The 54087-nt window shown below is 41.9% G+C and overlaps 4 protein-coding genes across 4 annotated transcripts in view; all 4 read right to left on the minus strand.

Annotated features, from left to right (window-relative positions):
* LOC143933152 (chemerin-like receptor 1) overlaps positions 1-494 on the minus strand; it is a 4999-nt gene extending 4505 nt beyond the window's left edge. Inside the window, exon 1 of the mRNA XM_077456088.1 lies at positions 1-494. This exon is cut by the window's left edge and continues 56 nt beyond it. The gene's annotated coding sequence lies outside the window, so the exon portion shown is untranslated.
* A 16481-nt stretch (positions 495-16975) lies between these two features.
* On the minus strand, positions 16976-19550 carry LOC143933153 (chemerin-like receptor 1). Its single transcript, XM_077456089.1, has 2 exons — positions 19459-19550; positions 16976-18057 (listed from the first exon to the last, which is right to left on the minus strand). The coding sequence occupies exon 2, from the start codon at positions 18025-18027 to the stop codon at positions 17017-17019; it is 1011 nt and encodes a 336-aa protein (XP_077312215.1). The 5' UTR covers positions 18028-18057; positions 19459-19550; the 3' UTR covers positions 16976-17016.
* A 7715-nt stretch (positions 19551-27265) lies between these two features.
* On the minus strand, positions 27266-28463 carry LOC143933154 (N-formyl peptide receptor 2-like). The gene has a single exon (XM_077456090.1). The coding sequence runs from the start codon at positions 28461-28463 to the stop codon at positions 27462-27464; it is 1002 nt and encodes a 333-aa protein (XP_077312216.1). The 3' UTR covers positions 27266-27461.
* Positions 28464-37492: 9029 nt separating this feature from the next.
* Positions 37493-43354, minus strand: LOC143933745 (formyl peptide receptor-related sequence 4-like). The gene is made up of 2 exons (XM_077456742.1): positions 43194-43354; positions 37493-39808 (listed from the first exon to the last, which is right to left on the minus strand). Exons 1-2 carry the CDS (start codon positions 43319-43321, stop codon positions 38776-38778), a joined length of 1161 nt encoding a protein of 386 aa, XP_077312868.1. The 5' UTR covers positions 43322-43354; the 3' UTR covers positions 37493-38775.
* Positions 43355-54087: the final 10733 nt, after the last annotated feature.

Consider the following 54087-nt stretch of genomic DNA (forward strand, 5'->3'; position numbering starts at 1 on the left):
GATGGCCTCCTCCGGATCTCCCCCTGGTACCAGCCAATATGGTTGCTTCTCCTATCGGTCAATCGGGTATTCTCGGGAGGAGAAGCAGGAAGATATTAGCTAATATTAATGTGCTATGTCACAAAACTGAGTTGGCTCAGGGCTCTGTGTCTCGAGCCCACCCCTTTTTAAAACCAATTAGAGCCTCAGGTTTTTAATCACCTGCTTCCAAAATTTTTTAAAATAAAGCCCATAGAAATCCATGTGTCTGGTGCCCTGCATGTAGATTAGGGGCTGGGCACATGGATTAGGGGGGCAGCCACAGATGAAGTCATGTTTATCTGGTGACTACGTACTAGGTATCAGTTACCCACACAATGGAATGCTATAGAAAACATTCCCTTTACTCAACAGATTTCTGAAATACATTTTTTAAAAATCATTACAATCCCTTCTGTATTCTTTTTATGATATTATTGCCTTTACCTGGAATCCAGTTGTTTCAGGTAGAAGTTTTCTGCTCCAGCACAGCTCAGCAATGTCTATGCACTTAGTATAGTGTGACTCTTTTTAGGTCAAAGACTTGGCTATGACGTTATCTGACAATACCAATGTCTGTAGACGTCTAAGTTGAGAATATAAAAGGAAACTGAACTTATGTATGGTAAGATTAGATATGTCCTCTGTATACTAAAGAATATTTTCAGTTTCTTTATTTTTTGTGTTAAAGAGCCCCGTACTGTGTAAAAAAAACAATGTATTATAATTATTATACAGGATTTATATAGTGCAGACAGTTTGCGCAGCGCTTTGCAATGTAGGGAGGGGGGGAGCAGTACAATTACAATACAGTTCAATACAGAAGGAACAGGAGGGCCCTGTTGATTGAGCTTACAATCTAAAGGGGGGGGGGGGTTGTACAAGAGGTAATAGCTGCAAAGGAGAGCGCTACTCCGACAGGGCACTTGAGAAGGAGCCACAAGCACTGCTTAGGGACCACAGCAGAGGAGGATCCAGGCCCCTCTGTGCAAAACCAACTGCACAGTGGAGGTAAGTATGACATGGTTGGTATTTAAAAAAAAAAAAAAATTAAACTTTAGTGTCCCTTTAAACATTTATTGCAGTATGTGTGAACTAAAGATCCCTGTTTTTCATTGTATAGTTTTCTGGAAAGGGTGTACAGCAGTGTGCAGAGGGTCTATCCACAATTTATAATGCTTTGAAACATGTCCCTATCTCCCAGCACACTCCCAGCGGTGTCAGGCATCCTCTCCAGCTTGGCTCTGGCTTTCATCCATGGTTGGGTTGTCTCCCTGCAGAGCGGCTTCCTCTTGCCTGTGCACTTCTCCCCTTGCTCACGGCCAAAGCAGGGGAATTCTGCAGCGGCTCTGGGTTCCAGAGGCAACTGCTTTGACTTTTACCGCTTTGTGCAAGTCCTCCTTTTTTTGTTTTGTTTTATGGGTTTTTAATCATGAATAAATATTGTTTATATTTAGAATGTATAATGCGCTAATATTAACCTCCCAATATAACACGGTGTAACCTCCTAATGGTTAATCAGTGAATCATGTGCAAAATAAGCAAATGGAGCCTATTATAAATAACATAACATCCTTCACCATAACAAAATCCTAAAACTAAATATCAATGTGATGATAAATTATTAAACACAATAAAAAAGAAAGAAAAATTAGGTATAGTAATGTGATGTATAGAAAAAAATGAACTGCGCTCAGGAATGAACAAATAAAAAAATAATTAAAACCTAAATAGAGGGCGCAGCTCTAAGTGTGATACACACACTAAGATAGACTGGAAAAAGATTTCAAAAGCTGCGCCACAACCCCTGTTAGCTAACCAAACCAATATAAAATAATAACTACGTGAATAAAACGGAAAATTCCTATCAAAATACTTACCGTAATTTTCCTTTCCTGATGGACTCCATGGCAGCAACGTGTGGGTTAAGTCCCACCTCCACTACCCTATAGGACACTACTCCCATAAATCTTTGCTCCCTGCCCCTGGCCGTGTTCGGTAACTAGCCTACTCCAGCCATTTTGGGAGGGAACTCCTGCTGCCATGGAGTCCATCAGGAAAGGAAAATTACGTTAAGTATTTTGATAGGAATTTTCCGTTTTCCTGACAGACTCCATGGCAGCAACGTGTGGGAAATAACTCGCCAAACACACTCGGGTGGGCAAAAATGCTTAACAAAAATGTATTTAACACTGTCAACCGACAGCACCTTTAAAACAAAATCAACGGAAGATAAACTGGCAGGTTCGACACAATAGTGAGCCATAAATGTATGAATGGATGACCAAGAGGCAGCTTTGCAGATAACCTCAGGAGCCACATGACGTGAAGCTGCCTAAGAAGTAGAGAGACTTCTCGTGGAATGTGTCCCGTAACCGCCTCAGGAGGAGCCAAGCCCTTCTCTTTATAAGCCCACTGGATCGCCTGAACCACCCACGTGGAAATGGATCTGACCGAAGCCCTAAGGTCTTTGTTTTTACCGTGAAAAAGAACAAAAAGATAATCCGATTGCCGGAAAGAAGCTGTTGCCTCCAAGTATCGTTTCAGAATAACTCCCATGTCGAGAGGATGAAGATCCTGACTCCCAGCAGAATTAAAGGTAGGAAGAGTAATATCCTGATTTTCGTGGAAGACTGAGGTAACCTTCGGATTCGACCCCAGCATTGGCACTAGGACCTCTGTCAGGGAAAAATGGGAGGAAAGGTTCCTTTGATCCTAAAGACTGAATCTCAGAGACTCTCTTTGCTGAAGATATGGCTACCAAAAAAGATGTCATTAGGGACAATTCTTTGACTGAAAGTGTTCTGTCCAGTTGTGAGAAGAAGTCGAGAACCAGCGGTAAATCCCACTTGGGGAATCTAGGTTTCCTCTGTGGTCTAAGTCTAATTGCTCCTTTAAAGAATTGCTGAACCAAGGGATGTTTAGCCCAGGATACTCCAGAAAAGGCCGAAATTGCCGAGACTTGTACACGAAGAGTGCTGACAGATAGGGGAATGTCTAGTCCGGACTTTAAGAAACCCAAAACATCCTGAACCGTCAGATTACCATTAGAGCAAGACTTGGAAGACAAGTGACTTGTGAATCTAGACCAAATCCTCTCATACACCTGGTTGGTACTTTTCCTCCTTGCACTCATGAGAGTAGGAATGGCCTCCTTGGGAAAACCCAGAGCCTCTAACCTTCCCCTCTCAAAAACCAGACCCTCAGACATAGATGGGCCGGACAGGGATGGAGCTTCGAGCCCTGGGATAGAAGATCGGGTCTGAGAGGTAAGGGAATCGGATCTCTGACACTGAGGAGCATTAGAAGCGGAAACCATGGCCTGTTGGGCCAATAAGGTATTACAGCTATCACCTCTACTGCTTCTGATTTGAGTCTCCGCAGGAACTGTAGAATAATAGGAGTTGGAGGAAAGGCGTAAACTTTGTTGAACCACCATCGATCCGTCCGTGCATCCACTCTGTAAGCCTGAGGATCCCGAAACCTGGAATAATACCTTGCCAGTTTCTTGTTGCAAGGGGAGGCAAATAGGTCGACCTCTGGGGAGAACCACAACGTTAGAATCCACCTGAAAACTTCTTCGTGAAGGGACCATTCGTTGTTGTCCAGATTGACTCGAGACAGGAAGTCCGCTTGGACATTCTGCGTTCCTGGAACATAAGTTGCTGTAATGCTGACCAGGTTCTTCTGAGCCCAAGACATGATTGGCTCTACCTCCTGAAGAAGGGACATACTCCGAGTACCTCCTTGTCTCCTTATATATGCCACTGCTGTTGTGTTGTCTAGTCTGAGAAGAACCGAGGTTCCTGAGATCAGATGACGAAAGGCTAGGAGCGCCCGGAAGGCTGCCCTTAATTCTAGAATATTCGACACCATCCCCCTGGAAGGGAAGTCCCAGGTGCCTTGTGCTACTTCCGTCAAACAGTGGGCACCCCAGCCCCTGTTGCTGGCATCCGAAATTATTGTTATCCATGAGATGGGGAGAATGGAATGACAATTGAATAGATTCTCCTTCTGAAGCCACCATAGTGCCAATAATTCTCAGGCACTGAAGAGCCGGGAGATGGGAGGCTGAGAGGGCTGGACGAATTCTGTCCCGAATTACCGCTACTTTCTCTTCGGGTAATGAGATGGTGCCCTTCACTGTGTTGAAGAGTGCGCCTAGGAATACAAGAGACTGAGAAGGAATTAACTGACTCTTTTCTAGATTCAGGATCCAACCGAATTCTTGAAGAGTGGAAATAACCTGATACTTGTGCAATAACAGACGGTCTCTGTCCTGGGCTAGCAGCAGAAGATCGTCCAAATAGTGGTGAAGAAGAATTCCCTTGGTTCTCAATAGAGCCACTACGGCCAACAACACCTTTGAAAAGACTTGGGGGGACGTTGAAAGCCCGAACGGGAGACATACGAACTGAAGATGTCGTTTTCCTACTGAAAATCGCAGAAACTGCTGAAAATCTTCAAGGACATGAAAGTAAGCGTCCTTTAGGTCTATTGAAATCATCCAGTCGCCTGACTGGACTGACTGTTGTATTGTTGACAAGGTTTCCATCTTGAACCTTTCCTTTTTGATAAAATGATTCAGATGTGTAAGGTCTATGACTGGCCTCCAAGAACCGTTTTTCTTTTGGACCATAAAAAGAGGAGAATAAATTCCTCTCCCTCGTTGTTCGTCTGGCACGGGAACGGCAGCGCTTTGAGCCAATAAAGATTTCACGTAGGCCAACAGGATCTGCCTTTTTTCTTCTGAGGCCGGAAGGGAGGTGGGAACATACTTTAGTCTTGGGGACCTGCTGAAGGTCCAAGAATGGCCCGAAGAGACCGTTCTGATGGTCCAGAAGTCCTGGATTGAGGCCACCCAGACATGCCGAAAATGTAGAAGATGAGCCCCCACCTGGCCTATCTGAGCGGGCCCAATCTCAAAAAGATTTGGTTGGTTCCCTCTCTCCTGTCGCACTGCTCTTGGCGGATTTCTTAAAGGAGGACTGCCTTGACTTCCATGACCTGGAATATTCCCGACCCGGTCTATAGCTACGGGCCTCCCTGGCCTGCTCTTGATATTGCTTTTTAGGAAAAAATCTCCTCTGGCTTTTTAAACGTCTATCCTGAGGAAGAAACCCCGACTTCCCACCAGTGGCCCGGGTTTTGGCATTATCCAATTTATTCCCAAAAAGGGAAGAACCCTCGAAAGGCATACGGCACCACACCTGTTTAGACGCTGGATCAGCCAGCCAGGGACGGAGCCAAAGAGCCCGTTTGGCGGTTACAGCTGAAAGCATAACCCGAGACACTAGGCGGATGATGTCAATCGAAGCCTCCCCCAGAAAAGCCGATGCAAGCCGTAACTCCTGGATAGGAGAGTTTTTTGCGACTTCATCCGAAAGGTTTCTGAGGGTATCATCCACACCGTCCGTCCAGACTTCCATGGCCTTGGACATTGCCGCTAAAGCCAATGCTGGCTTGCATGCCATACCAGCAGTTAGGTAGACTCTCTTTAAATCGGAATCAATCCGCCTATCTAAGGCATCCTTAAATGAAACTGTATCTTCCAATGGAAGGGTCACATGTTTTACTAGTCTCATCACCGCTGCATCCACGAGAGGAGCTGATTCCAGATACTTGACCTCATCCTCCTTAAAGGGATATAACCTTAGGACTTTTGAAAGCATACTATTCTTTTTCTCAACTTTACTCCATTCATCCGTGATGACCTCACAATGGTAAGACAGGAATGGAAAGTTAAGACGCTCCCTTTTAAGTTGCTTAAAATACTTCCTTTGTTTGGAAGGATTAGCCACCTCATCTTCCCAGTTCAAAGCCTCTCTGATAGCCTTCACCAAGGGGTAGAGTAAGGCAAAGTCAAACCCCACACAGGGACTATCTTCCTCAGATTCACTGTCTGATGCAGCAGCTGAAGGGCTGACTGGCCCTGATCCCCTTGAGGGATTCTTTCAGACTGACTAATACCGGACCCCCCCCCCACTTCCCCCCCAGACAGTACCTATTATGAGAGGGCTGGCCACATACAGGCGGAGGTGAGTCCATATCTCTAGGGGTTTCCATAATTGCTGCAAAGATATATAAGTAAGGCTGAGAGCACCATACACACACACGCTCACCCCCCTCTTCCCAGAAGGCCACCTACCTCCACAGAAGAAATTCTGGACAAGGGGAAGTCACGTAAATATTCCCAAAGCTTGCAGGCTATTTCCTATGTATAGGGCGCCTTAGTGACATCATCATCGCGTCCTGTGCGCCGCTACTGCGCATGCGCGAATAGCGTCATTTTGCCGCTATCGCGCATGCGCGAACCAAGCCTCGTACCTGTGCCGTACTCACGCATGCGCAGAACGAACGTATCTAACGAAAAACCAGGAAGTGAGCGGCGGCTGGAACGCAGGCTAATCCAGCCGCCATGCCTATACCCACATAGATGGAAACACAAAAAAACGAACGGAAATGAAGGAAAAGCAAGGAACAAACACAAACTGCTGCCATGAAAAAGAGGAACAATCTTACTGCTCCCACACGATCGTCTCCAGGCCGAAGGTAAGAACAAAACATACCGGACTTCTCAGGGCAAAATAGGTCACCTGCTATTTAGCTGGGCTATCCGACCAAATGCGCAGCCTGCCTGCCAGTGGCTAGGTTCCTGGCTTCCTCCAGCGCTTATATCCAATGCCCACTCCATACCCCGCTACTAGCTAGGGCTTATTGGAGTCATGCGACAATTGCATCAACAGTCGCTATTCGGCCAAACCAACAATGGAACCGTGTGGGAGCAATCTTCAGGTAGAAAGACCGTAATGGGTCCTACGGAGGAGGACAAAAAAAGAACACGGCCATGGGCAGGGAGCAAAGATTTATGGGAGTAGTGTCCTATAGGGTAGTGGAGGCGGGACTTAACCCACACGTTGCTGCCATGGAGTCTGTCAGGAAATAAATATTTGATATGTGAATCAATAAATAAATAATAAATAGATAAATAAATAGATATTTGATATATAAATGAGTGAATTACATTAATCCCACATACATTAATAAGGAAAAAATCATAAGTCACAGTTCATCAGCCTAAAGAAATAAGACAGGGCTTATAAGATAAAGTCCTCTACAGATGTTCCTTTAAGGACACCACGGTGAATCCACACGAAACAGCAAGCCAGTGCCCGTCACCGAGAAGTGGATGCGCTTACCAGATGGAAACCAAAATACAGCCTGAAAAGTAAATCATCTGTGTCTTTCTCCATACATCAGATGCTCATGGATCAGCTATCTCAAGTGTGTAGCGGCATCACACAAATATCTCCCACGATCAGCAATCCCAAATAACGCTATCAATGGCTCAAAAAGAAGAGGAAGCCCTCATAGTGTAAAACCGCTTAAGCAATTTATTAAAGTATGTAGACATTGCACTTACATTTAACATCCATTAAAAACAGCACAGAAAATTTTGAAATTCCGGCCGGCATTCAGAAGCCCATCCTCCCCTCGTATAGCGTGGTGGCGTCACTGCGTGCCTTCTCAGATGCGTTTCGTCACAAATGACGTTGTCAATGGCAACCCCATTGACAACGTCATTTGTGACGAAACGCGTCTGGTATAGTGTTATTTGGGATTGCTGATCGTGGGAGATATTTGTGTGATGCTGCTAGACACTGGGGATAGCTGATCCATGAGCGTTCACGAGGCTGATGAACTGTGACTTATGATTTTTTCCTTATTAATTTATGTGGGATTAATGTAATTCACTCATTTATATATCAAATATCTATTTATTTATCTATTCATTATTTATTTATTGATTCACATATCAAATATTTATTTATTCAATTAGCTATTATTTTATATTGGTTTGGTTAGCTAACAGGGGTTGTGGCGCAGCTTTTGAAATCTTTCTCCAATAATGTGATATACCACAGTGCACAAATAACTCAATAGGACAGCATAGCGCTGTGAAGAAATGTAACGTCTTTCGTGATTGATGAGTTTAGACAGGTTTCAATGAGTAACCCCAATACTAGAAATGCCTTGCTCATATATTCAGCTACTCTTTAGCATGAACACTGAAGAAATCAGTTGTTTGGATGCTCTTTAGCATGGACTGGCTTCTGGCTTTCAAAGAACTTCCACAGTATGAAACAACAAAAGAAAAAGACCATTGTGCAGATAGTATATTGACTATTCCCTATAAAACTAAGCGTAAACTTCACTCACTTTCCAGCAGAACGAAACGCATATGGTAGGGTCAGTTGCATACAGCTATCAGTTGGGATCTCCTCACACACCAACAGTGCACACACAGCACTGCTCGTCACTGGCTCCTCTCGACTTTTTCAAGTATAAATATTGTTTAACTTGTTTACTACACTATGGATGTTGCGCTTGTCTTTTCCCTTTTGTATTCCCATTAGTGAAGGGAAATCTTCCAAACTGATACAGAACAAAATGAAAAGAGTTTTAAACATGTACTTCTCTCGTCACCCCGCTGGGGGTACGTAGCTTCCAGGCGCTGCGGGGCGAGTTCGAGATCCCCCAGTATATGGCCTTTCGTTTTGCCCAACTATCCCATGCCCTCCGGGCTCAATTCGAGGGGGGATTCCCGGATCCCCAAGAACTGTCAGTAGTGGGTGTAATAATTGGGGAGGAGCCCAAGAAACTAATTTCCACCCTCTATGACTACCTTAGGAGACGAACTGTAGCCAGACTTGCGGAGGTAGCACGATACAGGTGGGAGGAGGATGTGGGTCCGCTTGAGAGTGAGGCATGGGAGGAGATCTTAGATGGGGTCAAGCTAGTTTCCCCCAGGATAACCGACAGACTGACTCAACTATACATCCTACATAAATCCTACCTTATCCCAGCCAGAATTCGCAAATACAAACCCTCCCTGGAACCGGGGTGTCCACACTGTGGGTGTCTCCCGTGCTCCTTTTATCATTTGGTGTGGTCGTGCCCGGACAATCAGGCCTTCTGGCTACAGGTGGTTCAATTTCTCCACGATCATATGGGCTCCCCCCTTCAGGTGGACCCCAAAGCTTGTCTATTAGGCCTGGAACTGGACGTCCCGGCGGACCCCTCGAATGCTGCTTTTATTCAAGAAACATTATTCAGTGCTCGGAAGCTAATTTCCCGGCTGTGGATGCGGCCGGAAACCCCGACGTTCAGGGATTGGGTAGCGGAGGTTAACCTAACTTTGCCATTAAAGAAAGTTATCTATGCGCACAGGGGTTGCCCAACCAAATTCAATAAGATCTGGGATCGTTGGCTCAATGACCCGGACACTTGTGTAGGTTAGCTATACTGTAATATCCTGATTTTCCTGGGTGATCTGTACCACTTTAGACGGACCGGGTGGGTTGGTCCACTGATAGCCCTCTAAAGACTGTGTAGAGGCGGGCTAAGGAGTACGTGGTCTGGTCCACTTTTTTTTTTTTTCGGGGTTGCAAATTTGTGACATGGTGCTTTTCCTCATGTTTTAACCAGGAGCCTGTCAGTGCTGTTGATGCAATCTTACGGACTAATGGGTCCTTTTTTTTTTTTTCTTTTTTTGTAACACAGTCTCAGTGCTTTTATATATATAATGATATGGTGCTAATGGACCTGGCCTGTGTGTTTTTCTTCTAAGCTACGGAGCTACTCCTGACTGTTATTACCCTTTGTTGCTGTATGTACCAAAACTGTAACTTGTTACTGTACCATATACCAATAAACTCGTTTAATATAAACATGTACTTCTCTATCCAGAGCAATTTACCAAAAAAAAAAAAAAAAAGTTTTGTTGTCAATGCCCTTTATTCAGGCCCTTAAGCCTCATACACATGAACAGATTTTCCGACGGGAAATGTGTGATGTCAGGCTGTTGGCCGAAAATCTGACCGTTTGTGCGCTCCATCGGACAATTGTTGTCGGATTTTCCACGGACAAATGTTGGATAGCAGGTTTTAAAATTTCCCACGGACAAATGTCTGTTGTCGGATTTTCCGAGCGCGTGTACATAAGTCCGTCGGACAAAAGTCCAAGGTACAAACACGCATGCTGGGAAGCAAATGCGAGCCAGAAGCGGTTGGTCTTGTAAACTAGCATTTGTAATGGAGAATTAACAATTGAAGTGTGACAAATTCTGAAGTCTCAAAATGCAGCGCACATGGGATAATAATGAAGCTGCTTTGCTGATGATACTGATTGAGTTATTGCAAACAAATTTTCAAAGGCGTTTTTTTTTTTTTTTTGATATCAAGAATAATATTATTATGCTTTTTTTTTTTTTTGGGCAAGTTACCACAACACCATTATCCCGCAGTTTATAAGATGAAAGATACAACTATGTTGGTGCCCCTTGACAATTTTACATTGTATTTTTAAAAATGTAATTGCCTACTCCCAAACTGTCATTTGAAGTAACACACATAACCAAGTATTATTCTACACATTTTTTTTATTGTGTATTAAAAAAAGAAAACAAATAAAATTAGACATGCTATCTGCCAATAGAACTTAACCAAAAAGTGCATTCTATGCATCCAAAAATATAGAAAATATACCAATTCAAATCATTATTATTCAACCAAAAAGCAAATGTGCCAGGCGACACAGTGGTGTAGTGGTTAGCACTCTCACCTAGCAATAAAAAGGGTCGCTGGCTCAAACCCCAACCATGACACTACCTCCCTGGAGTTTGCATGTTCTCCCTGTGCCTGTGTGGGTTTCCTCCCACACTCCAAAGTCATGCAGGTAGGTTAATTGCAAAATGGGCCTTAGTATATAAATGTGGATCTTGGATTGTGGGCTCCTTGCGGGTAGGGACCAATGTGAGTGTGCAATGTTCAGGGATAGGGACAATTCAGGTTGGACTGGTGTCTTTATTCAACCTTACTAACTATATCAAAGCAATAACTCCAAGGCCAATAATAAATAACACATTATCCCCTCCAATTCCATAACATGTCTGGTTGACAAACAGATGTTCAGAAACAAACTGAAAAGCACAAAATGAAAAGTGTGAATTAACACTCACCAAACTTCTACTAACATGAAATTAGCAGAAGGAGCCCAAAGGGTGGCACTAAAGAGCTCAAAAACAACCTAGTACATCACTACATGTGTATTTGTTGACCAAAAATCGCATGGCCGTGTGTATGCAAGACAAGTTTGGGTCCTTCGGACAAAAGTCCATGGTTTTGTTGGCCAATAATCCGATCATGTGTACAAGGCTTCAGAGTACACAACCACATTTATTTTTATACATGTGAAAATTCTCTAAAATTCATATTTATTGGTGCTCCAGAATTCTCCCTTAAAGTCTTGGCCAATGAAGACATAGAGAAGAGGGTTAACAAGGTTGTTATATGTTCACCTATAAAAATCACAAGCCTGAAATTATAATGCAACATGTACATGATGGTAAACAAATGGAATGGAAACCAGCAAATAAGGAAGGAAATGACGACAGAAGCAATAACTTTAAAAGGTTTGGTAGATGTTGCTCTGCAATTTCTTCCAATATGCAAAAAGATTGCAGTGTAACAGAAGATTAGGCCCCTTTCACATGGGGCGGACTATGCCAGCAGTCTGCTTGCTGAGCGGGACATCTGTCCGATTAGCAGGCGTATGGTTGGTCCATGTTACAGCCCACTCTCTTCTATGGGTGGTTGGATGTAAACGGACTGTCTGTCTGTTTACACCCGACCACCATCCGATCAGATATATGGAAGGGCAATGCCTATCCATCTGTTTTTAATGGACTGGATTGGTCGTAGGTGGGTGTAAGGAAAATGGAGGGTCCAATCCACCTGAAAAACTAACAGGTGGAGCTGATCTGTCCAATTGTGTGAAACGGGTCCTAAAGGGTGGTAAAATGTATAACAAACAGAACAATAATTCATAATTCTTTTACCACTAATTGAACAGAGAAAATAAACCATTGGCTATCCTCTCCCAAGAAATTATTTTCCTCATAATCTTTTGTGTTTTCACCTGAGTCTTTTGAATCTGAAACCACTTAATTTCAGATTTTTCAATCAAATACATTTTCACCTGCTCAGGGAGAGGGAGCAAATCAACTCATAATGGTTAGCGTGTATTGAAGTTATTTACAGCAGCAATCCCTTACCTATTATTATTTTTCCAACAAGACAAAATAGCCATACTTTACCCCATTTGTACTTCCACATACATCTTCCAAGCTCTGTTTGGTAATGGTCACGTGACCTCAACAGCTTACCACTCTTCCATGAAGGCCAGATTTGTGGAGAGCACGACTAATAGTTGTTCTGTGGATAGATTCTCCCACCTGATCTGTGAATCTCTGCAGCTCCTCCAGAGTTACCATGGGCCTCTTGGCTGCTTCTCTGATTAATGCTCTCCTTGCCTGTCAGTTTAGGTGGACGGCCATGTCTTGGTAGGTTTGCAGTTCTGCCATCTTTCCATTTTCGGATGATGGATTGAACAGTGCTCCGTGAGAAGTTCAAAGCTTCAGATATTTTTTTTAATAACCTAACCCTGCTTTAAACCTCTCCATAACTTTATCGCTGACCTGTCTGGTGTGTTCCTTGGTCTTTATGATGCCGTTTGTTCACTAAGGTTCTCTAACAAACCTCTGAGGCCTTCACAGAACAGCTGTAATTATACTGAGATAAAGTTACACAAAGGTGGACTCTATTTACTAATTAGGTGACTTCTGAAGGCAATTGGTTCCACTAGATTTTAGTTAGGGGTATCAGAGTAAAGGGGGCTGAATACAAATGCATGCCACACTTTTCACATATTTATTTGTTTATTTGTAAAAAAAAATTTGAAACGATTTATTTTTTTCCTTCCGATTCATGATTTTGGGCCACTTTGGGTTGGTCTATCCTCTAAAATACATTTACGCTTTTGGTTGCAACATGACGAAATGTGGAAAATCTCAAGTGGTATGAATATTTTTCAAGGCACTGTACATAAACATATTAGCATAGATGGCACTCTCTGTCTACAGAATCCTGCAGAAACAAGAAACTAAATATATTTCTCAATGGATATATTAAAAAGTCCAAGACACTTGCTGCCCCCCCACATCACATTAAGCCATGCTTCACTGATCACTAACAACCTTAAGGAATGCTGTAGAAAACCTTCTCTTTGCTTATCAGATTTCTGTAATTTAAACAAAAAATGATTACAATCCCTCCTGTATACTTTTTATGATATTATTGTCCTTGCCTGGAGTTGGGTTGTTTCTGGTAGAAGTTTTCTGTTTGTTTAGCCCCAGCACAGTTCAGCAACGTGTATGCACTCAGTATATTGTGACTTTTTGGGGTCTAAGCCCTTGTACACACGGTCGGAGATTCCGACAACCAAATCCGTCGGATTTTGTACGTGGGATTTTGTCCGACGGATTTTGTCCAAAACTGTTGCATACACACGGTTGGACAAAGTTGTCGGAAAATCTGACGTGATGACGTTATTTCGTTACGACGGGACTACGTTCACGCTAGTAGCCAATAGCTTTGGTGTAGGAATTTGATCTGAGCATGCGTGGCACTTTGTCCGATCGGTATTCTCTACACATGATCGGAGTATGTCCAATTGGAGCATTTTGTCGGAAAATTTTACCAACAAGTTGGAAAAGTTGGTCCGTCGGATACTCTGACTGAAACAGTCCGATGTAGACCACCACACACAGTCGGAATATCCGACAAAACGGTCCGATTGGACACATTCCGTCGGAATCTCTGACCGTGTGTACAAGGGTTAAGACTTGGCTTTGATGTTATCTGACAATACCAAAGCGATTAGGATGAGAAACTGAACTTCTGTATGACAAGATAAAAGATGCCCTCTATATAATAAAAAAATATTTCCAGTTTCTCATATGACTTTATTTTCACTATTAAAGAACCCTCATACTTTGTAAAGAAACAATATGCTGGAAAAAGGGAATTAAGGGAAGTTTAGCATTGGCTATTACCCCTACATGGATTATGTTCTGCTCACACATACTAGGGACAGTGGCTGACTCATCCATTAGGGGTGCACGGGTGCCGCCCCCCATCCATGCGTCCGGGCCCCTGATCTACATGCAGGGCACCAATCATGGATTTCAGTAGTGGGGGTAATTTTTTTTAAGCGCATGATTAGAGACAGAGGCTTTAATAGGCTTAAAAAAAGGGACAGGCGCTTTACAATTTTTTTCTTATTTATTTTACTTTTTATTTTTTATTTTTACACTTTCCCTTTAAAAAAAAAAATGTTTGGATCACTTGTGTTCCTATTACAAGAAATATAAACATACCTTGTAATAGAACAAAAGCATGCCAGGACCTCTTTAATATGAGATCTGGGGTCAAAAAGACCTCAAATCTTACATTTACACTTAAAAGCAATAGAAAAAGTATATATTTTTTTAAATAAAAAAAATGTCCGTTTAAGGTCCGCTGGGCTGAAAGCGACATTTGACATCGCTTCCGTCATCCAATGACACAGGGTTGAGTGAGGGCCATCACTTCCTCACTCAACTTCCTGTCCATCGGGCAAAGGATCGGATCGTCTCTGCAGTTACCGAAGGCTCCAGTAAGTGGTGAAGATGACTGGGATGCAGCGGGAGGCGGGGCACCGGAATCCGCCACGGAGACCTCTTTTATCCTAAGACCAGGGTTATGGCAGCTATCTACTGCCATACCAATGGTATTAAACCTCAAAGTAGAGACGTATATCCAAGGTGGGTGGTCCGTAAGTGGTTAATGCATTCTAGGCATTAAGGTAAAAAGAAAGTTTTTAGTTGCTGTTCCTCCCCCTCTCAAATACTTGTCTGTGTCTTTTATTAATCCAGCACTCTGCCAATCTGCAGGCCTTCTCTACCCCTTCCCCACTTTAGCAAGCTTAGCTGAGAGCAGCGTAATGTCCATAGAGGAGAATGGAGGGTGGGATCAGGTCCACCTGAAAAGCTGACAGGCAGATCCGACCAGTCCACATGTGTGAAAGTGGCCTAAAGTTGGTAAAAGGTATAAGAAACAGAACAATAAATCAGAATTATTTTTACCACAAATTATTTCCCCCAGAGTCTTTTGAATCTGAAACCACTTAACTTCTGATTTTATGGCCAGATACATTTTCACCTGTCCAGGGAGAGGGAGCAAATCAACTCATAACGATTAGAGTGTATTGAAGTAATTTACAAGCAGCAATCCCCTACCTAATATTATTTTCCAAAAAGGCAAAATAGCCACACTTCCCCCATTTGAATTACCACATACATCTTACAATGTTTTGTAGTGGTAACGTTTTTAGTGGACTGGATTGGTCGTACGTTGGTGTATGAAGAATGGAAGATCCAATATGGTCTACCTGAAAAATTGACAAGTGGAGCCGATCAGTCCGCTTGTGTGAAACGGGACCTAAGGGTGGTAAAAGGTATAACAAACAGAACAATAAATCATAATTCTTTTACCACTAATAGAACAGAGAAAATAAACCATTGGCTATCATCTTCCAATAAATTATTTCCCTCAGAGTCTTTTGAGCCTAAAATCACTTCTGATTTTGTGGCCAAATGAGTTTTCACCTGCTCAGGTGGATGGAGCAAATCAGCTCAGCTATTGAAGTAATTTACAGCAGCAATCCCGTACATATTATTATTCTTACAGTAATGCCCTGTACACACGGTCGGACATTCCGACTACAAAATCCGTCGGACTTTTTCAGATGGATTTTGGCCCAAACTTGTCTTGCATACACACGGTCGCACAAAGTTGTTGGAAAATCCAATCGTTCAGAACATGGTTACGTAGAACATGTACAACGGGACTATAAAGAGGCCAGTAGCCAATAGCTTTCGTCTCGTAATTTATTCTGAGCATGCGTGGCACTTTGTCCGTCGGAATTGTCTACACACGATCAGAAATTTAAACAATTGGATTTTGTTGTCGGAAAATTTTAGATCCAGCTCTCAAACTTTGTGTGTCGGAAATCCCGACGGAAAAAGTCTGCTGGAGCCCACACACGATTGGATTTCCCCGACAACAAGGTCCGATCACACATTTTCCAGTCGGAAAGTCCGACCGTGTGTACAGGGCATAAAACAAAATAGCCATACTTTACCCCATTTGTATTTCCACATAAATCTTCCAAGCTCTGTTTTGTAATGACCATGCCAGCTCCAGAGTAAATGTGCTGGAATGGCCAGGGGGTGTGGTCCCAACTGCGACAATGGGCCAGTGATTGTGACGGGTGAGTCTATGTATGTGACTGCCAGCTGCTTATACTGTACTTCTGGTGGTTTCACCATTTAAAGATATCATTGACAGAAAAGAGCAAGAAGAAGGACAAGGGATAGTAGAAGTGTAGGGCCTCCATAAACATCAGATTAGGGCAGCACATTGTCTTAGTGCTTAGTGGTTGACACTTTTGCCCTACAGCACTCCGGAAGGAACCAAGCAGGTCCTTGGTTTGAATCCTGACCAGGACATTATCTGCATGGATTTTGCATGTTCTCCCTGTGCTTGCATTGGTTTCCTCCCACATTCCACAGACATACTGGTAGGTCAATTGTCTATACTGAGTGTGCCCAAGATGGCTGCTTTACCTCCTCAGGGCTTTGAATCTCCAGAATAAAACCACTATGGAAATACAGATTCACAAAATAACTGAATTTAATATTTGCTAATGCTTTCATACAGGAGCCTTTAGTTGTGTTGGTTAGCAATATATATACAGTATATATATATATATATATATATATATATATATATATATATATGATACGTTATGTATTATTATTTTCAGGAAGTTATTGTCTTTATCTGAAGTTGGTTTGTTCCTCCTGCTATACTCTATCCAAAGAAATAAAAAAAAAGTTTTTACAATCAATACACTTTATTCAGATTCATATAGTACTCAAGTACTCAAGCTCATTCAATTTTAACAGAAAAAGCTGATTAATTTTCAAATGTTAGCTGTTAGCATCTCATCCTATGAAATTATGAAACTATGAAACTATGTGTTGAAACAATTCTTTCACATTTGGCTTATTGCATGAGCGGGTAAAAATCTGTGTCTATTTGGATTTGGATCTGTCAGATCGGTGTCCTCGATAAAAGTTCTCTCAAACGCAGATTTAATGGCACTCCAGAATTTTTTCTTGGAGTCTTGCCCAATAAAGACGTAGAGAAGAGGATTAACACAGCTGTTTGAATAAGCCAACAAAGATGATACATGTCTGCCTATCTCAATTGCAAGCCAGATATTATAATGCCATGTGTAGTTTCCGTATGAAGACATGATGAAAAATGTATAGTATGGAAACCAGCAAATAAAGAAGGAAATGATGACGGCAGCAATGACTTTGAAAGGTTTGGTAGAATTTGCTCTGCGGTTTCTTCGAATACGCATAAAGATGACAGTGTAACTGAAGATAATGATGGTAAAAGGAATAACAAACAGAACAATAAATCTTATTATAATTTGTACACTGTGCATTAACCAATCTTCCAAACAAGCCACAAATGTATCATTTACATCATATATGTATGTGTTTGTAAAGTAAGATACATTGAGTAGAAGAGATACAATCCAAAGTGCAAGAACGACTTTCACAGCCAGTCTCGCGGTGCGATGGTTCCGACACCAAACAGGGAAGACTACAGAGATGCAGCGATCAATACTGATGATGGTGAGTTGTAGGACACTGGCAGACAGATTCAGATATAATGAAAAACAGCTAAGCTTGCACATGAAGCTTCCAAATGGCCAGTGATGATCAAGTGCAATGTAAGTGACAGTTAAGGGTAGGAAAAGGCAGAAGGTAAAATCAGCAAAAGCTAAACTTAAGAACCAAACAGAGTTTACCGTCTTCTTCATCCTGAAGGCAACAAACCAGATGACCAGACCATTTCCAGTTATTCCCAGCAAAAATATCCCAGATAAAACCACTATGTATAAAACCTTAAGTATGTTAAAGACTGTCATATCGAAGCCTTCATTTGTGTAAGTTTCCTCAGTGGTGTTGGTCTCCATACTTCCAGACATGTCAGGGGTCAGAGATCAAGTTTTGAAGTTCTGCAAAATAAAAACATGTAAATGTGATTTAAGCAATATGTAAAAAATGTACACTGTGACCTCTGAAGAAACATCCTGACCAAGCAAACTGGGAGGCAAACTTACTTTTATAAAAAAAATGTTTAACAATTTTTATTTTTTTACTATATAATTAAAAAGGCTTGATGTTAGATGAAAATCAACAAAATAATAAAGGCGTAGTTAAGTCTTTATTGATTTATTATCAAGGAAAATTCAAAAGCTAAATAATCCCACCATAATTCTTAAATGCATTCTAAAATCCCCAATACAAAAATGGCAACAACTCAATTCATAACAAAAATACATTATGCCCAACATAAAAATTATATCACTGTTGTTAAGTCAAACAAGTTTGTAAAAAAACCTAAAAAGCAAATAGTAGGCAATGGCAATGAATTATGGTAAGTGATTGCATACTGTACCTGATCCTATAACAGCTCCACATATAATAAAACTACATATTCATAATGTAGACAGCTCTTATATAAAGCATTTACTTTCCATACATATTAAACTCTTAAATCATTAGATACATACACCATTGGATAGTCGTAATGCTCATCTCATTATTGTAAACTGAAGTTTAAATTACGAACCAATGGGAGAATAGAAATCAAATTGTTAATAAAGTCACAGCATAAACAATTTTAGGTGTGTAGAACTCAACCTCATAATTGTTCAAAATAAATTGTATATCATTCTAAGCCAGTGATTCTCAACCAGGGTTCTTCCAGAGGTTGCTAGGGGTTCCTTCAGCATTGGACAATTTCTGTCTCTCATATAAGTTCCTACTCATACCATTGATCTTTTTAGCTACCTGTAAGGAGGTGATTTTTCCAATGACCACACGTGTAAGGATCATTCTTCCCACTGACCATCACACTAATGTATCATGAGTTGTATATTTAAAATTTTTAGGGGTTCCCCCGAGACCAGAGAACTATTTCAAGGGACCTCTATATTGAAAAGTTTGAGAAAGTCTGTTCTAAGCCATCCAATGCACTACAATATAAAGAGTATGGAAGTTTTTTGTCTCTATAGAAATCTGTCTACAGCTGTAGACCTGTAGTAAGATATTGCTGCATTAAAATGCTATTATAGATGGCACACAGAATTCCACAGAAATGTAAACTTTAAATATATATTTCCTAATGGATGTATTAAAAAGTCCAAGACACTTGCCACCCCACCACAGCAAGGTAATTCCGGTGCAGCTGGTAAAGTCATGCTTCGCTGGTCACTACTTACTAGATATCAGTTACCAACCTAATGTAAAGCTATAGAAAACATTCCCTTTGCTCAACAGATTTCCAAAATATTTTTTTGTCAAAAATCATTATGAACCCTTCTGTATTCTTCTTATCGTATTATTGTGCTTACCTGAAGTCAGAGTGTTTCTGGTAGAAGTTTTCTGTGTGTTTAGCTCCTGCACAACTCAGCAATGTGTATGCACTCCGTATGTTATTATTCTTTTTGAGTCTAAGACTTGGCTATGGCATTATCTGACAATAACACAAGTTTTTGGGATAAGAGATCTAATCTGAGCATCTGAAAGAAAACTGAGCTTTTGTATGATAAGGTTTAGATATAAAAAAATTATATTTCTTATTACTCATATGACTTTATTTTCAGTGTTATAGAGCCCCGTACTGTGTAAAGAAACAATATGCTGGGAAAAGGGCATTGAGGGAAGCTTAGTATTGTTCATCACCCCAAACATGGATTATGTTCTGCTCACACATATTAGCTTTGTCTCACCAATGTACTAGAGGGTGATGTTGCTTTTTTTGTTGTTTTTTTTTCCAGATAGGTCGTCCTGGATGGATGTGGTAGTGTGGAGGGCCGGGGTTTCCAACCCTTGGTGGGGCTGGACCTTTATTTTGGTGCTTGACTCCCTCCCCCTAAATGGAAGGAAGACCCCTGGAAGTCGCACATCAATTGTGCCCTACAGAGATGAATGGAGTAGCAACCTCAGCTTAGACTTCAATCAGGTGTGGCCTATTTGGACAAGTGAGAAAGAAGAAAAATGCGTGTGATCTAACACATGGATCAAATTGATATAGTTTATTCAAAACAAGGTGGATGGGTACAGAGAAATTATTACGTATTCATAAAAAAACTAGGTTACAAAATATGCATTAAAAATTAGTTAAGCCCATGCACGGGCAGACGCTAAAAGGTAGACTGACGTGTTTCGAGGGGTTCCCTCTTCATCAGAGCCTTGGAAAACAAAGGGAGGTCCATATAATGTGTTAGGTTTACATAGAGAGGGGTGGCTGAGTGGGAGATGTATCACATGATGAGTGATATATTCTCCTTGACTCTAGTGGCATTTCACATCCCAATACTCTATGTACCTTAAAATGTATACAAGGGTTGTAGTTGATTTGTTGTATGTGGTCATCTATACCTGCATTTTAGTTTGTTGTAGCCTATACTCATCTGCTGCAGGCTGGAGACCGTCTTTCAGGGGGCTCCGCAATCCTCCTATCAGAGTACTGTCCTGTACTGCATAAAGACTTATAGCAGTCTGTCATTTTTTTTTTGTTATTTTATGCCAGATAGGGGGTCCTGGATGAATGTGGTAGTGCGGAGGGCTGTGGTTTTAAATGCATTGTTTTGGCACTGGACTCCCTCCCCCTACATGGAAGAAAGGGAGAGTCCCCTGGAAGTCGCAGATCAATGGTGTCCTACAGAGATGAATGGACTGGCAACCTCAGCTTGGACTTCAATCAGGTGTGGCCTAGTCGGAGTCCAGGCTGAGGTTGCCACTCCATTCATCTCTGTAGGACACCATAGATATGCAACTTCCAGGGGGCTCTCCCCTTCTTCCTTGAACTTTCACAGGAGCCAGGACGGGCTTCATTCCCTTTCAGCACTCTAACAGCAGCTGCGGATGCACTACTTACATACCCCCTCCTTATTGAGCCTGAGTAGCACACATACATTTTACAGGACCCTCCCCCTTACATGATGGGTGATGAGCACACTCTATTGTGCGTCATCTCCAGAGGTTGCTGTTTATTGCAGATATGTGATTGCGGGCCACAGCTGGCCCTGCTATTTCTGCACAAGAGCGATTGCAACCCAGAAAGAGAGACAACCAGCACGAGGCTTGGATTGTGAAGGCTGCCAGTGAGATCAAGGCTTGGAACTCAAGAGCAGGAAGGGGTGTTTAGAGAGGACCCCTAATTCGGAGCAGGGTTTAAGAGAGGTCTGTTAGGACAGAAACCATACAGGAGAGGAGACTCCAGTGTCTGCAACCACAGCTGTGTCACTTCCAAACAAAGAGGAAAGGAGAGGCGATTGCCTTGGAGGATTGTATAGATGTTTGACTAGACCCATTGAGGTCTTCCTTAGATGTGAGAGGGCACACTGTGTGTGAATTGAAAAGAGAAAAAAGAAGGGTGCTGCAAGTATGATCACATCACTTTAATCTCTGCACTGGGCCACTTTATCTTACCCTCTGTAATAGGAAGTCCCGTCTCCTGGGCTGCCATTGGACCACTATTCTGTCTATCATAGGAGATTCTCATTGTATGTAATCAGTGGGCGCTCATCCCACCCCCCAGTTACAGTGGTGGAGCAGATGAGAAAAGTGGTACATTGGTGGGGCAGATGAGAGGGTGGTACAGTGGTGGGGCAGATGTATAGGAGGTTACAGTGGTGGGGCAGATGAGCAGGGGGTACAGTGGTGGAGCAGATGTGCAGGGTAGTATAGTGGTGAAACAGATTTGCAGGGGGGGGGCAGTGATCTGAGGTGTGAAGGTGCATGAATTGGGGCTGATCTGAGGCGTGAGAGTGCAGGATGTCAATTTCTTACTACTAAAGTAGTTTACAGCATTTAGTTTATAAAAAAAAACTTTTCGTGATTGAGAGTGTGAAGTTGACATTATTTTTGTTATAAAATTTGCACGCTCAATTTCTTTGAAAACATTTTTTGACACACTGTGCTCAAAAGTTTGCCTACCCCTGGTATAGATGGAGGGCCGGATTAACATAGGGGCTATTGGAGCTGCAGCTCAAGGGACCCTTACCTTACTGTCTCCGTGGTGAATTGTTAAAATCGGAAATGGGTGCACCTCCCGTGGACTCCTAGTAAAGTTTATTGTAATATGAAAATATCGAAAATGACACCAGAGGACACCAACAGTGGTCAAGGTAGATGCGTTTCACACAACAGAAATGTGCTTAATCATTACAGATGATTAAGCACTTTTCTGTTGTGTGAAAAGCATCTACCTTGACCACTGCTGTTGTTCTGGTGTAATTTTGGATATTTTCATGTTCCAATAAACTTTACTTGGAGCCCACGTGAGGTGCACCCATTTCTTATTTAGACCTTTGTATTGATGTGATAATAATCTGATTAGCCGACACTGCTGGCCAAATTATTATATTTGTAGCAATTGTCCATTAAAACCCTTAAACTGGGTTTGTATACCTTGTAGGAGTTCAACTTTGAATTTTTTTTTTCCACTTGTTAGTTAGGACTTGGTGCGTAGAAATGAACTTAGATATTTTTTGTATAATTTTTCAAAAATCTTTTCCATGTGCCTAAGATGAGCTCAAATAATCACCCTAATGTATATTTCGTTTTGGGTGACTTGTGAAAGTATTAGAACTCCTATGAGGTTTTTATTGGTGCTTGGATCTTGTTAGGGAAGGCCAACTTGTTTGTCCTGGTGACCACTGTCCCTGAGACACAACATGAGGGGAAATCCAAAATGTTATGGTTCTTATTGGAAGAGAAGGTGAAAGGAAATGTTTTGGTGAAGACACCTGCTTTGATGACGATCACGTTGGATATATATTTCCTCTCACTTCCTGGCAGTGAAGGAAAATCTTCCAAACTGGTTAAAAATAATCACAATAAGTGTATATTGATTGGTTTGCGCAAAAGTTTTAGTGTCTACAAAATAGGGCATAGATTTATGCCGTTTTTATTATTTATTTATTTTTTACTAGTAATGGTGGCAGTTTGTGATTTTTAGTGGTACTGGGACATTTTGGCGGACAGATCGGTCACTTTTGACACTTTTTTGGGACCAGTGACATTTATACAGCGATCAGTGCTATAAAAACGCACTGATTACTGTATAAATGTCACTGGCATAGAAGGGGTTAACACTAGGGGGCAATCAAGGGGTTAAATGTGTTCCCTGGGAGGTATTTCTAACTGTATGGGGGGTGGGCTGACTGGAGGAGGAGAGAGATCGCTGTTCCTAATCACTAGGAACAGACAATCACTCTCAACTCCCCTGTCAGAACAGGGAACTGCCATGTCTATATAGGCAAATCCCAATTCTGCCTCTGTGTGGATCGATCGCGGGTGGCTGGCAAACATTGCGCCCGCCGGCCATGCTCACGGTGCTCAAGGCCCTCCGGCACCGCAATCATGCCTGCTATATCTGTTACACAAAGCGATGTACAATGGTGGCGATTCACGTAATTGGGCCGTACAACTGCGGCGTCTGGTCTTTAAGTAGTTAAAGACCGCCCATCGCAGATATACTATGGCAGATCGGCTCTATTGCACAAAATGTACCTGTACATCATTTTGTGCAATAGAGAGTGGGGGAGAGAGCCAATCAGCACGTCATGTGCATGCAATGTTCACCAGGACGTCGATCGTTCCCCAGAGATGCTTAACAGTGATCTGCCTATGTAAACAAGGCAGGTCGCCGGTTTGAGAGGGATGTGCACAGTGATCTTGTGGTCCAGCTAAGCAGGAATACGGATCTCCATGTTCTCCCAGTCAGTCCATCCCCCACACAGAAAGAAAGCACCCCCTAGGGACACACTTAACCCTTTGTTCCTTCAGTTAAACCATCCCTTGCACAGTAAGAAAACACTTCCAGGGAACACAGTTAACCCTTTGATCGCCCCTGATTTTAACTCCTTCCCTGCCAGTGTTATTAGTACAGTAACAGTGCATATTTTTAGCACTGATCACTGTATTAGTGCCACTGGTTCCCAAAAAAGTGTAAAAATGTAATTTAGGTATCCGATTTGTCCGCTGAAATGTCGCAGTCCCACTAAAAATCACTGATCGCCGCCATTACGAGTAAAAAACAAATAAATAAATAAAAGTGCAATAAAACTATCCCATAGTTTGTAGACGTGATAACTTTTGCACAATCCAATAAATAGATGCTTATTGGGATTTATTTTTTCACCAAAAACATGTAACAGATTACATATTTGCCTAAATTAATGATGAAATTTGATTTTTTTAATTTTTTTTAATTGGATATGGATTTTATAGCAGAAAGGAAAAAAATTGTTTTTTTTTTAAATTGTCAGCCAAATAAAAAGTCACTAAATCTTTCCCCTTTTTTGCAGACGCTATAACTTTTGTGCAAACCAAAAATATGTAGCAGAATATATATTGGCTTAAACTGAAAAATACATTTGTTTTTTTATTTTTTTATTTATTTTTGGATATGTATTATAGCAGAAAGTAAAAGATATTGTTTTTTTCCCCAAAAGTGTCGCACTTTTTTGTTTATAGTGCAAAAAATAAAAACCACAGAGGTGATCAAATACCGCCAAAAGAAAGCTCTATTTGTGGGAAAAAAATCACAATAATTTTATTTGGGTACAACGTCGCACGACCGCGCAATTGTCAGTTAACCACTTAAGCCCCGAACAATTTTGTAGGCCAAAGACCAGAGCACTTTTTGCAATTTGGCACTACGTCAATTTAACTGACAATTGCGCAGTCGTGCGACGTGGCTCCCAAACAAAATTGACGTCCTTTTTTTCCCACAAATATAGCTTTCTTTTGATGGTATTTGATCACCCCTGCGGTTTTTATTTTTTGCGCTATAAACAAAAAAGGAGTGACAATTTTGAAAAAAACACATTATTTTTTACATTTTGCTATAATAAATATCCCCCAAAAATATAATAAAACATTTTTTTTCCTCAGTTTGATTGGTTTGTGCAAAAGTTATAGCATTTACAATATAGAGGATAATTTTATAGCATATTTATTAATAATTTTTATTTAGTAATGGCGGAGATCAGGGATTTTTATCATGACTGCAACATTATGGCAGACACATCGAATATTTTTGGGACCATTGTCATTTATATAGCAATCACTACTATACAAATGCACTGATTCCTGTGTAAATGACACTAGCAGCGAAGGGGTTAACCACTAGGTGGCAGTGTAGGGGTTAAGTGAGCCCAAGGGAGTGTTTCTAACTGTGGGGGGGGTGTGGCTGTGTATGACATGTCACTGATCTCTGCTCTGATCGCAGGGAGCAGAGATCAGTGACACTGTCACTGGGCAGAATGGGGAGATGCTTGTTTACATTGGCATCTCCCTGTTCTTCCTCCCTGTGAAATGATCGCAGGTATCCCCACGACAATTGAGTCCGCGATCGGACTAACGGAGGTCTGAACCGGCGCTTGCATGCACGCAATGGAACGGTGGCAGATTTAAAGGGACGTACCTGTACGCCCATTTGCCTGTCCATGCCATTCTGCCAACGTACATTGGCGTGCACCGGTCGGCAAGTTAGGATAACACAGAGCCATATCACAAAAAATGGCCTAGTCATGAAGGGGTAAAACCTTCTGGGGCTGAAGTGGTTAGCACCAGAAATTTTCCTTGAAGTCTTGGCCAATGAAGACTAATGCCCTGTACACACGGTCGTAAATTCCGAAGGAAAAGGTCCAATCGGATTATATTGTCCGAAAATTCGATCATCTGTAAGCTCTATCAGACTTTTTCCCATCGGAAACTCGGACGGAAAAAATTTGAGAGCAGGATCTATAATTTTCTGACAAAAAAATCCGATCGGACTTTTTCTGATAGTTTGTAGTGAATTCCGACGGACAAAGTGCCACGCATGCTCAGATCAAATTACGAGACCAAAGCTATTAAGTCTACGTAGTCTAAGTCTAAGCCTCTACCTAGTCCCGTCGTATGCAACAAACGTCACCACGTTCCGAAACGATCAGATTTTCTGACAACTTTGCCCGACTGTGTGTATGCAACACAAGTTTTGGACAAAATCCATTGGAAAAAATCTGACGGATTTTGTGGTCGGAATTTCTGACCGTGTGTATAGGGCATAAGAGAAGAGGGTCAATACAGCTGTTCGAATAAGCTAGCAAGGATCATATACGTTCACCTATAAAACTCACAAGCCTGAAATTATATTGCAATGTGTACACGTTAGAAAGAAAATTGAAGGCAAATCAACAAATAAAGAAGACAGCAGTATTAACTTTGAAAGCTTTGGTAAATGTTCCTCTGAAAATTCTTCCAGTACACGATGTGTAACAGAAGATTAGGCCCCTATCACATGGGGTGGGCTATGCCAGCAGACCGTTTTTTCAGGGTGGGATCTTTCCGCTGATCTATACAAGTATTATGGCGCTCATAAAAACACCCACCCGCCTATCACTATTTTTCAGGAAATTCAAAAACACTTTATAAACACAGTATTTAAAAAATCATATTTAAAAGGCAAAATAATAATGCAGCAAGTAATAATGCTGTAGGTACAATCAGCATAAAAGAGGGAATGGAGTGGAACGGGAAGAATGGGAGTGAAAGGGGCGGAAATAAAGAGAGGACACCTTCCTTAACAAGGTCTATGATATGACAAGGAAGGGGTTAATCTCTCTCAGGGGGGTAAAACTACAGTCCAAAAATGGCAGCCATCCAGTGGAAACTGAAACCTGATTCCCAATTGATACTGTAAAGTCAAGAGAAAGAGGCGCCTCTGGGTGTAGACTGTAAAATTCTTATTTAACGCACATGTGGTTAAAAACACTCACATTATGTAGTAAGTTAACAGGCAGTGTATAGATTCCAAACCGGAGGAAGAACCTCAATGTGTCATCTGTATCCCTTGCGCTGGGGAGTCCTGTCGGCGTGTGTCCGCTCCTGGGGGCTGTTTTAGATGTGCAGAGGCGGCCGATGTACAACAGCAAGCGTTTGTCCGAGGCGTGGAACGCACGAGGAACTCCGGGCGATGGGAGATGACGTCACAGGGGATGCGACATGTTTCCTGAGCTGGCAAGACTGTGTATAACAGGACGGCTGCGCTCCTTTGTCAAGCAGCTTTCCGCTGATCCCCGCCGAACAGGCAGACGGTTGGTCCATGTCCACTCTGCTTATGCAGAGAAGACGCAGACAAAGCCTGCTGTCCTTTATGGGTGATTGGATGTAAGCGGACCACCTGTCTGTTTACATCCTACCACCTTCCGATCAGTTATATGGAAGGGGAATGGATCCACATACATCTGTTTTTAGTGGATTGGATTGGATGTAGGCAAGTGCAAATGGACACGTGTCTCTATCGAGCAGAATGGAGGGTCTGTCTGAAAAACTGACTATATGTGTTGAAACAACTCTATCACATTTGGCTTATTGCATGATCAGTTAAAAACCGATGTCTATTTGGATTTCGATCTGCCAGGTTGCCGTCCTCGATAAAAGTTCTCTCAAATGCTGATTTAATGGCGCTCCAGAATTTTTGCTTGAAGTCTTGCCCAATGAAGACGTAGAGAAGAGGATTAATACAGCTGTTTGAATAAGCCAAAAAAGTCGTTACACGTCTGCTTATTTCAATTAAAAACCAGTAATTATAATCCCATATGTAGCTTCCGTATGAATTCATGATAGAAAATACATGGTAAGGAAACCAGCAAATAAAGAAAGAAATGATGACGGCAGCAATCACTTTGAAAGGTTTGGTAGATGTTACTCTGCGGTTTCTTCGAATACGCAAAAAGATGACAGTGTAACAGAAGATAATGATAGTGAAAGCTATAACAAACAGAACAATAAATCTTATCATAATTTGTACTTCGTGCATTAACCAATCTACAAAACAATACACAAATTTATCATCTGCATCATATATGTGTGTATTTGTAAAGTAAGATACATTGAGTAGAAGAGATACAATCCAAATAGCAACAACGACTTTCACAGCCAGTCTCACAGTGCGATGGTTCCGACACCAAACAGGGAAGACTACGGAGATGCAGCGATCAATGCTGATGACGGTGAGTTGTAGGACACTGGCAGACAGATTGAGATATAATGAAAAAAGGTGAAACTTGCACATGAAGCTTCCAAATGGCCAGTGAAAGTCAAGGGCAACGTAAGTGACAATTAAGGGTAGGAAAAGGCTGAAGGTAAAATCAGCAAAAGCTAAACTTAGGAACCAAACAGAGTTGACCGTCTTCTTCATCTTGAAGGCAACAAACCAGATGACCAGACCATTTCCAGCTATTCCCAGCAAAAATATCCCAGATAAAACCACTATGTATAAAATATTAAGTATTGTCATATTGAACTCTTCATTTGCATTAGTTTCCTCAGTGGTGTTGGTGGCCATACTTCCAGACATGTCAGGAGTCAGATATCACGTTCTGCAAAATCAAAACCAATAGATGTAAATGGGATTTAGGCAAAATGTAGCAAAGGTACACTGAGACCTCTGAAGAAACATCCTGGCCAAGCAAACTGTGAGGCATATTTATTTTTATAATTTTATGAACATTTTTCATTATTTCATAACTTTGGGGTTGAATTACTAAAACTGGAGAGAACAAAATCTGGTGCAGCTGTGCATGGTAGCCAATCAGCTTCCAACTTCAGCTTGTTCAATTAACTACTTAAGGACTACCCGTTGCAGTTGTACGTCGGCTTTTTGAAGTGGAATACTGTTGTTATGGCAGCATCTAGCTATCCTCTTCAACAGTGGGCAGTCCACTTTCAGATTAAAGTGGTCTCAGCAGGGGATTCGCCGCAAGATCACTTTTATCAGGGCGGGATAGGGTTGTGAGGATGAGGCCCTTGTCCCCATCAACATGGGGACAAGGTGCTTTGGGGGGGCCGCTACCCCAATGCACCCTCCCCATATTAAGGACATGTTGCCTGGTACGGTTCATGAGGGGGGGGAATGCTCTCTCACTCTCTCTCTTTCCTGTGGCCTGCCAGGTTGCATGCTCGGATTAGGGTCTGGTATGGATTTTTGGGGAGACCCCCACGCCATTTTTTTTAAATTTTGGCCCGGGGGTTTCCCTTAAAATCCATACCAGACCTGAAGGATCTGGTATGGATTTTGAGGGGGCCCTCACGTCATTTTTTATTTTAATGTTGGTGCAGGGATCCCCTTAATATCCATACCAGACCTGAAGGGCCTGGTATGGAATTTGGGGGGACCCCCACACATTTTATTTTTAATTTTGGTTCGGGGTTCCCCTGTGGGGGAATCCCATGCCATTTTTTTCAATGACTTTTTTGTGTAATGCCGGGACCAACAATTCATTATCGTCGTGAGTACATTTAAATGACTTTTTTCTTTATAAATGTCATTTTTCTCTCGGACTGTTCTAAACACGGTAAACATGCACCACTTTACAGGCATACTATAGACAACCCCCAGGTACGAAATTTAAAGGAATATTTCACTTTTATTGTTTCACTTTAAGCATTATTAAAATCACTGCTCCCAAAAAAAGTCAGCTTTTAAAACTTTTTATTGCATTGATACATGTCCCCTGGGGCAGGACCCGGGTCCCTAAAAAACTTTTCATGACAATAACTTGCATATAAGCCTTTGGAATTATCACTTTTGATTTTTCATGTTTGTGTCCCATAGACGTTAACAGTGTTCGCGTGTTTGAATGAATTTTTTGGCTGTTTGCATGTTCTGCTGCGAACCAAACCAGGGGGTGTTTGGCTCATCCCTAGCAGAGAGCACGGACCCTACATGGCACCGACACAGTTACCGGCGGCTAACCGAAAGCTCCAGATTGCTGCTTGCTGTCAGGATCTTTCTGATCATGTGACCACTGTGACAGTCAATCATGGCGGTCACATGACCATAAAACCCCGCCCACATCCCGGCATCCTAAATCCCTTTAAGGGGACGGGAGGTGCTGACTTCAAGGGATTAAAGCTAAATAATCTCAACATAAAAAGCCCTAACAACTAAATAATAGAAAATTATTCCCAAAATAAAAATGTATCAATGTCATCTAAGTTTGTAAAAACATAAAAGGCAAATAAAAGGCAATGGTAATGAATTATGGAAAGTAATTGCATACTGTAGCTGATCCTGTAACATATAATAAAAATAAATGTTCATGATATATACCACTCTTATAATATTATTATTATTATTATTATTATTATACAGGATTTATATAACGCCGACAGTTTAAGCAGCGCTTTACAACATTGGGGTAGACATTACAATACAATACAATTCAAGACAAGGGGAATCAGAGGGCCTGGCTCATTAGAGCTTACAATCTAGGAGGGAGGGTCAAGTTATACAAAAGGGTAATAGCTGTGGGGGATGAGATAATGGAGACAATAGTGCAGTTGTTAGATGGAGGCAGGATAGGCTTCTCTGAAGAGGAAAGTTTTCAGGGATCGCCTAAAAGTGGATAAATTTGGAGACAGTCTGACAGATTGGGGTAGTGGGTTCCAGAGGATGAGCAAGGCTCAGGAAAAGTCCTGTAGGTGGATATGGGAGGAGATGATGAGGGAGCTCGAGAGCAGGAGGTCTTGGGAGGAACAAAGAGGGCGATTAGGTTGGTATTTTGAGACTAGGCTAGTGATGTAGCTGGGGGCAGAGTTGTGGATGGCTTTGTATGTAAGTGTTAGTATTTTGAATTTAATTCCTTGGGCAAGTGGCAGCCAATGGAGGGATTGGCAGAGAGGGGTAGCAGACACTGTGCAGTTTGTAAGGTGTATGAGTCTGATGGACTGAAGGGGGGATAGTCTATTTAAAGGTGAACCAATGAGGAGGTAGTTGCAGTAGTCAAGGCGAGAGATAACAAGGGAGTGAATCAGGAACTTTGTGGTTTCATTGGTTAGAAAGGGACGTAGTTTAGAGTTGTTGCGGAGGTTGAGGTGGCAAGCTTTGGAAAGTGATTGGATGTGGGGCTGAAAGGAGAATTCAGAGTCCAGGATAACACCTATCCTAACCTATTTATATAAAACATTTACTTTCCATACATATTTAACTCTTAAATAAGTAGCTAGATACACCATCGGATAGTCATAATGCCCATCTCATTGAAAACTGCACAGTTTAAATTATGAACCAATGGGAAAATAGATATAGATATACGACTGTTAATAAAGATAACAAATTTAATATTTTAGGTGTGTAGAACTCAATGTCATAATTATCCAATTTAAACATTATATTGTTTCATTCTTTTTTTTTCACAATAAATGTTTATTGAAAATTAAATTGAATACATATAAGGTATAGTATGATATAAAACAACATAAAAGGTAATATTAATCTAATCCATTCAATGCATTATAATGCAACAAAATTGTTAGTATAGATGGCACATTATGTCTACAGAATCCTGCAGAAACAGATATTTTAATTATATTTCCCCAAAGGATGTAATAAAAAATCCAAGACATTTGTCACCCCACCCCACCAAAGTCATTTTGGTGCTACCGGTAAAGTCATGCTTCACTGATCACTACTAGGTATCAGTAATCCTCCTAATGGATTGCTATGGAAAATTTTTCTTTTGCTCAAAAGATTTCCACACTATTTAAAGAAAAAAACAAAAACATTTTAATTCCTTCTATAGTCTTCTTATGATATTATTGTGCTTACCTGAAGTCGGAGTGTTTCTGGTAGAAGTTTTCTGTGTGTTTAGCTCCTGCACAGCTCAGCAATGTGTATGCACTCTGTATGTTATTATTCTTTTTGGGTCTAAGACTTGGCTATGGCATTATCTGACAATAACACAAGTGTTTGGGATAAGAGATCTAATCTGAACATCTGAAAGAAAACTGAGCTTTTGTATGATAAGGTTTAGATATAAAAAAATTATATTTCTTATTACTCATATGACTTTATTTTCAGTGTTATAGAGCCCCGTACTGTGTAAAGAAACAATATGCTGGGAAAAGGGCATTGAGGGAAGCTTAGTATTGTTCATCACCCCAAACATGGATTATGTTCTGCTCACACATATTAGCTTTGTCTCAACAATGTACTAGAGGGTGATGTTTATTTTTTTGTTGTTTTTTTTTTTGCCAGATAGGTTGTCCTGGATGGATGTGGTAGTGTGGAGGGCCGTGGTTTTCAACCCTTGGTGGGGCCGGACCTTTATTTTGGTGCTCGATTCCCTCCCCTTACAATGGGAGGAAGACCCCTGGAAGTTACACATCAATGGTGTCCTACAGTGATGAATGGAGTAACAACCTCAGCTTGGACTTCGATCAGGTGTGGCCTATTTGGACAAGTGAGAAAGAAGAAAAATGCGTGTGATCTAACACATGGAATAATTGATATAGTTTATTCAAAACAAGGTGGATTGATACAGAGAAATTATTATGTATTCATAAAAAACTAGGTTACAGAATATTCATAAAAAATTTGCTAAACCCATGCACGGGCAGACTCTAAAAGCTAGACTGACGTGTTTCGAGGGGTTCCCTCTTCATCAGAGCCTTGGAAAACAATGGGAGGTCCATATAATGTGTTAGGTTTACATAGAGAGGAGTGGCTGAGTAGGAGATGTATGATGAGTGATGTATTCTCCTTGACTCTAGTGGTATCAATACTCTATGTACCTTAAAATTTATACAAGGGTTGTAGTTCATTTATTGTTTGTGGTCATCTATACCTGCGTTTTTTTGTTGTAGAGCTGCAGCCTATACTCATCTGCTGCAGGCTGGAGACCGTCTTTCAGTGGGGCTCCGCAATACTCCTATCAGAGTACTGTCCTGTACTGCATAAAGACTTGTAGCAGTCTGTCATTTTTTTTATTTTATTTTACGCCAGATAGGGGGTCCTGGCTGAATGTAGTATTGTGGAGGGCTGTGGTTTCCAATGCATTTTTTTGGTGCTCGACTCCCTCCCCCTACATGGAAGAAAGGGAGAGACCCCTGGAAGTCGCAGATCAATGGTGTCCTACAGAGATGAATGGCATGGCAACCTCAGCTTGGACTTCAATCAGGTGTGGCCTAGTCGGAGTCCAGGCTGAGGTTGCCACTCCATTCATCTCTGTAGGACACCATAGATATGTGACTTCCAGGGGGCTCTCCCCTTCTTCCTTGAACTTTCGCAGGAGCCAGGACGGGCTTCATCCCCTTTCAGCACTCTAGCAGCAGCTGCGGATGCACTACTTACATACCCCCTTCTTCTTGAGCCTGAGCGGCACACATACATTTTACAGGCCCCCCCCCCCCCTACATGATGGGTGATGAGCACACTCTATTGTACTGTACTGTCCTGTACTGCATAAAGATTTGTAGCAGTCTGTCATTTTTTGGTAGAAGTTTTCTGAGTCTTTAGCTCCGGTACAGATCAGTAATGTGTATGCTCTCTGTATATCATGACTCTTTTTGGGTCTAAAACTTAAACTTGGCTATGACGTTATCTGATAATAACAACGTGATTGGGATGAGAGATCTAAGCTGACTATCTTAAATAAAACTGAACTTCTGTATGAGAAGATAAGGTTTAGATACAGTATGTCTTCTGTGTAATAAAAAATATTTCCAGTTACTCATATGACTTTTATTTTCAGTTCTAAAGAACCCCCTACTGTGTAATAAAACAATATGATGGTAAAGGGGAATTAAAGTCATACTAAACAGAAAAGTGTTCATTGGCATAATTAAGTTAATTCATCCACATAAATCCTGTCAGAGGTGTGTCTAGAAAATTCAGTGAATGGTCCAATATCTCAATGGCAACATGAGCCAGGCACATGCACATGGCTATCCAGAGACACGTCCAAAAGTGCCACCTAGGGTGGAGAACACATGACCATGTAGGGTCACTGTATAATAAAGCAACTAGTGAACATCAAGTTCTGCTACAAATTGGGGAAAGGTGGCGATGGAGACACATGGCATGTTGGTGCAAGTGTATGGAACAGAAACCGTGAGCAGAAAATGTGTTTATTACTGGGTCAATCGCTTTTGCAATGGGATGGAAATGACCGTGGATGAGCCAAGTCTGGGTCATCCATCAAAAAGCAGAACACCAAACATGATCAAGCGAGTAAAACAAATACTGGCTCGAGATTGGTAACTGACTCTACTATTGATGGAGGAAGAATAGCAAGGACACAGTGTGCACCGTCGTTCACGAATATTTGGATAAGCGGAAGATCTATTCCCGGTTTGCACCGCACAAGCTGACAGACAAACAGAAAGCAAAATGGATGGAATCCTCTGGAGATTTCATTATCATGTGTGACCAGGATGATGACCTGATGGGTTTTACTTCTTCTTTGTCTCCCTGCAAAGGTAAAGCATAATGGGCTACTATGCATTGCATAGTAGCCCATTATGTGTCACTTACCCAGGGGTCAAGTGCTGGGGAAAAAAGTGTGGGAACTCTCACCCAAGATCCACTCCCCCACCAAAAAAAATAAAAATAAATAAAGGTACGCTCATATGCATATATATTTCACAGAAAATACAGTACATTTATTGTAAAGTGCCAGTTTACAAATACAAAATAAGTTAACTTTTCAAACAGAATAATCAACACAATGGGTGATGATCTTTCCCTCGCAGGGAATTTCTAACACAAATACACCCTGTTCCAAATTCAAATACAGCAAATTAGAAAATATCACACAAACTGGAATAACGTTGCCCTTGCCGTGCAAGATTATCGGCAACGGATCAAAAAACTCACGGATCGGATCATTCCTTGGATCTGAGTCACAGATCGGATCTTTTTTCGGATCAGCAAATAATAATTGAATTTGCAAAAACCTGTGAAAAATGTCACCACCATATAGTCCCCACTGCAATATACATCTCCCCTACTGTAATATCCACGTCATCTCCCCCAATAATATTTTGGCTGAGCATGGATGGGTATGGCTGGGTATTAGCAGAATATGTATTGGCAGGGTAAGTATTGGCAGGGTATTGCAGAATATTGGCAGGATAAGTATTGGCAGGGTATTGCAGAGTATTGGCAGGGTATTGCAGATTATTGGCAGGGCATTGCAGGGTAAGTATTGCAGAGTCTTGGCAGGGTAAGTATTGCAGAGTAAGTATCGGCAGGGTATGTATTGCAGAGTATTGGCAGGGTATAGCAGAGTATTGGTGGAGTAATGCAGAGTATTGGCGGAGTATTGGTGGAGTAATGCAGAGTATTGGTGGAGTAATGCAGAGTATTGGTGGAGTAATGCAGAGTATTGGCGGAGTATTGGTGGAGTAATGCAGAGTATTGGCGGAGTATTGGTGGAGTAATGCAGAGTATTGGTGGAGTAATGCAGAGTATTGGTGGAGTAATGCAGAGTATTGGTGGAGTAATGCAGAGTATTGGTGGAGTAATGCAGAGTATTGGTGGAGTAATGCAGAGTATGGGCGGAGTAATGCAGAGTATGGGCGGAGTAATGCAGAGTATGGGCGGAGTAATGCAGAGTATTGGCGGAGTAATGCAGAGTATTGGCAGAATAATTCAGAGTATTGGCAGAGTAATTCAGAGTATTGGCGGAGGGGTAATGCAGAGTATTGGCGGGGTAATGCAGAGTATTGGCGGGGTAATGCAGAGTATTGGTGGAGTAATGCAGAGTATGGGCGGAGTAATGCAGAGTATGGGCGGAGTAATGCAGAGTATTGGCAGAGTAATGCAGAGTATTGGCAGAGTATTGGCAGAGTAATGCAGAGTATTGGCAGAGTAATGCAGAGTATTGGCGGAGGGGTAATGCAGAGTATTGGCGGAGGGGTAATGCAGAGTATTGGCGGGTTAATACAGAGTATTGGCGGGGTAATGCAGAGTATTGGCGGGGTAATGCAGAGTATGGGTGGAGTAATGCAGAGTATGGGCGGAGTAATGCAGAGTATGGGCGGAGTAATGCAGAGTATTGGCGGAGTAATGCAGAGTATTGGCAGAATAATTCAGAGTATTGGCAGAGTAATTCAGAGTATTGGCGGGGTAATGCAGAGTATTGGCGGGGTAATGCAGAGTATTGGCGGGGTAATGCAGAGTATTGGTGGAGTAATGCAGAGTATGGGCGGAGTAATGCAGAGTATGGGCGGAGTAATGCAGAGTATTGGCAGAGTAATGCAGAGTATTGGCAGAGTATTGGCAGAGTAATGCAGAGTATTGGCAGAGTAATGCAGAGTATTGGCGGAGGGGTAATGCAGAGTATTGGCGGAGGGGTAATGCAGAGTATTGGCGGGGTAATACAGAGTATTGGCGGGGTAATACAGAGTATTGGCGGGGTAATGCAGAGTATTGGCGGGGTAATGCAGAGTATTTGCGGGGTAATGCAGAGTATTGGTGGAGTAATGCAAAGTATTGGCGGGGTATTGCAGAGTATTGAGTAATGCAGAGTATTGGTGGAGTAATGCAGAGTATGGGCGGAGTAATGCAGAGTATTGGCAGAGTAATGCAGAGTATTGGCAGAGTAATGCAGAGTATTGGCAGAGTAATTCAGAGTATTGGCAGAGTAATACAGAGTATTGGCGGAGGGGTAATGCAGAGTATTGGCGGGGTAATGCAGAGTATTGGCGGGGTAATGCAGAGTATTTGCGGAGGGGTAATGCAGGGTATTGGCGGGGTAATGCAGAGTATTGGCGGGGTAATGCAGAGTATTTGCGGGGTAATGCAGAGTATTGGTGGAGTAATGCAGAGTATTGGCGGGGTATTGCAGAGTATTGAGTAATGCAGAGTATTGGTGGCGTAATGCAGAGTATTGGCAGAGTAATGCAGAGTATTGGCGGAGTAATGCAGAGTATTGGCGGAGTAATGCAGAGTATTGGTGGAGTAATGCAGAGTATTGGCGGGGTATTGCAGAGTATTGAGTAATGCAGGTATTGGTGGAGTAATGCAGAGTATTGGCAGAGTAATGCAGAGTATTGGCGGAGTAATGCAGAGTATTGGCAGAGTAATGCAGAGTATTGGCAGAGTAATTAAGAGTATTGGCAGAGTAATTCAGAGTATTGGCAGAGGGGTAATGCAGAGTATTGGCGGGGTAATGCAGAGTATTTGCGGGGTAATGCAGAGTATTGGTGGAGTAATGCAGAGTATTGGCGGGGTATTGCAGAGTATTGAGTAATGCAGAGTATTGGCAGGGTAATGCAGAGTGCTAGTGACTAACCTGGTTTACTTCTCGCTCGGGAGAGAACTGGGTAGAGGGGAGGTAGGAGACAGTCCGTATGCCAGCGGCGTGTGTCTGCCGCTGGCTGCGCTGGAGGCCGAATGCGCACTGCCCACTGACTCCGTGCGTGCCCACGTGTACGGCCGATGTCATGTGACCGGTTGCTAGACGCGGAGCGGCCCTAGCCTAGCAACCAGTCACTGACTCGGGCGGCAGAGGAGCGGCGGGCTACTCGGGCTGCTAATGGGAACGGCGTTCCCGTTGTGGAAATAGTACGGGAACGCCGTTCCCATGCGTTCCCGCAGGACTCGAGCCCTGCACTTACCTGACACAGGAGCCAGCGATGTCACTGCTGTCCCCTTTAGTACGGATCATCCATCTTCTTCCGGGTGTCGCTGCTCCGGCCACTCACATCGCTGGAGCAGCGATGGCGTCACTCCCGCGCATGTGCACGGGAGCCGCCACTAACGGCATATCAGCGTTAGCAGCAGCATGCTGCTAACGGCGATAGTGCGCCTGCACGCCGCTGTCTACGCCTGTCTTTTAGTAAATATCTCTTAAACTGTGTAGGTTTAGGAGATATTTCTTGGACCTACAGGTAAGCCTTAATCTAGGCTTATCTGTAGGTCAAAGTGGTTTGTAAGGGTTTACAACCACTTTAAAGTGTATGTAAACCCAGATTTTAGTATTCCTGATATATGCTTTCTGTACAAGGTAGTTGCATGAGAAAGTACCCTGTTCTTTTTGTGTTGCTTACTTTGTGTGAAATCTCTGGTGATCTTGCCAGTCCCTCTGCTTTATTATTAATAACTAACCACACAAAACAGGAGAGCACAGCATGGTCAGTACTCTAGGTCTGCTGGGAACTCAGTGTATGCTCCTCCAATGATCAGACTTGTCCTGACACACCTCCCCTGCAAGCCTTTCACTGGGAAGATTAGTGTGCTGCTGCTTTTTCTCCCCCAGCTCTTATGCAGCTAACAGAGGTAATGTGATCACTTATAAAAAAAGGGGGAAAAATGTATTTATATATTTTTTATTTTATTTCTAAGTACAAATGTTGTGCCTTTCATTTATAATTTAAACTGAACATGTTGCTTTACAAAGTGTTAATTTACAATCACTTTAAAAGACTCAGATCATCAAACAAATGTTAATATTACACTTTACACATTATTACATATTATTAATGCCCCTAGAGTACCTAACCACATTTATTTTTATAGATAAGGTACATTAATGTGCATTTGTTGACAAATCATCCTGTAATAAGTCTTGAAACAGTTCTATCAAATACTTTTTCACAGGACTGTATTTTCTGTCATTTCCTGTTAATGTAATGAAATTATATTTTCCAAATAGCAAATTAAAAAAAAATAATAAAAGGGGATTTTAACTGTTCCCCACTCTAGTTAAAACAGCAAAAAAACAAAAAACAAAATAAAAAAAAATAAAATATAAAATGTTTTTGCTATCCATACACTTTATTCATGTCTTCAGAGTACTCAACCACATTTATTTTTGCAGATAAAGCACATTAATATATAAATGTTGGCAAATCATCCCGCACTAAGTCTCAAAACAGTTCTATCACATTTGGCTTATTGCATGATCAGGTAAAACTCTATGTCTATTTGGATCTGTCAGGTTGGTGTCCTCAGTGAAAGTTCTTTCAAACGCAGATTTAATGGAGCTCCAGAATTTTTCCTTGAAGTTTTGACCAATGAAGACATAGAGAAAAGGGTTAACACAGCTGTTTGAAAATGCCAACAAAGATGATATATCTTTGGCTATAAGTAACTTCACAAGCGTTGGATTAATATACACTGTGTTGCTTCTGTATGAGTACAAGATGGATAATATAAGGTATGGAAACCAGCAAATAAAGAAGGAAATGATGACGGCAGCAATGACTTTGAAAGGTTTGGTAGATGTTACTCTGTGGTTTCTTCGAATACGCAAAAAGATCACAGCATAACAGAAGATAATGATGGTAAAAGGTATAACAAACAGAACAATAAATCTTATTATGACTTGTACATGTTGCGTTGACCAACCTACAGAACAAGCCACTTTGTTATCATCTACATCATTAATGTGTGTATTTGTAAAGTAATGTACATTGAGGAGAAGAGATACAATCCACATTGCAAGAACGACTTTCACAGCCAATCTTACTGTTCGATGGTTCTGACACCAAACGGGGAAGACTACGGAGATGCAGCGATCAATGCTGATGACGGTGAGTTGTAGGACGCTGGCAGACTGATTGAGATATAATACAAAAATGTTAAGCTTGCACATGAAGGTTCCAAATGGCCAGGTATAGTTAAGGGCGATAGAAATGACAGTTAAGGGTAGGAGAAGGTTAAATGTTAAATCAGAAAAAGCTAAACTTGAGAACCAAACAGAGTTGACCGTCTTCTTCATCCCGAAGGCAACAAACCAGATGACCAGACCATTTCCAGTGATTCCCAGCAAATATATCCCAGATAAAACCACCATGGTTGAAACACTGAGCATATTATATATAGTGGTATAGTTTCCATTTATGTAAGTTTCCTCAGTGGTGTTAGTCTCCATATTTCCAGACATGCCAGGGGTCAGATAAAATTTTGATGCTCTGCAAGATCAAAACAAAAACATGTCAATGCAATTTAAGCATTATATAACAAAAGTACACTGTGACCACTGAAGAAACACTCTGACTAAGAAAACTGGGATAAGCTTTTCTAAACAATTTTTATTGTAATGCTGCGTACACACGACCAAACTTTTCGACATCAAAGGTCCGACGGAACGATTCCGGCAGACCATTCGATCATGTGTGGGCTGCAGCGGACTTTTGATTTGCAAAAATCCGACAGACTTTAGAAATGGAACATGTATCAAATTTTTCCGCCGGAACTCCGCCGGACCCAGTTCCTACCGAGAAATCCGCTCGTGTGTATGCTAGTCCGACAGACAAAAACCCACGCGAGGGCAGCTATTGGCTACTGGCTATGAACTTCCTTATTCTAATCCGGTCGTACGTCATCACGTTCGAATCCGTTGGACTTTGGTGTTATTGTGTGTGGCCAAGTCCGTTCATTCGGAAAGTCCATCAGAACTCCGCCGAAAGTCCATCGGACCTAGTCCCTCGAAAAGTCCGGTCGTGTGTACGCGGCATTAGACTTATATCAGATGAAAAAAAGAAGCATAGCCCCGAATCAATAAAATAATAAAGGCATGCATGCATCTTTATTGATTTATTACCAAGGGGGATTTTAAGGAGAAATAATTGTATTGTAACTCCTCCTAAATGCATTCTAAAATCCCTGAAACAAGAATGCCAGCAGAAAATGCAGCATGCCCAACATAAAAATGTATCAATGGTGCAATAGTAAGTACTGTAATATGGGGAATGTCTAGCTCAGTGGTAGATGCATTTTTCAGTGAGTTTGCAGCAAACGGGAACTTTAGGTTTTAGAGTGTGGTAGCCCACATTTATTAATAGTAATAAAATGAAAGTTCATACATGCATGGCTTGCCCACACAGGGGTTCTTCTTCAGAAAAATACAACAAATGAAAATGCTAAGCCACCTGGCTCTCAAGGCTCACTTAGCCTTGGTAACAGTACCATGCTGTGCAGGCCCACTCCTGGCCTCTAAGGATGGGCTTTCCTGACACTCCAGGCTCTCACACTCATCCGAGACTAATGGTCCCCTCTGGTCCCCAGGACCCTCTCTTCCAGTTGTCTCAGCTATGGTCCCCCAGACTCTCTCAGCTGGCCCAGCTCTCTCAGTCCACTGACCTGGAACCTCTCCAACATGAAATGCCACCTCAAAGATATTTCCTGGGTTCCTAAACAGGAGCACACCTCCCTCATGGCTGCAGCAACTGCTCCAACACCAACTCCTACTCCACCTATCTGAGATATGTTTAGATCTGCCTTATAACGAACGTGTGCACCTGGACACACACACAGCCTGCAGAATTTCTGGAAAACCTAGACACAAGGCTGAAGACTTCATCCCACCCAATGCTCTTTGGAGTCTTCAAGTCTCCAGCCTCGATCCAGACTTACCAAATCCAGAGAAATTGTAAAACATAATTTTCTCTGCTCACAAAGCTTCTGCTGGAGCTTCTCAAACTGACTCTTTGAGAGTCCTCTGTCTATCTTAAACTAATTTTCCATGAGACCGGGGCTCTCACTCTCACACGTACATTTGTAAAAAATACAGATGTAATAAGCAAATAAGAGGCAATGGTAATGAGTTGTCATAAGTGATTGCATAGCTGATCATGGAACAGCTCCCCGTACACTCTTAAAAAAATTGGATACATACGGTATCTGATATTCATAAAGCATATCCTATTATTGTAAATTGCACTGTCCAAATTATGAACCTAGAAAAAAGGAGGGAAAAAGGGGAAAGGGGAATGGTGGGACTTTATATAAAGCACAACACCAAAACCAAATTAATCAATGGTAGATACTATTTAATATTTAATGGTGCACACAGATGCATGTGGGACCGTAAATAACATGTAGCAAATGACATAATATAGTAATATAATAAATACATAGAAATGTACACATACACGCATACAGTACAAGTGTTGGAAATGCATACATATACATACATTTTCCTACATAGTAAATAGTAAATATTTTTTAATGTATTAAATGTAGTCCAAACTTGCATATAAACATGATTAATTACACACGATAATATACAATTTTATATAATTTTATATTATCATGTGTGCAATTAATCATGTTTATATGCAAGTTTGGGCTACATTTAAAAGTATTTACTATTTACTATGTAGGAATATTTATGTATATGTATGCATTTCCAACACTTATACTGTATGCGTGTACATTTCTATGTATTTATTATATTACTATATTATGTTATGTTATTTATGGTCCCACATGCATCCGTGTGCACCATTAAATATTAACTATTAATTAATTAATTAATTAATCTACCATTGATTCATTTGGTTTTGGTGTTGTGCTTCATATGAAGTCCCACCATTCCCCTTCCCCCCCCCCCCCCCACTTATTTTTCTAGAATTCAGGGATGGAGACATACAAACTCTGTAGCAGTCTTTGTCTCATACAAAGTCCCAAGAATTTTATTTATTAATGAAAAAATCATGAACCTGTGGAAGAGCAGAAATTAGATTCGCCCTAACGTTGTAAAGCACTTTGAAAACCGTTGGCACTAAACAAATCCTCTATAATTATAATAATAATAATAATAATTGTTAACAAAGATGCATAATAACATTTCAAACATGTAGAAATCAATATCATAAACACATCATTCTAATCCAATTAATGTGCTACAAGGTAAAGAATGTGCAATGTGTTTGTCTCTATATAAACATTTCTACATTTATAAACCTATATTATCTATAGTATAGATGGCACACTCTGTTTACAGATTCTCATAGGATCAAGGAACTTAAAAAAAATTCTTACGGGCCGGTTCACACTGCTGCCAATTCTATTGCGAATTTGAGCCGTTGCGATTTCTCAAATTCTCAAGACATTTAAATAACATTGTTTTCCATTAGTGCCGTTCACATCAATGCATTGCGAATCTAAGCTGTGTACACAAAGGGTCCTGTACGAGTTTGATCAGTGTGTGATGTGAATTCAATGCAATATTTGCCGTATAAACATAGTAGATTCGCTAGAACATATAAAGAATTCGCAACGAAAATTTGCAATGCAATCGGATCAAATTTGTGCAAAATTTGCACCGCGGTAGTATGAACCAGCCCCAATACGTGTTTTAAAAAGTCTGAAATTGCTGCCCCATTTTGCAATATTAATTTTAGTGCAGAAGGCACTTCACCTTCACCATGCTTCACTGTTCACTACTTACTATCAGTTACCCGTCCATTGGTATGATAGAGAAAACATTCCTTTGCCCAACAGATTTTGCAAAAACATTTTTTTTTTAAATTGATCCCTTCTGTAATCTTCTTAGAAAATTATTGTCCTTACTTGAAGTCGGAGTGTTTCTGGTAGACGTTTTTCTTTTTCGTGTGTTTAGCTCCAGCACAGTTCAGTAATGTGAATGCACTCCGTATATTGGGACTCTTTTTGAGTCTAAGACTTTGCTTAGATGTCATCTGATAATAGCAAACTGATCGGGTGGAAGATCTAAGTTTTGTGTCTAAAAGAAAACTGAACTTCTGTATGAGATAAGATTTAGATATGGAGTCTGTTGAATAAAGAATATTTTCAGTTACTCATATGACTTTGTTCTCAATGTTAACCACTTGCTTACCGGGCACTTAAACCCCCCTTCCTGCCCAGACCAATTTTCATCTTTCAGCGCTGTCACTCTTTGAATGGCGTTTGCACGGCCATGCAACAGTGTATCCAAATTATATTTTTATAATTTTTTTCACACAGATAGAGATTTCTTTTGGTGGTATTTAATTGCTGCTGGGTTTGTTATTTTTTGTTAAATAAAACAAAAAAAGACCGAAAATTTTGAAAAAAAAACCCAAAGCTGTTTCATAGTTTGTTATAAAATTTTGAAAACAGGTAATTTTTCTCCTTTATTGATGTGCGTTGATGAGGCTGCACTGATGGGCACTGAAAGGTAGCAATGGTGGGCACTGATAGGCACTAATGTGGGCACTGGTAGGTGGCACTTATGGGCACTGATAGGTGGCACTGATGAAGCAGCACTGATAGGTGGCACTGAGAAGGTTGTCCCTGATGGGTGGTCATGGGCACTGATGGTTGTCCCTGATGGGTGGCACTGAAGATCACTGATAGGTGGCACTAAAGGGCACTGATAGTTGGCATTGATAAGCAGCACTGATAGGTGGCACTGATGATCACTGATGGGTAGCACTTATGGGCACTGTTGGGAACTGGTAGGTGACACTGATAGGCAGCACTGATCTGTGGCACTGATTATGAGACACTGATGTGCATTTATTGGCAGCACTAGTGGGCATTGATGGGTGGCACTGTGGGCACTGGTAGGTGTCACTGTGGCACTGGTAGGTGACACTGGTGTGTACTGATAGGTGGCACTGGTAGGTGGCACAGTGGGTACTGGCAGGTGACATTAGTGGGCACAGAAAATGCCGCCGCAGCTTTCTGTGTGAGGGACCAATGTCCCTCTGACAGAAGCCAGTGATTGGCTTTTTTTTCCTCATGCTTCCCACGCTGAGGGGAAAAAAATACGGATTACCGAGCTTCTGTTTACATCACGTGATCAGCCTTCATTGGCTGACAGATGATCACATGGTAAGGGGCCTGGATCGACCCCTTACTCTGATCAGCCGAGTCTCATAGACTCAGGGGCCACAGAGCGTGCCACTAGTGACCTGCAGGGATGCGCAGGGATGCGCAGACAGCGTTTGCTTGGGAGGACTTCCATGGATGCCATCTTTCGGCTATAGCGTGGGCAGCAAGTAGAGCCCCGTACTGTGTAAACAAACAATATGCTAGGGAAAGGGAATAAAGGGATGTTTAGCATTGCTCAATGCCCCCCTTATCAATACAGATTATCTCCTGTCCATTAGGATGTCAAAACACATTAATCAGGCCTTTAGAGTACTCAACTACATTCGTTTTTCTAAATAAATGCACTTTCATTTGCAATTGTTGACAAACCATCACTAAATAATTATTGAAATAGCTCTATCATGTTCCTTTAGCTTTTGAAATTGTAAGTAATCCTGCGCTACAGTGTGACACTCTGATTAAGAAATAATGGATGGACTGTTGCTTGGGTATAAGCTGCAATGTCCCTTTAACCACTTTCAGACCGGACCATTTTGCTGGTAAATGACCAGAGGTCTTTTTACACTTTGGCACTGCGCTGCTTTAACTGGTAATTGCGCGGTCATGCAATGTTGTACCCAAACAAAATTTGCGTCCTTTTCTTCCCACAAATAGAGCTTTCTTTTGATGGTATTTGATTGCCTCTGCGATTTTTATTTTTTGCGATATAAACGTAAAAAGACCGCAAATTTTGAAAAAAAATGATATTTTCTACTTTTTGTTATTAGAAAAATCCAATAAACTCAATTTTAGTCATACATTTAGGCCAAAATGTATTCAGCCACATGTCTTTGGTAAAAAAAAAGTCAATAATTGAATATTTATTGGTTTGCGCAAAAGTTGTCACATCTACAAACTAAGGTACGTTTTCTGGAATTTACGCAGCTTTTAGTTTACGACTGCCTATCTCATTTCTTGAGGTGCTAAAATGGCAGGGCAGTACAAAACCCCCCCAAATGACCCCATTTTGGAAAGTAGACACCCCAAGGAAACTGATAAGAGGCATGTTGAGCCCATTGAATATTTTATTTTTTTGCCTCAAGCGATTGAATAATGACAAAAAAAAAATTTTTTTTTTTTTTACACAAAGTTGTCACTAAATGATATATTGCTCACACATGCTATGGGCGTATGTGAAATGACACCCCAAAATAAATTCTGCTGCTTCTCCTGAGTACGGGGATACCACATATGTGGGACTTTTTGGGAGCCTAGCCGCGTACGGGGCCCCGAAAACCAAGCACCGCCTTCAGGCTTTCTAAGGGCGTAAATTTTTGAGTTCACTTCTCACTACCTATTACAGTTTTGAAGGCCATAAAATGCCAAGATGGCACAAAACCCCCACAAATGACCCCATTTTAGAAAGTAGACACCCCAAGCTATTTGCTGAGAGGCATGTTGAGTTCATGGAATATTTTATATTTTGCCACAAGTTGCGGGAAAATTACAAACTTTTTTTTTTTTTTTTTTTTTTTAACAAAGTTGTCACTAAATGATATATTGCTCATGCATGCCATGGGCATATGTGAAATGACACCCCAAAATAAATTCTGCTGCTTCTCCTGAGTACGGGGATACCACATATGTGGGACTTTTTGGGAGCCTAGCCGCGTACGGGGCCCCGAAAACCAAGCACCGCCTTCAGGCTTTCTAAGGGCGTAAATTTTTGAGTTCACTTCTCACTACCTATTACAGTTTTGAAGGCCATAAAATGCCAAGATGGCACAAAACCCCCACAAATGACCCCATTTTAGAAAGTAGACACCCCAAGCTATTTGCTGAGAGGCATGTTGAGTCCATGGAATATTTTATATTTTGCCACAAGTTGCGGGAAAATGACAAACTTTTTTTTTTTTTTTTTTTTTTTTCACAAAGTTGTCACTAAATGATATATTGCTCACGCATGCCATGGGCATATGTGAAATGACACCCCAAAATAAATTCTGCTGCTTCTCCTGAGTACGGGGATACCACATATGTGGGACTTTTTGGGAGCCTAGCCGCGTACGGGGCCCCGAAAACCAAGCACCGCCTTCAGGCTTTCTAAGGGCGTTACAGTTTTGAAGGCCATAAAATGCCAAGATGGCACAAACCCCCCCCAAATGACCCCATTTTGGAAAGTAGACACCCCTAAATTTAGGGGTACACTAGTGAGACTAGGTAATAAATGGCGGGTGCCCTGAAACTATAAAAAAATAACTAACCAACCAGCGTCACCTGTAACAGTTATATGGTGATCACTGGTGAAAGGGTTAACTAGGGGGCAATTAGGGGGCTTTATGCGGTAGTATATGGGGGTCCCTGGCGCTATAAAAAGCTGCAGCGAACCTAAATACCTACCTGCCTAACTAGCGTCACCTGTGACACTAATACAGCGATCAGAAAAACGATCGCTTATTAGGCTGGGTTCACACTGGAGCGATGCGGGAACGCCACGAATGCGCGGCGGGTTCCCGCATCGCATGCCTCCCGGCGGCAGTTCACACTGCCCTATGCGAACTGCTGGGAGTGTCAGTGAAATGTTACTGACACCCCCAGATCAGTTCGCATATCGCAGTGCGATCTGCAAACTCGGATCGCATGGTGTGAACACCCATGCGATCCGATTCTGCTGCGGGCCAAAAAAAGGGTCCCGTGCGAATTTGCGGCGGGTGTGGCGGGTGCGGCGGGTGCGGCGAATGGCTGAACTCGAATCGCACAGAGATCCGATGTGATTTGCACTGCAGTGCGGTGCGAATCACATCCGTTCTCATAAACCGCTGCAATGTGAACCCAGCCTTAGTGACACTGGCGACGGGGGGTGATCACGGGGTTAAACCTTTATTGGGGGGGTTAGGGGGGTACCTTAGAACTAAAGGGGGCTAACCCTAACTGCCCTAACAGTTATTAGTCACAAATGACACCCGCCGGGTGATCAGGGGGTTAAACCTTTATTAGGTAATAAATGGCGGGTGCCCTGAAACTATAAAAAAATAACTAACCAACCAGCGTCACCTGTAACAGTTATATGGTGATCACTGGTGAAAGGGTTAACTAGGGGGCAATCAGGGGGCTTTATGCGGTAGTATATGGGGGTCCCTGGCGCTATAAAAAGCTGCGGCGAACCTAAATACCTACCTGCCTAACTAGCGTCACCTGTGACACTAATACGGCGATCAGAAAAATGATCGCTTATTAGGCTGGGTTCACACTGGAGCGATGCGGAAACGCCGCGAATCCGCGGCGGGTTCCCGCATCGCATGCCTCCCGGCGGCAGTTCACACTGCCCTATGCGAACTGCTGGGAGTGTCAGTGAAATGTTACTGACACCCCCAGATCAGTTCGCATATCGCAGTGCGATCTGCAAACTCGGATCGCATGGTGTGAACACCCATGCGATCCGATTCTGCTGCGGGCCAAAAAAAGGGTCCCGTGCGAATTTGCGGCGGGTGCGGCGGGTGTGGCGGGTGCGGCGAATGGCTGAACTCGAATCGCACAGAGATCGGATGTGATTTGCACTGCAGTGCGGTGCGAATCACATTCGTTCTCATAAACCGCTGCAATGTGAACCCAGCCTTAGTGACACTGGCGACGGGGGGTGATCACGGGGTTAAACCTTTATTGGGGGGGTTAGGGGGGTACCTTAGAACTAAAGGGGGCTAACTCTAACTGCCCTAACAGTTATTACAGTCACAAATGACACCAATGCAAAAAAAAAAAAAAAAAAAAAAAAATGACATTGGTGTCACTGTGACAGGGGGGCAGGGGTAATTGGGGGGGTGATCGGGGGGTAAAGGGGGGGTGTGAGTGTGCCTGGCATGTTCTACTGTGTGTGTAGAGTGTTGGTGCAACTCACTGATCCGCTCTCCTCCGTGTCGGAACGAAAAATACCGACACGGAGGAGAGAATACATCACTTCCTCTCCTGTGTTTACATTACAGGAGAGGAAGTGATGTCACCGGGGATTTCTATTCGTCGGGAGCGATCGCGAGGGGGTGGCCATGAATGAATGGCCGCCCCCTCGTCCCGGATCGCTCCCGGACGAAAACCGACCGCCGCAGGCACCGGGCGGGGGCCCGATCGGGCCCCCGACCCGCGGGAGGCAAGGGACGTACATGTATGTCCTTATGCCTGCCCGTGCCATTCTACCGACGTACATCGGCGTGCGGCGGTCGGCAACTGGTTAAGATGTGCTTTGTGTTAAACCCAGCACTGTCTTAACAATGTGATTCTCTATGCAGGGGTAGTGTGTTACTTCAATTAAATTGATTGTTTTATTTTATTTTATTTTTTAAATAACAAACATGTTATACTCACCTCCTCTGTGCAGTGGATTTGCACAAGGCAGCCTGTATCCTCCTCTTTTTGGGTCCCTATTTGCTGCTCTAGGCCCCTCCCTCCTGTTGAGTGCCCCCACAGCAAGCAGCTTTCTATGGGGGAACTGGAGCCGAGCCCTGCCCCCTATCTCTCCTGATTGGCTAATTGATTTTGATTAACAGCAGCAGGAGCCAATGGCTCAGCCATTCAGGAGGGAGAGCCCCAGACGGCCAAAGGACTCGTGGACATTGCTGGATAGAGATGGAGCTCAGATAAGTAATAGAGGGGCTGGGGGGGGGGGGGGGGGGTTGCATACAGAAGGCTTTTTATCTTAAAGCATAGAATACATTAAGTAAAAAAACTTTCTCACTTTACAGCCGCTTTAAACCCTCAAATCCTAACCTCTTTGATTAAACCAGAAAAATAGCAATAATCAGTTCATAAATAAAGTTCATAGATAAAGTGCAAGTTAATACAGTCTTCGCAGTGCAAAATCAAATCTTCTAAAGTGCAATCCGTGCTCCACATAACGTGCAGATAAGAGGAATCAGGCATTGCGCTCCCCTCCTCATGTGCCCTCACTCATCATTTCTCAATAAGTATGGCGCCTGTCAGTGTAAGGCAATCCTTGGAATCCTTAGAATCCTGTGTTGTACCCTGAGCAGTTCTCGGTGCGTCCTGCCGAGACAATCTGTCAGTGTTGGCATGTAAGAAGAATAATCAGGAGATATCCATAGCGTAATACTGTTTATCAAAAAAAATAAGTTAAAATACAACTTAGACACTCACAAGTAATCTCTTGTATAAAGCATAAAATGCCCCCTTGGAACACAACTCCACGGCGTGTGCTCTAAGACCGGATGTGGCGTCACCGGCGATTCCCAACTAATGCATTTTGCTCCTTCTTCAGAGGTCCGATCTTTAGAGCGCCCGCCATAGATATGTGTTCCAAGCTGACATTTTATGCTTTAAACAAGAGTTTACTTGTAAGTGTCCAATTTGTATTTTAATGTTTTTTTTAAATTAAATAAATAAATAATGGGATTACGTTATTATTATTATTATTATTATTATACAGGACTTATATAGTGCCAACAGTTTATGCAGCGCTTTACAACATTAGAGCAGACAGTACAGTTACAATACAATTCAATACAGAGGGAATCAGAGGGCCTTGCTTGTTAGAGCTTACAATCTAGGAGGGAGGGTCAAGTTATACAAGAGGGTAATAGCTGTGGGGGATGAGCTAATGGAGAAAATAGTGCAGTTGGAGGCAGAATAGGCTTCTCTGAAGAGGAAAGTTTTCAGGGATCGCCTAAAAGTGGATAAAATTGGAAACAGTCTGACAGATTGTGGTAGTGAATTCCAGAGGATGGGCAAGGCCCAGGAGAAGTCTCGGAGGCGAAAATGGTAGGAGGTGATGAGGGAGCTAGAGAGCAGGAGGTCTTGGGGCTTTTGTAACTTATCGTTAGTATTTTGAATTTAATCCGTTGAGCAAGTGGCAGCCAATGGAGGAATTGGCAGAGAGGAATAGCAGACACTGTGCGGTTTGTAAGGTGGATGAATCTGGCAGCAGCATTCATGATGGACTGAAGGGGGATAGTCTATTTAAAGGTATGCCAATGAAGAGGTAGTTGCAGTAGTCAAAGCGAGAGATAACCAGGGAGGGAATCAGGAGCTTTGAGGTTTCGTTGGTTAGAAAGGAACGTAGTTTAGAGATGTTGCAGAGGATGAGGCGGCAAGCTTTGGAAAGTGATCGGATGATACGCAATGGATATCTCCTTATAAAACGTGAAGAGGGGGATTTTATAGTAATACGTGATGATATAAATGTGTGTAAACCAATATAAATAATGGTCAATATTATGCTAAAAATGCAATATAGTAAAAATAATTCATGCATGCGATATAGATATTTGCTAATGACGATCTAGTGGCAATGTAGCCAAAAGAAATTCCTTTTATATAAATAGTCCCAAACAAAAATTTGTTTAGGATCCAAGAAAATACTTCTGTGCAGATAGTCTTCCAGAAAAATTGTGAGTATTCCTTCACCACATACTGTAAAAACAAATTTTTTTTTTTTTTCTTGCTACTTCAGCGAATTTATCAGCGAGGTGTCAATCAACTCAACGTTCATTATAATTTACCTCGTCTTAACATCACATCATTGTAGCTCTTCTTTTTAGTAAACCTTTTCACTCAGAAACTTTATTCATTTATACATTAAAAGAGCCACAAAAAAAAGGGAAAGACCACCAAGTCCTCCTATAATATCCCTTGAAATTTACCCCTTAACCTCCTTCGCCATATGTCTTCACTTAATTTATTCCCCTCCCCCCAATCCCTCTCTTTTTTTTTTTTTTTTTTTCCATATTCATTAAGGGTGCAAAGAGGAGAGGTAAGTAACCCGTATCCTACGGCAAACCTTCAAGTATCAACTCTCATTCGTGCCTCCTCCTCTCTTTGTCCCCTTAAACTCTCTACTTCCCCCTCCCTCCCCCCTCCCTGTTCCTGGTTTCTATCCCTCAGGGTTCTACTTTAAACCTCACTTCCACTAAACCTTTCCCATATTTATGCCTGCGTTATTTCCTCCACATATCGCCAAGATTTTTTAAATTTTTCCCAGAGATCCCATTTCCTGTCCCTCTCCTCCTTTATAGCTGTTGCCTCATCTCCGCCCTCCTCAGTTTCCATATATTGTATTTCGGTTACCCGACGAATCCAATCCTGGATTTTAGGGCTTTCTTTTTCTCTCCATTTTCTCGGGATGAGATTTTTTGCGGTGTCTAAAAAAATAGGGACTAATGATGCTTTATATTGGTTAATTGTCTCCTCTGTCCCGTGAAATAACACCGTCCATGGGTCCTCTCTGATCGTTTTTCCCGTTACCACCTTTATTAGTTCAATTATCTTCTTCCAATAATCTAATATTTTGGGACAATCCCACCATATATGGCCCATACTCCCGATAGACTTACATCCTCGCCAGCACTCAGGCGATTGATCGTTTCTAAACCTGCTGAGTTTGTCAGGGGTGGCATACCACCTTGCTATACATTTGTAGTTTGTTTCTATTAATTTATTCCCTCCCCCCGCAAAGTGAATTAAAGTTAATATTTTCTTTCTAATTTGGGTATTACATTGTACCCCCAATTCTTTCTCCCACTTTTTAAAGAATGCCGGTTCCTCCAGTTCGTCCCCCTCTGAAAATATTTTATAAATCGAACCAATATATTTTCTTTTTTTTGTTGTTTTATCCTGCTGACACAGTTGTTCAAAGGGTCTTAGTTCTTCCTTACTCCTTAAAGGATGGGGAAGCTTTAACACAAATGTTCTTAACTGGAGGTACCGCCATTCGTCCAACCTCATTAATTCTGTGTCTTCTCTTAGTGCTTGAAATGTGATTAAATTATCTTCTACTAATATATCTTTTAATTGTGCATTATCTTTTAATATCCAGTTTCCCCCTATTTCTCTTTGTCCTGGTGGGAAGTAATCATTGTCTTTCAAATAGATCAACGGTGAATTGTACCTCCATTTTTTTTGCATGTGTAATTGATCCCATAATTTAAAAACTAGTCGTGTAATCTTGTGAGTGTTTAAGCCTAAAGTCCTATATTGTGGCGGATTCCAAATTATTCTTCCTAAAAGTGTTTGTGAAAGCGTGTTTTCAATACCTACCCATCTTTTATCCTTTACCTCTTTCGCTCAGTCTACCACCCGAGACAGAAATACTGCCTTGTAATATCTTTTTATATCCGGGGCTGCCACCCCCCCTTGGTCTTTCCCTCTCCTTAATACCGCGTACGAGATTCTCGGTTTTTTATTTTGCCATATAAACTTCGATATTATCTTCCTTAAAACTGAAAAATAAGTCGCAGGGAGTGCAATGGGCATCATTTGAAATTTGTATGTTATCTTCGGGACTAAAATAATTTTTACCACATTTATCCGACCTAACCACGAAAGATGGCTAGCTGAGATTTTCTTTATTTCGCTCTTAATTTCTTCTAATAAAGGGATATAGTTTTTTAAGTATAGTTTTCTTAAGTTATTCGACAGGAGGACCCCCAGATATTTAATTTCTTTGCGCCAGGGAAAGAAGAATTGTGTCCTTAATCTCTCCTCTTCTTGTTTACAAATGTTTATATTTAAGACTTCTGATTTACCAAGGTTAATTTTTAAGTTGGAAATCTGTCCGAACTCTTCCATTATTTTTAACAAATTCGGGATCGTAATCCTGGGATTTGTGATGAAGAAGAGCACGTCGTCCGCGTAAGCGGCTAATTTGTGTTCCTCTTGCCCTATTCTAATCCCTGTGATATCTGGGTTATTACGAATTGCGGCCAGCAAGGGTTCAAGGGAGATCACAAACAATAGGGGCGACAGTGGACACCCTTGTCTGGTCCCGTTGCTCATTTGCAGCAGGGTCGAAGATTCTCCATTGACCTTAACCATCGCTTGTGGGTTCTTATATAAAGCCTTGATCCAATATATCATCCTCGGGCCCACCCCAGTCTCTTCTAGTGTTTCTAGCATGAGTCCCCAGTCTACCCTGTCAAATGCTTTTTCAGCATCAATTGACAGGAATAGACCTGGGGACCCTCTATCTTTTAAAGCTTGGGTAAGGAGCAAGGCCCTTATTCCGTTGTCCCTGCCCTCTCTCTCGGGGACAAACCCGACTTGGTCCGGATGGATCAGTTTTGTCATATTTCTTTTTAATCTTGCAGCTATTACTTTAGCGTATAGTTTTACGTCTGTATTTAGGAGCGCGATAGGCCTGTAATTACCACAAAGCGTCTGATCTTTCCCCTCTTTCGGAATCAAGGTAATCGCGGCCCGCAATGTTTCCCTCCCCAAATCATATTCAGTGCCTAATCCATTCATATATTTGCACAAGTGGGGGACTAAGAGTTCCTTAAATTTTTTATAGTACGAAATTACGAACCCATCCGGACCCGGGCTCTTCCCTGAGGCTGTCTCTTTTAAGGCCTTATAGATTTCTTCTTCAGTAATGGGACTCTCCATGTCCTCCCTCTCCTCATCTGTCAGGCGGGGCATTTTGGCTTTACATAAAAACTCTTTCATTTTCTCTTTTTGCCCTATTCCCAGTTCCCCTCTCTTTTCCACATTGTACAAGGCCTCGTAGTATTGTTTGAATACTTCTGCTATTTTCCCAGACGTGTATACCATTTTACCCTTCTTATCCTTTATTTTGTCGATGAAATTGACCCCTCTTTTACTTTTCACTTGTCTCGCTAAATTTTTTCCTATTTTATTTTCCCAATAG

Source organism: Lithobates pipiens, unplaced genomic scaffold, assembly GCF_037356315.1.
Source record: "Lithobates pipiens isolate NorthernLeopardFrog02 unplaced genomic scaffold, aLitPip1_a1.2 Scaffold_27, whole genome shotgun sequence".
Taxonomy (NCBI): Eukaryota; Metazoa; Chordata; class Amphibia; order Anura; family Ranidae; genus Lithobates; species Lithobates pipiens.

Bases quoted from the DNA above. Each gene is read 5' to 3' on its own strand.
- LOC143933153 (XM_077456089.1), bottom strand. From the start codon at position 18,027: ATGTCTGGAAGTATGGAGACCAACACCACTGAGGAAACTTACACAAAT.
- LOC143933154 (XM_077456090.1), bottom strand. From the start codon at position 28,463: ATGTCTGGAAGTATGGCCACCAACACCACTGAGGAAACTAATGCAAAT.
- LOC143933745 (XM_077456742.1), bottom strand. From the start codon at position 43,321: ATGACATCTAAGCAAAGTCTTAGACTCAAAAAGAGTCCCAATATACGG. The intron at 39,809-43,193 runs GTAAGGACAATA...TTGATCTTGCAG, and splicing joins CAGAAACACTCCGACTTCAA to AGCATCAAAATTTTATCTGA.